Source organism: Hydractinia symbiolongicarpus, chromosome 12 (assembly GCF_029227915.1).
Source record: "Hydractinia symbiolongicarpus strain clone_291-10 chromosome 12, HSymV2.1, whole genome shotgun sequence".
In the NCBI taxonomy this organism is placed as follows: Eukaryota; Metazoa; Cnidaria; class Hydrozoa; order Anthoathecata; family Hydractiniidae; genus Hydractinia; species Hydractinia symbiolongicarpus.
The window spans coordinates 5,664,287-5,721,626 of record NC_079886.1 but is presented as its reverse complement, the minus strand read 5'-3'; the positions used below and the strand labels follow the sequence as shown (position 1 = coordinate 5,721,626).

General features: G+C 33.0%; 2 protein-coding genes and 1 long non-coding RNA gene across 5 annotated transcripts; 1 reads left to right on the top strand and 2 right to left on the bottom strand.

The window, feature by feature from the left end:
* Window positions 1-1,575: 1,575 nt before the first annotated feature.
* LOC130622076 (protein Wnt-3a-like) lies at window positions 1,576-6,601 on the bottom strand. Its single transcript, XM_057437469.1, has 3 exons — window positions 5,873-6,601; window positions 2,733-3,001; window positions 1,576-2,363 (listed from the first exon to the last, which is right to left on the bottom strand). The coding sequence occupies exons 1-3, from the start codon at window positions 6,276-6,278 to the stop codon at window positions 1,845-1,847; spliced, it is 1,194 nt and encodes a 397-aa protein (XP_057293452.1). The 5' UTR covers window positions 6,279-6,601; the 3' UTR covers window positions 1,576-1,844.
* A 12,771-nt stretch (window positions 6,602-19,372) lies between these two features.
* Window positions 19,373-56,174, top strand: LOC130621823 (uncharacterized). 2 transcript variants are annotated; one of them, XR_008980935.1, is made up of 6 exons: window positions 19,373-19,559; window positions 23,969-24,132; window positions 30,617-30,707; window positions 32,480-32,548; window positions 33,070-33,288; window positions 55,100-56,174. It is a non-coding gene; the product is annotated as an uncharacterized LOC130621823 (long non-coding RNA). The 2 variants fall into 2 exon arrangements; XR_008980934.1 differs by lacking the exon at window positions 55,100-56,174 and adding an exon at window positions 33,903-34,138.
* On the bottom strand, window positions 32,588-35,974 carry LOC130621822 (uncharacterized). 2 transcript variants are annotated; one of them, XM_057437175.1, is made up of 3 exons: window positions 35,755-35,974; window positions 34,487-35,087; window positions 32,588-34,317 (listed from the first exon to the last, which is right to left on the bottom strand). In XM_057437175.1, exons 2-3 carry the CDS (start codon window positions 35,085-35,087, stop codon window positions 32,981-32,983), a joined length of 1,938 nt encoding a protein of 645 aa, XP_057293158.1. In that variant the 5' UTR covers window positions 35,755-35,974; the 3' UTR covers window positions 32,588-32,980. The 2 variants fall into 2 exon arrangements, with proteins under 2 accessions (XP_057293158.1, XP_057293159.1); XM_057437176.1 differs by lacking the exon at window positions 35,755-35,974 and having other exon boundaries at window positions 34,487-35,358.
* Window positions 56,175-57,340: the final 1,166 nt, after the last annotated feature.

Below are 57,340 nucleotides of genomic sequence, written 5' to 3'. Positions count from 1 at the left end.
TTTAGAACTGCTAAAAACAAACTTCTTTTTCCAAAGACATTGTTGTGTAATACCAGACATAAGCAAGTCAAAGAAATCGCGAGCTACCCCCTGCCCCTGTTCGTTCATTGCGTGTAAACCTAATAGTATTCTTGTTGATATTATTACAAAATTCTGGCAAAACAGATTTAGCAGAATGAGGTAGACAAAAGTGTGACACGGTCATTAGTAAGGGATATGGATAATTGTGATGCAACACTGTAACTAGTTGAAGGTCCTCTTTCTAAGGTATGCGGAGCAATCTTCGTGACAAAAGGAGTTTAGCTCCAACGGTTGAGCTGCTTTTGTGCGACTGTAGCCTGAATATTTCAGAAAATATATTTGTCAAGTACTGAAAATGATTATGATAATAAGTCACAATCCAAACTCGATTCTATGACCTGTTGTCCCTTTTTATACACCTGACGGCTAAATGAACATGTTCATAGTAGAGACTTTTAAAAAATATGCAAGTTTCACAGATTCTTAATTAATGAATACTAGTTTCGTTTATATGGAAGTACTAAGAACTCGGCCACGAGTAAGCTAGTTTTATAATTCAAAAAAAATGAAAATTTCAGAACAGTTTTAAATCTAAAAGACTTTAACGTTTGGAAGCGAGTATCTTTATATTGAATTGGTATGTTTATGAAGTTTGCTTATAGCCTAAACAAATCGTCTGTTTCGAGGCTTTATTGAAGAGGAAGGATGCGGTGGACTGGATTTCATTAAATTTTTCTATCACTTTTTATTTGCAACTATGCTGATTGATTTGTTTCCAAATAAAAATTAGAGGAGTATTTGTCCTGTTAAAATACTGCAATTGGCTTGATGGATTCTATTTTTATTACAATCAAATCAAAAAACAATTCATCTAAAACCAATCATCAATTAGGCTGTCTGTTAATTCTTTTGCATATTAGAATGAAAAATTATGTAGGGAATAATAGTGTCAGCATTTTTGTTATGGTACGGTACATAACATATTAAATGACTTGCTTTTTTTAATTAAAACAAGAAATTTTAGATTATTTGCGAACCTCTGAAAGAGGCAACTTTTAACCAAAGGTAGATAGAAAATATATCACATATGACCGATTTAGCGCACTGTCTGTTATTAAATTTTTGAAACATCGAAAGTATCCATATTCTATCCAGTATTCTAATAAATAATGTCGTATTTTCATGTGATCTCGAATATAGGTTTTTACAGTTTAAGAATTATATTGGAAAATTGACAGGTATGACCATAATGGCATTACTATTTACTAGTAGAGTCATTAAAAAAATGAAATTTTAACTGGAATGGAATTTTCGTTCTTGACTGTTCAGGAATTTATGATGGTGCCACAGAATAGGCATTACTGTCAACAACATTTGATCTAACTGCTCTATTTCAGCATTAAGTCTAGTTTAAGATTCCATTTTACATAGATAGATGTTATGCAGTTCAAAATTACAGAGCCTAATAACCCAGTAGGTTGTAACTGGATTAAGGTTTGTATGAGGATTTCTGATGCAGAAATTTTTAGTTAAATTATTTTGAGCTAAAGAGGAGAATAAAAGTGTGACACGTTAGCTACTTAAATTTCAACTCGATACATGGCTTCGTGTTAGATTTTCAGGCCATAGGGAAATATTATATTTTTCCTGAAGGTAATTGTATTAACTGGTTTTTAACAACGTTCAAGAAAGGTCAAAGAAATAGTATAACATATTATTTTTCACCTAAAATGTGATTGATATAACTACAAATAATTTATGAAATAAATAACTTTAAAATCTACATATCGATATAAACTCATTAATAAACAATCGCCTCTCAGTTAGGCATTCTTTCCATGTTTTGATTGATCTTTATAAATCTCGCCAGGTAAAGGTCTCCTGGATATCTCGTTGTGATACTTGCAGTATGTGCGAGATACCATCTTTGTGGTGCATTTTCCACGGAATGGTGGCTTACTATCCACTGTGCAGTATCTTTCCTTTTCTTCCAATTGCACATGCCCAAAACCACAGCAAAGATTAGTACATTTATCAAGTGCGTGAAGAAAATCTGACCATTCATTACAAGGACGACGACCAATTCCTGGCCATTTCCACATCTTATTTTCACCACAATAACTAAATCGACCACGAAAATGTAACAGTTTATTGAAATATTTTAATCTCAATTTAGTAGTTAACTTTTTATTTGTAAGTTTTCTTTTCTTCAACTTGAAGGTGTTTTGTTTATACGACGTGAGTAAAATTGAGTTTATGTGACTCAATGGTTTAAGTTGTTGTCGTTGAATACATTTCTGTGAAGAGCAAATTCTTTTTGTTGTTACAATCGTTTTAATGGACTAAAAAAGAAAATGAAAACATATAAAAGACCTATTTAAAAAGCAATTAATTTTTGTTAAGTTAACAGAACGCGCATGTTGATTGTGCAATTTGCTTTACCAACGTTATTAGTGTTAAGAAGCATCTGTAGAACACATAACCAAGGTTTTGTGGTGATCGATTATTTGTTGTTTGTTTAAATCGATTAACAACGGTTTTTATGAGCAAATGTGGTAAAAAGTTTGGTAAGCTCTGGCGGAAAGGGGCGTTTTATATGATGAAATAAAAAACTGTAGACGCTTAGAAAGGAAGGAGATGTCGTATTTTTGGCAGTTAACTGTTAACACAATTATATTTCTTGATAATTTAAGTATAGCTTCTATACGTACCCTAAATCCAATATCACGATTGTGTTCTTCAACTTGTGTTTTTAATGATTGTACACGATCCACAAAAAAATCCTCTGTTAACTTTTCAAGAATACTCCAGTTAATGTCGCTGCAGTCTTCCGAACTTGAATCGGATGTCTTCAAGTGACACGTATATAACAGAGATGGCGGACAAGATGATATGAGGTTATTTTGGCATCGTCTAACGAGGTTGTAGAACATTCCAGCAGCAGTGAAACTATCCATGACTGCGGCTTCTTTGCTACCAGCTAAGAGGGAAAGAAATAAGAATAAGGATAATGCTAAAATAACAAGGCGCTTTTAATAACTTTGCAGAAGTTGCTACGGTACCCCCACCCACCCCCTCCCTGAAAACAAAAAACAAAACAAAAAATCTGCAGCATACATATAAAAGTGGGATATGAAGATATGATGAGCAAAAAACAAAATTTCCTAAAAGGTTGATTTAATAAATTAAATGTTGTTTATGTTTTGCGGACCACGCTCGCTTCTTCTAACATTGTAATTACTGATTGACTACAAACTAATTGAAAGTTAATGATAAAATTGATTTGTTATGAAGAGACCTCCCACAAAAATTTACTTGTATATGAACACGCTGAAAAGGAATGAACTGTTCACGTAAACATCTAATCTTTGAACTTTGTCAACAACCAAATAAACAAAAAAAAATTGTTTACCGTAAAAAATCAGACGAGTGCGAAACTTTTATTGATATTTAACTTTTATAAACTTTATAGATGCATGTTATAAACTTTATACTAATAATAAACATAATAATCATAAAACTCATCGACTTTAACTAAGAACAAGGGAATTTATCAAAAAAGGCAAAGGAATGTTGTTCATAAAGTTTGACTTTAAGACACTAGCATCGGGGGCGCACTAGTCTATAGGGTTTTGATAAAAACCTTTTAAGTCAATTCCCGATAAGAGAATTGTTTTAGAAATAGTATACGAATATAATAGCCACAAATAGACAAAAAGAATATCAAAAGTTCAACAAACAATGAGTACGTTTTGAAAAAGTATGGACGTCTTTTTTTACCACCTAGGAGAAAAGCAAAGTCTCTTTTTCTATCTTTTTAGGTGCGACATACTGTTTGATTTTGCATTGAAATCAATGGACATGCATTTTTTGTAGGTACAAAATATAAGCGAAAGACCATATTAGTCAAAGCAATGTGTTAAAAAATATAAATATTTGCTTAAAATTAGTAATTTATTTTTTAAATAATAGGATATAGTTAAAGAAAATTACTGTTAATGCCTTTGTTTCTGTGCTACAAAAAATCATATGCATTTCATTAATAGCCTTTTCACCCCATACGGTCCTGATTTTTCTGACACAATAATGCGCGAGCAGGTACAAGCATCCGCAAACTTCCTGCAAACTTTTAAACCTTCGCAAGTCATAATGTTAAAGTAAATTCTTGCTCGTTTTGCTTTAAGTATGGTTAGCTGGTTAGTATTTATATTAAAAAACAAATAAAATATTCACAGGATATTTGCTAACCCATATAATTACGGGAAATGGTGACGCACATGCAAAGTTTGTTTATTGTGGAAATGTGTGTAGAATATTGTGGTAATTATTTTACTTAACAGTGTTTCTTGTTTGTACAACCACATTATTATGTAAACATTTAAGTCATGTGGAAGCAATTGGTGCAATATAGAATTATATTTCAAATTGGTCTCTACAACTGCAACAATGGTACTAAATTTAAAATATTGTCAATTACGCAAAAATGTACAATTTTGATTGGTTAACTAGCTAGATAGTTGCTCTCACATTTTCATCAAATCTCAACCTTGTATTCTTCTTATCAAAACATGTCATCAAGTCGCTCCCATTAAAAGCGTAGAGGAATTTGATGACGTTATTTTGCTTGAATTTTTATAATTTTCTTTAATATTGTTTTAATTTTAATACACAATTAGAATTGCAATCACCTGATGCCCGTAAATAAGTTGATAAAAGTATACAATTAAAATCTACGAGTAAAAATAAAAATAGCTTAATGTTTTATTGCTAAATTGATGTTTCATTTCTAGTAACTCCCCTTTTGAAATTTACACAAACAAACGTTATCTTATTTGTCCAAATTTATAACATTTTTAAAGAAAGGTATTTTTCAGGACTGACCAGCCAATCAAATTGAGAAGCGTTGTTACGGTTACGCAGAATAAAATATGTTATCTTAGTTTTGCTATCGGAAATAGAGGAATTTAGAGTGACACAAATATTTGAGCCCTTTGAGTTGCAATTAAGAGGTTAATAGTAAAATGTAGTTGATTTCCGTTGTAGCAACTTGCTTATTTACATCGATTAAAAAAAATGCCATTGAAATTGGACCTTTGACAAAGAAAAGTTGTATTATTTACAGGTTTTTTTTTAGTGTAATGTCTATATTTTAGAGACAGCAAATAGTAAATTCGATTAAATTCGACTAAAACATAACTATGTTATCTTACACGATTTTTTTCTCCTGTGAAAGTTGAATTTCATCATATAATTATTGCAAAAAAGGCTTTAACGGAAGGCAAGGAGATAAGAGAAATGGCAGACAATTAGGGGAAAATGTAATCATCAAAAATTTAATAACTACTACAGACAGATATAAATAGACGTGTCAGATTAACAATCATAAAATCAGCAATTTTTTTTTTGAAGATAAACTTGAGAGTAAGCTAAGAATAGTATATGTGTAGATTGTAAGTGAGAGAAAAAGTGAATTTTGTTTTGAATTCAACGTTCTTTCAACAACTGTCGTTTATCAAAATAAACACGAATGCCATAAACTTTAATTACTTAAGTAATGAAACCGCATTCATGATTTGTGGCTATTGTATTCTTTTGTTAAAAAGGGTTGGAGTAATCACAGTGATTAAGGTCGATCAGTTTCACAAAGAAACACAAGATGAATAAATAAACATTTCAAAAAGGAATAACAACATTTAAACATGAATTTTAATTCGGTGGAGTGTTATTAAAAAATGTTTATCCATATTGTTTTCGCAAGTTTTAGGAATAAAAACGCAATCCAAATAAGCTGCTTCCTTTTATAGCTAATGCAAATTGTACAGAAAAACAATAATAATTTTAATACACTTACGTCTAGCCAAAAAAACTCCAAAAAACACATTCTTTTTTTCTTCATCTAACATATTTGTGCAGTTCCATCGTGTCCCAGTTTTACCACTGTCTTTAAACGCTGCTTCACAAGCTTTATGGCCAAGTCTATAACCTTCTTCCAGCGTTTTTACAATATCTATATTATTGTAACAGAACGTCCTCTGATGCGCTTGCAAATTCGGTAAGCTGTCACAGTATACTTGCGTACTTTCCAACGTCTCTGTTTTCACACTTGAAAGTGATAAAGTCAATAGAATGAGAATGTGCATCTTTGAAATCATGCAGAATCTTTTATAAGTATTGTAACCACGGCAGTCTAAAGTAGATCTTCTCTTTTTAAATAAGTTATTTACCGGACAACAACAATATTTCGGTTGGGCAAACATTTTTCACGTAAGTTTGTTATAAGCGAACTACTGTTAAAACCTGCATCTGAACCTTTGGTTAATCTTACTACATTGACAACAAATTATATAATAAACTTTCTTTTCTCTATCAACATCCAACTCAGTTGATGTCAACTTCTTCCTTGCGGATAGAAATTAACATTCCTTGCCATTTGATCCATAATTAGCTGCAGATTGTATTCTTGAGAAATTATTAAGTGTTAATTAATTAGACGTGCTTTGTCTTCTTTCTCTCCTTAATTGATTTTAAGTTTCCTAATAATAAAATTGCTCCACCTTTTTAATTATATCGTTTTGTTTTTTATTTTATATACTTTAGAAAAAATTCGAAAGTTATCTGAAAAATAAGATACGCATAGAATGACGTATGACAAACGACCTTCCTCGAATCCCGGACGATCAGTGACATAATGATATATTCGTCAGCCAATTGATGTCATCATTTAGCGCGACAAGGCATATTTAATTATTGCTCTCAACAATTTCCACATATCCTTCTCATTTTTGAAACGATGTCAACTTTCGACGACATGCTTCTGTAACAGAATTCCTGTTTACCCCGTTTTTTAATTCAACTTGAAATTCAAAGGTGACCTATGCATCAACATTGTTTTCATAGCTTCGGTAAAAATAGTTATGTTTTTAGAAGTTATATATGAGGAGCTAAAAGCCATAAATTATAATTAAAGTACAACCTTACTAATACAAACTAAAGTTCCTTAAAACTGAAGATCATTATTTCTCGAACTTAGCCATAAAAGGTTTTCGAAGAACATGTAACAGGCATTTTTCTGCAGTAGAAAGTTTTCGTGCATGTCTTCACGTTTGTTGTTGGATTATCCATGCACCTTCATTCGTACGTTAATATAAAAGCACTAGGTTGTGTTATCTCAAATAAAATCAACCAGTATCGCTAACAGTAGTTTGTGTAATTTAAATTTTATTTTCATAACATAAGAATTCTAATTTTGTATCTATAAGAGGAATAACAGAAATGTGTACTAAAATTAAAGAATATTATAAACCAGACGGTTATTTTTCTCCATTAAATTATCCATATTTCCTGACTACATAGTAATTGGTGTAGCATGATAGACGATAGGAGAAGGTTCCTTCTACTACATGACACGAGTTTGTATACAATGCGTTGCTCGACAACAGACATGTTCAAAATGTACTTATTGAAAACTAAAAAACTTACAGTTAGTATTGGTGCATAACTCCCTCCACTCAAAGACAAAAACAATATATTGGAGCTTTAAATGCACTAGGACCCCCTTCACAGGACCCTCTTTGATGGCAGTACCCTCTTTAATACCAATAGGAACTGAAGAGTCTATTCTGGATAAATAATTCCAAATAATAATAATAATAATAATTATGATAATAATAATAATTATGATAATAATAGCCGTTCTTTCGAAAAAAAATTTTATATTTTAATAACACAACGAGGAAGATTTTGCAAGTGTTTTTTTAACTATTTGGGCGCCTAACCCCCCCCCTCAGATTTCAAAAAGAAAAAAAAAAACACAGACAAATTGATAAACTCAATCGAAAGTCACAGCCAAAAAACTTGGAATATTAAGACATATTTTCCAAGTAATATTAGCGTTACCTTTAAAAAATCTTAAACATGTTGTTATTGTAACATAAAAAAATTGAATCAAAAATTGTTCTCTATTTATAAATTTCGATAATATATTTGAAATTGTTCTTTATTATTGCTCTTATAACAGCTGATTGTGATTTGAAGGGGTAATAATTCATAAATAAAAGAATAAATGGGAAGAAAGATTTTCCATAAAACTTGAATCCATCCCCACCATCAATCTCCGGACGAGAAATAAGATGCAGAAAACGTCGCAAAATACAGAAAGGAAGATCCATGAAGGTTGTACGAAGTCAAGGAGCTAAGTTTTCAAAATCTACTAGCTACTCTTGCCTGCTTTGTGTTTCAAGGTCGCGCTTTGCTTTTATCGGATATAAAACAAATAAATAATATCAATCAGTGGAAGATTACTTTTCAAACATGACTTTAATTTTTCATAGCTATATTGCTTTATTAAACAAGAGCTAAATAATGATGTAAAACATTGCCGGTCGTGATATGTATATCAGCATTGTTTTCCAACATAACTTTCAGCAATGAAACATTGGTGTCACTGCTGCCTTAGTGCACTTAACAATGCAGACACATGTTGTCATGATTGTGACTTTTATACAAGTTTTCGAGGTAAACATGGTTACGAGACTTTATTTGTATGAATAGTTTACCCGATAAATTGGTTTTAAAAAGACTTTTTTTCCTCCTATCTGTTATTAAGTATACAGGCTCTTAAGACTTAATTTGATTTTCTTTGTATAGGTCGGCGGGACTGTTGCTTAAAAGGTCATGAAGCCTGATTTCATTTTCAAAATTAGACCCTGCTTAGACAGAGATTTGACTGGTCTGTGAACGTTCTTCATGATTATTTAATTTTCCGAGTAATAGATAACATGGCAAGCAAATGAATCTTGCTAAGTAAAAAAGAAAGATGTTAAAAATAATTAACAAGAAAAACTAATGAAGATTTTACATCAGTCAGGAAATGTATTAAAAGTTGAATGTTATGGCAAACGTATTTTAGGTTTAATAGCTATGATTGAAACTTCTAAATTCCAATTTACGAGCTATAAGAGAAATATAACAGCATTTCATTAATAATCTGTAACGTCTGAAGTTAGGAGTGCGTTGTTAAAAAGCGAACGGAAATCAAGATAAAGATATTATTATTTACAGTGACATATATTTAGGAAACTCCAGAAAGCAATTGACAAAAATTACAAAACGCTTTAAAACTACATACAAAATTTTTTCGTTTACCTTTAGTTGATGATGAGTTTAAGTGCACCAGTATGTTCATCTGAAATTTGCTTAATTTAACGCCAGCACAAACCTTTGAGCTCTTGTAAGAATGGCATGGAAAAAAACATTTAGTCATGAAATTTATAGCCAATAAATTTGCAGGTGCTAAAGATCGAAATGTCTTTTTCTATTGTTACATCAGAAAGTGTACATAACGTAAGTGAAAGCCGTAAATGGCACAGTGATTTTTCAACAGAACGCTAATCGCTTGAACGAACTCGTTAGCGTCATTTGGTATTTTATAGACACCCCATTCCCCTGCTAGAAGCCCATAGGTATCTGATTTTTTGTTGATTAGGAACTTTTACTCTGAAAAACGGTCCCGTGTAAAGGCCTATGAGCCTATATTTTTTTATACTTAAAACAGCAGTAAGGTTTGGAAAATAGAGAAGACAAATAATCTTTCATACAGGAACTGGCAGGAAATTCAGACTAGAGTTTACTCTACAGAAAAGGAGTTATTGCTTCTGTATGTTAAACGTAGGGGTGAAAACGAGAGCTAATGTTTGGGAATATAGTAGCATATTTCTAAGTTAGACTCGGTCGAGCCTTCAAACTTGACTAGTGCCAACAAAGGGGGCTATGTTCTTGAGGCACTGTGTAGTTTTCATAAAGAACAAGAATTTGTTGCAATAAAATGGTGTTTTTCTGTATCTATAATCTACCTTAACTACAATCTAACATTGGAGTTTACGGCCCGGATATTTTTGTTTAGGTTTAGGTCCGTACAAGACTATTGATAACCAGCCGGAATCTTCCGTTATGAATTGTTACAGCTAAAAACGCAATCTTCATGGGGGCACTTAGGATTGAAAGAAAAATTATTGATGCGATAAATTATGACTTCGTCGACTTTCAACCGATCGTTGAGAAACACGTCTTGGTTAATATTAAATCGTTAATACTTTTTGCCCGTTGCAAAACAGATATAGGAAAATTAATCGTCCCAAAACAGCTGTCGGGATGGCAATATTTACTATCCTATAGCTACCAGAAATTATATGCTTGATTTCAAGTGACAAAAATGGTACAAATATTATTAAATGTTTCTTGAATATAAAGCTGAAAGGTAAAATCCTTTATGAAAGAAGCTGATGGTAAGAAAAGAAATATTTTCGCTATTAATTGTGACTTTAAACTTAACCGATCGTGTAAAGAAATATTTTACGTAAAATTAACTAGTTATGCCGTCCCGAGATAAATATCGGAAAGTATAAAATAAAGTCTGGGAGCACACTCTTTCCACAAAGAGGGCAATGTTGCAAAGTTCATCAGAAAGTATACATAACGTGAGTGAAAGCTGTTAATAACACAGTGATTTTTCAACAGAACGCTAATCGCTTGACCGAACTCGTTAGCGTCATTCGGTATTTTTTAAATTGTATGTCTATAATGATAGCCGTCGTCTGTCTCTGCGCAAAATGGCACCGCAAGTAGCGCACATATACTAAATGCCGTATAAAAAGAACAGGCGAACCCGTGGATATATCTACGGGCCACCAACTAGTAATTTCTAGATTAAAATTAAAGAAGATACAGAATAGGCTATACCGCGAGCTGCTAGTTCGAGCCTTTAGGCTTGCATGATGCGAGCACCGAGTGGTACGCTATGGAGGCACTGCGTAGTTTTTTTTATAAAGAACAAGGATTTGTTGCACCAAATTTGGTGTTTTCCTGTATCTACCAACTTTTTTTACTTAACACTTTTTTTACCGACTTTCATTTTATTGCCAACTGCTTTTCTTGATGCACTTTAAAGAAATCTTACAACGCGTTAAGGGCACTAGTAAAGTGCTTGTAGGAGCAACTAATTCATAAATATACTAAATCTTGTTTATGGGCTGTCTTTTATGCAATAGACAAAAAGTTTACAGTGTGGCTACCCATTCAGTTTTATAGCAGTTTAATTTCTTTTCAGCTTTTTCATTGTCTAGTGGTCGTAAAAACGTCTCTTATCAAAGCTTAAGAAACTAATATTGTACTTCAGTGTTACACTTTTCGGGACCACGTTAAAAAAGACGCCCATGCATTACATACTACTACAAATTGTTTTCTGTTATGTTCAACAGCGGTTCTTTTTTGTATAGTTTGTAGAAAATGCTTATGACGTCAAACATCATAAATGATGTCAGTGTGTTTGCGTTTGGCAACAGTTGAAACAAGATCTAACGCGACTCCCGCTCATGGCAAATCTTCTTATGTACGCAGTTAAATTAAAAAATTTGATTAGAATAAAAAAGATTCGTGGTAGCATTTTTGAAAAGTATCCAAGATTTGTCACTTGTTTTCCCAGACAATTATATTTCAGTAACACAGGTCATTATTATCATTGGACACTAGCTAATGTCTGGCAAACCGAACAATATACGATTGAAAAGGTCGATACGATATTAATTTTTTTTGTTAGCATTTTTATGTATTATTGTTATACAAAGTAGTTTCTCGTAGGGACAAATACAGTATAACTAAAATCCTAATAGATATCTACCCCTTGCTTTTAAACAGGTATATACCTTCAGAAACATGTTTTATGATTAATCTTATTAAAAAAACTACATAATATAAAAATTTTTGCTTTACGAATCGTTGACAAGTTTTTGCCAACAATGCATTTTGTGGGAATGCCTTAACAAAGAAGACGCAGAAATAATTTAACCGACACTACCAATCTAGATAATAATATATCAGGAGGTTAATAATATCAAAGACTAGCTTAATATAATTAGCTTCCTCGAGTTTGTTATAATTATTTCTTAAATTTGTTTATGGTACAATTTTAAAAAATCTATATTATAACACCCGTATACGTCTGACCGTCTGTCTGTCTTTCACGCAAAATGGTAGCTTAGCTGCGCAGGTAGTGAGACGCACGCAGTGCGGTATAAAAGGGACGGGCAAACCCGTGGATTTTCCACGGGCTAACAACTAGTTTAAATAATTTTTAGTGTAAGCGAAACTAAACAATAGAAGTGACAACGCTCCTTGACACAGCACAAATTTGGTAAATTTTAAAAAAAACTGTAAGAATAAATATTCAATCAACTGTAGCTAGTTACAAACTACCATTGAAAATGTTTTAAAGCGTTTGATATGGATAATTTGCCCAATTTTTTGTAATAACTTGTACAGCATATTTTTAAAAGTTAAGTTTTTGTAGTTTTTACTTAGCCTAGATTGCTGCCATTGTTAATCATTGTAGAATTGGTTTTTGGGAAAAATTTTTATTACCATTTTTAAAGTTATATAATAAAACCTTTCAACGAGTTTTTTAAGCATTTCTCCCCCATCCCCCAACTTCTTGTAAGTCATGACACCAAAATGTTGCCAAAAGATTTTAAATCGAGCGCAGCAATAATGCTATCATATACAATTGAGTTATTTTGCGCTTTGATTTGTAATAGCGATGTTTATAAAAAATTTGCGAACGTTGCGATTAATTTATTTCGTATCAAAATGCTTTTATATAAATATTGCAAACGTCATTGTTGTTTACAATGCGCCTACTACCACGAAACAAGTAATAATGGATAATTAGACTTTAGGTCATTGTCGATATGATGCTGCAAAAACTCAATGTGGAAAAATCATTTTTCGGTGCTAAAAAAAGATTGTTTAAATCGAACATTGTGGAATTGAAGTAAATAAACATTTAATTTATGTACAGCGTACATAAACTAAGACCTGTTTAACTAGTAGCTCCATAGTATAGCGTGATCTTATACTATAGAAATTTCGAAATGCGGATCAAAGGCAATACGCATTAATTGATGTAATAAATGTCAATTGTATCACCACCTTGTATATCTAATACTTTCTCCTCATTTCAACATCTGACATTTACAACAAGTAATTACCTTGACAACAATTTCTAAAATTGCCGCAACAAGGTGAGAACTTGTACATTTTTCAGCATGCACGTGTAATTTTGAAAAAGGAAGAGACCTAATTCTACCAGTAATTTATTGATTTCGTATATTACTGTAGTATTACTGATTTGGAAAAATTCTCAAGAGTTACAAACAATGCATGTAAAAATACAATAACTTTCAGGAATACCGAAATTATGTTCACATAACTACAATATGAGGAGTGAAAAAGTGTTGACCTTCGTATAGGGATTTCAATTCATTTTCCAAATTGCTGACATTCCAGTAATTATTTTTACTAACTTACGTTGCAAACAGGAAAAACATTCAATTCTGTATTTCCATCTAAATGCTTCTTGCTTGTCGGTTGTCACCAAAGTCCAAAATTAGACAAATATCAACACGTACACTATTTACGTAAAGTTGAGTAAAATCTTATTAAGCAATAGGCAATAGGTGAACGTCCATCTCTGGTTCCTCTGCTGTGTAATTCCGCGAACTCACTCATTAACAGATAACATGGTAAAAAGCAGATAAAACTGGCTTTTAAATGATTCTGTTGTCAGATGTGATTTTGATAAGATAGTATTTGTAGTAACCTAATACATCAATTTTAGATTGCTATAGAAAAGGGACATTTTTGGACCTGTAGATCTACAGGTAATGGCTCGTTTTGTATAATGCAGTAGACTAGTTTTACCAAATTTTAAACTATTGCTGACAAGCTCAAGATTTATATGAAGCTGTGATACAAATTTTTTGGAATACTTGTTGCATGTTTAGATTTCACTAAAGAAAGTTAAGGTCCAAAATCAGATTCTTAAAATATTGATAAGTTTTTTAAAGAAAGAAACATGCAAGTGTCACGTTTAAGCATTGTTCCAATAAATTTTTATAGAAGTTCCAATAATAATTTTGCGGTTAACCGATTAAAATAATTAGATATTTGGAAGAAGAAAAGAAACAACACTTTAAAGACCTCTCCACTTAGAAAACAAAGAGGTCTTGGTTCAAACACTATTTTGAACATTTTTTTTTTATTTTCTCTCTTTCGTTTATTCCTGTCTGCTTGACTATTTGTTGATATTTTTTTCTCCATTTTATAAAAACAAAAAAGGTAGGTTTGGATATAGCTAAATAAAGTAAAGTTCTGTGACAAATAAACTTTTGTGTCATCTTACTAGCATAAAAATATCCTATATAATTTCTTGTGGCATCAAACGTTTGCCATCATGTCTTAGGTAAGCCACTATGCGAAAATGCATAGTTAAAAGAATACTTGCGATTAAACTTTGTATAGGTTTTTACTGCCAACGAATTTTAAAAACAGTAAATCAATTTATGAAAAGTAATAATAGTATTATCAAAAGAAGAAGAAAAGTTACATACATCCCATTGCTTTATCCAATCCAAACTTCTTTTTGGAATTTTAAATTAGTTAAGATCTTTTTACGTTTTTTTGCCAACAATGATGAATCATCATATTATTTTCTTTTACGATGTTGACGCAAATTTAGATCGACTGAAGGAAGGATAGGGAAAACACGTCGACTAGTTTCGCACTTAGTACATAATTTAGACCTATTTTCTTTGCAATTACATTCTTTCTTAGTAGTTCTGTTGCGTTCCTGAGAGCTTTGAAGTATATCTGATCTGGCGAAATAGTGCTGTGTTATCTAACAATAGTACCGCTGTGTCAGTTTAGCAATAAACTGCTCAAAAAGTAAAGTTTTTTGGATGAAAGTTTCTTTCAACTGCAACTTCCTTTAGGGAAGTAATAAAAAATGTATAGTGCACGTAGATTGAACTAAACGAATTCTGAGAATGCAAAGTTTCACTACAGGGGACATTAAATTAAGATAAAACATGAAATTTATCCAACTTGTTCAGGTTTTTAGTTGGACGAGACTTTCATGCTTAAGACTAGTGAGTCAGTAAAAGTTAAGTAGAGGTAAATTTTTTGCAATATAAAATTATGTTTAACTTAGACCTACGAAAGAAATTCGTATCTCGTTCTCCACATTATTGGTTATACCAACCGTTGGTAACCAGACTGTATTCAAGAAATATCTAGCCAGATAATGTGGATGATATCGTTTAAAGAGTAATAGTGCTACATGCTACGAACGAAACTTTTGTTCTTAACGCCGTCTAGTCCAAAATTAGTGTCAAAATTGCAAAATAATATCCGACTATCTTGTATGTCTAGTCTGTAAACACAAAAATGTTAATTCTGCACCTTATCGTTAGCAATACGAAAATTTGGATTGCATCTTTAGACAGATATATTTATTGCGGACACCTCTCCGCTACGGAAGTTACACTCTGGAATGAATGAAATTGAAGCTATATTTTACGTATTAAATTATCTTCGCCAAAACGAAACAAAATCTCGAAGTTTTAAAGAAGTCTAAGATTTACGCTCTTTCTTTTGAAACCAGCCTTTTAACTTACGTTGCGGTTGATTTACTTTCCCGGAGCAGAATTTTAAAGCGATATAAGCTTATTTGGAAAAAGTTTTTGTGTAGCGGATACCTCTCCATAGTGGACATTTTCAGACCCTGATGATGTCCTGTATAGAGACGTTTCACTATATACGTAATAAATAGCTCAACATCAGGATATATTTTGTTCTACGCCACTGGCAATTCAACTTTTTTTTTACAAAGTTATTTAAAAGCGTATGTAATTTAAAGATTGTGTTTTTGTGCTTTCAATGTGGTTTTATTTGGAACATTTATGAGAAAAGACTTATGCGGACACCGCTTTCATTATTACACATGATTTGTACTTAAAATATACAAACACCCACGCTTTCAGACAAGAATGATCTTTCTCATGTAGGCATCATAAATAGTTTAGCTGCAGGATGTCTTTTGTTGTACTTCACTGACAATGCAACGATCATGTTTATATAACTTTCTGAGTACGCCTAGTCTGTTAAACACCATGTTTCTATACTGTCAATGCGGAAATGTGAAAATATTGTCTGTAGAAGGCACAGCAACTTCGGCACTTGAAGTTAACCCTAATCTTTGCACAAATACTTACCAAACCCTTTTATTCGTATCTGCTTAAACAGCAATTATCTGTTCTTTGTTGCATTAATCAAGAATATGTAAAATAAAAAGTGTTTCCTACATAATTATATTTCAAATATTGAACACTGATAATACAAATTAATAATCTGTAGCTATAGATTTTATTTTCAAACCCAAAGAAACTACGTAATAATGTCTATCAACTTACAGGTACAGTTTTCTCAGTATTGTCTCTACGATGTATTATTAGGAGTCATAACAAGGAGGACACGCAGACGTTTCGTGGCTAATTTGCTTTTAGATCTTAAATAACTTATTCTCTCCTTTCGATCACTCATAGTTATACTTATAAAAGAATTTATCAACTTGTTTTCACGACTGATTTGGTTTTGTTGATCATGATATCACGAAAAGACAAGAAAACATTAGGATAACAAATTGAGTGGGTAAGATATTTAATATCATTAATTTATATTTGGTACAGAAATTATTAAAATATCACGTTAGCTAGTGGTATTGCGGCATCACGAAAGCTTTGGCTAGTATAACACAAAATTTTTAACGAATATCTTTTGTTAATGCAGTCATACTGCTTTTCCCCTTACATCAAATTGAGTATTATTGTGAGAGAATTTTTACATATGTAGATCGTTTCTTTGAAGCCGTCTGTTATATTTCTATACCGAAACACATAAAAGATTTTGATAATCAATTAGAAAGGTTTTCAACAGACACTGGTTCATGGCTAGGAATCTAGCTAGGTAGAAATATAAGTACTACTATACTGCTTTTAAAAAAATATTCAATGACCAGTGAGGATGATAGAAACACATCTTCAGTAGAACCTCTTTTAAAAAGCAAAAATAATAAAATACACACAAAAAAATGTACATACAATCCTTTGCTTGCGCCAGACATAAATCGTTCCCTTTGCACAATTTGGAACTCTTATTTAAATACTTTTTTTTGCGTGGGTGCGCAAAAAGAAACTAAGTATCGTTAATATCTAATTATTTCTCCCCCCCAACCCCTCACAACAATGTTGACGCAAAATTAATCTGTATAATATGCTGTCTGCAAAAGGAAGGATAAAAGAATCGTTTTTGACTAACTCTGCAGTAAATGCAAATTTCAATTTTATTCTCCCGCAATTTTATTTCTAAAGGCTTTTGGTAAGCATTCTTTAATCAGGATGTCTTATCTCTTAAGTGTTTGACGATCACCTTAGTAACGCTTAGTTATTGTTGGTAATGTACATTTAAAAAATACTTTTTAGTGAAGGTTCTGAAAGAAAGCAATTGAAAAATCTTTGGGTCTATCTTTTTTTCCAAGGAACTGAAAAGAACGGCAATCGAGTTCGCAATTCCATAAAATAAAGGCAGTCTAATGGGTTGCCACGTAAATCATAGTGTTCCATGCAAACATAAAGGTTACAACGAGTCTCTTTTTTCTGGAGTTTTAACAGGGTAAGAGATTTCACTAATCCAATGTTGCAAACGCAGTTAGCAAAGTTAAATTCATGTGCAAAGGGAAATAGCCTTTGTGACAGTTCTATTTAATTCTTTCCTACTTAAGACGTATTATAGTGACGCTCTATTCTTAGTGAAGATAAAATCATTTTTTTAAAAAAAGCATTTAAGGCTCATCGAATTCGAACGAGAAGAGTTTTTTTAAACTAACAAAATGCTACGTATCGAAGTTAAGATACGTGGTAGCTTAATTGACAATTTTCCCAGTTATGCTGGTTTGCAAGGAAAAAAAACAACATGGTTTGGAATATTCACTTGTTAAAAATGCGTTTTTTAACAAAAAATGGCTAAATATGTATTAGTAATGACATATTTGGTATCGTAAAATTTTGGATAAATTTACTGAGTTCGAATTTAAGAATTTTAGAAATCTCCCGAGTGACACAAGAAAGATTTCAAAATTTTAGAAAATCGAACGTTGGGTTTTATTGGTCATGGTACGAATAAATTGAATAAATATATGTGCATATTTTAAATGGCGAGCCTCAAAATATCGAGAAATATACCTTGTCTATTATTTTAAGGATGGGTCATGGCTTAGATGTATTATATAATGCTCATTTTTGATGCAAATGTGTTTCCAAGAATATCGTACTATATGCGTCATATAAATTCTATATAATACACAAATATGTCATCCCATTGAGTCAAATACAACAAATAAATGTTGGGCAGCAAAAAAGAAAAAAAATATTTAGGTGGATTGGTTTTGAATATTTTAGGTCAATTGATTTACAAACCTGCTAGTAGGGAAATAAATACTATGAAATGTAAGTAGTTTTCGGTTTTTCCGTTCGTTACTTTTTTATTTCTTTGTCCTTTTTTATTTTACATTTTTTAAAGGTGTTTACCAGTTTTAGAGTCGGGTATTTCCTCACCTAATATATTCTAAGGATTCTCCTACATATTTTTCATCGCTTCAGCCTGTTCTTTCGTGTCGATACTGTATCAATAAGAATCCTGTAGCTAGAGTTCTCAATGATAACGAACACAGGTTTAAAGTTTTGACTACCCGGATTTACGAACTCTACAAACTATAAACATTAGCAAAAAGCAACAACATCATATGTAAGAAAAATATTTATACTTCAAATCAAAGACGGTTTCACTTAAATACATCCAATAATAATATAATCCTTGCGTGTGTGACGTAGAGGAAGTATTTATTTTCCTTTCAAGTAGCCGAAAACAAATGTCTAAAATTTTAGCATTTTTAACATCCGCACGTTTTTAATGCATTGGACTGACGTCATTACAGTACCAGCCCACCCGTTCCTGAATAATCAACGTATAGGTGACATCATCAAATAATATCTGATGCTTAAACAATTTTTCAAATACGAACGGACCACAGTTTCAAGAAAGGTTATATTTAATTATCTTTTTCATTGTTTTCTGATTTCTTTGACTATTTTCACGGAAATTCAACGTCAATAGATGCTTATTTAGCACCTTGATTTTTAGCTTTCCTCAATGTGTCAATAATTAACATCATCAGCAAGCAACGTTGTTTCTATCAATTTCAATATGATGCTGGTGACACTTGCATTTAGTTAAACGAGTTGTCCAGTTTGAGAAACATCACCTCATCACAGTAGTGATATAGTGTAAGCAGATAATAAATTATTCACAATAGTAAAAAATATAATATTATATCCGCTCAATAATATTTCAAAACGAGCGAATCCGTTCAATAATACTTCATAACAAGCAAATCCGCTCAATAATCACTCAAAACAAGCGAATCCCGAACAATGTTATAAGTATCCCGAACAGTGTTTAGAAAACGAGGGTGTATGAATAAAAAGAAAACAACAACATTGATTTTAAAGATAGCGTCTTGTAGCGGCGTTATAGAATTCTTGATAAAAAGAGGCTGCAGTGATGAAGTAATTAAAAAGTTTCGGCAGGAAAAGGTAAACTATGATTATTTTTTAAAAAATTATTGAGCGGATTTGCTAATTTTTAGTTATTATTGAGCGGATTCGCTCGTTTTGAAGCATTATTGAGCGGATTCGCACGGTTTTAGTCATCATCAAGAGAATTCGCTTGTTTTTAGTCATCATCAAGAGGATTCACTGTCTTTTTTGTTCATTATTGAGCGGATTCGCTTGATTACAAAAATTAAAGGAGTAAGAATTTTTTGGCAAATGCATGCCACCGTATCTTTCCTATTTAAGAGGTCTTGTTGAAGATAAAATATTTTTTTTAAAAAAACATTTAAGACTCATTACAAGCTCGTGAGCTTGTATTAAAACGCAAATGTGTCCTACAAGAATGGAAATTTTTGCCTCTCTGAGCACCGACACGGGAGTCGTCGTGTGTTCGAATCTCATCTTGGTAACTATTTTTACTTTTTTTTTCTTTTTTCTTTCTTAAAAAGATAAGACAAGTGTTCAAAACACTTTGTTTAACTAACTAGTAAATAAAGGTGTTTCCACCAAACTTTTTAAAAGTGAATGTAGGCAGAATTAACTGAATTAATGAATTTCGCAAATTTGGGGGTTTGTGGGTTTGTGGTCTTTCTTCTTCCTGTCAGTTGGTTCACCCAAGACGGACCCATCGAAAATTAAAAGTTCGAGGAATTTTCCGTTCAGGAAGGTCTCACAAATCAATTTTGAAAAATAAGAGTGTAACAAATATTATTGCGTATCTGAATAGTAAAATATGTCGTGTCTAACTTCGTAACAAAAATCCCAATTTGATAGACAGCTTTTTGTAAACTTTATTCGCGAGGTTGTTTGCGTATATCATACGTCTTGTTGTATTTGGATAAGAAGATTTATTTTAAACTAACAAAATGCTACGTGTCGAAGTTTCGATAAGCGGTAGCTTTTTTGAAAATTATCCAGTTATGGTGGTTTGTAAGCAGAAAAATACAAAACATTATTTGGAATATTAAAGCACTTGTTGAAAATTGTTTTTTAAAAAAACATAGCTAAATATGTTATAGTATTGACATGGTTGAGAGGGAAATTTGGGATAAATTTACCGAATTAACGAGGAAGTATTAAAAATTTTAAAAATCAAAGAAAAAACAGTTTTTGAAAAACCGCGTGAGAAAAAAAACTGGGTTCTAATTCAGCTATGACGTTCACAGTTCAAAACATTGCATTGTGTAAAACTTTCACAACACAGGCTACACAGTTTGCTAGAAGAATCTACTTTTTTTTACCTATATTTCTTTTCAAATCTTTAACAAATTACTTCTTTGAATATCCAGTGTTAATTTTGTAAGCAATGGAACCAATTCGAAGCGATTCAAGTTCTAACGGACATAAAATGATGACATATCTGTTTATCCACTCTCAGAACCAGAACTTTTTTTGGAAGAATTGAACAAACTAGAAACGTGTAGTTCCAAGAGTGATGAGGAAGAAGAAGAAGTTCCTAAGATTGGCAACAATGACTGGTGCCAATGCGATGGTCACTGGACAGAGATGGAGTTGTACAGTGAAAGCTTGTGTTGCAGGGATACAAATCAAATTCCTGACAATCATTTCGAAGGTAAAATAAACATAAAGTTAGGCAAACATAATTTTCTTTTCCTGTTTAAAACCATAACAAAACTCTGCATATTCCCTTTATATATTAGTCTTCGCGTTAATAAACAAAGAAAATGCTTACGAGTACGACAACTGACGCAAAACTTCTTTTAAATATTTTGCCTAACATGAGTTTTATCTCAAAATCATTCAACTCAACTCTCGCACATATTTTAATCGGCATCATTTGCTACCGCCAAAACAATATTACCAAAAAAAACAACGGTGGTTTTTTTTAATTTATTCAGCTTTACGAATCGAATGAGAACGTGTGCTCAGAAATCAAAGAAGGGGGTTTTCATGGTTTTTCTTTTTAGGAAAACAATATATAACTAAACACGAAAAAAATTTTTCGAAGCTCTTTATTTTTTTCGGACTGGGAATGTAATAAAATACTACCCAAATTTTGCTTTCATTATTATCTTCGTCTTTTGTCGTCAGCTTTTGTTTCACCACCTTATTTTTCTCGCTTTCCTTATCTTTTTCTGTCTTTTTATTATCACTACTTCGATTTGTGCCGATGGCAGCATAGTTTGGCATATTGAAATAATAAAAATATATTGACAAAATACTTCTTCATGTGATTACACCTAATCCCTACACCGAACTTCGCTTTTTGAACTGTAAAACGTCAACATTCAAACTTGATCCAGCCTTTGTAAAAATGTAAAGCGGTCAATTGCGAAAGGGGTTTTTACGCATTGTTAACACAGATTATTGCAGAAAAAAAGGGTTTTACTTAAAAAGAATTATCGTATGCGTTGTATTTTTTGACTATTAATTATGAAACTATAATTTTTGATCAAACTTCCTCTTTAATAAATTTTGCTTCACTGTGATAACACTAAAATTTGTTATTTAATTTCTTATCTAAAAAAAATAAAATAAAATGAGCGTAAACAAAAAGCCTAGGGGCTGTGGCAACATACATAGGCTTTCAAATAACTTGGAATGTACTAAAGTTTGAGATAGACCTTAAAAACCAAGGAATTTGGAGGGATCATTGATTATCCTGAAATTTCAAATTAAATCTCAATGTTATGGTATGTAAGACTTATAAATTATATATTCACATGTAGTATTTTATAAAAATAAAATCTGTAGTTGTCTTTAAACCCGATGTAGAACATTCTATACAGAAATCGATGTGATTCAAGTAGTGGGATATTCTAATATTTACACTTAATATTTGCCACTGTGTTGTTTCATGGTCGTTTCTACTCGATTCCTCTTTTAAGAAATTTATTGCTAATAGTTGTTTTTGACAGTAGCTAGTCGAAAAAAGAAAGAGCCAGATCTTTATTCATTTCTTTTTTTATTAAAATCAAAGCGCATAAATTATTTCATTTGATTTAAAAGAGCTATGTATTCTTCATTATATTCATCAAGCTGATGATCATTTTATTACTTTGAGCAAAAGAAAACTGGCTAAACAGTACCAAATAGACAAAATAGTTACATTCATGATAAGTAAATGAAGCATAAAATCATCTATGCTATGTATATCACTAATTTAGCTAGGCCTGGGATGTTGCATTCTATTGATCACGGTATAAATAAAATAGATAGATAGATGTGCACATTTTACATGGCTAGCCTCACAACTATCGAGGGATATACCCTGTCTATTATTTCTTGGATGGGATCATCGTTTAGATTGAGTATCTAATGTTCGTTTATAGCTGCGCAAATATATTCTTTAATGGATACCAAGCCATGCACTATATAAATCCTAAATCATACACAAATAATAGATGATTGTCGAATAAAAATAAACAAATGTTGAACATCAAAAAAGAGAAAAAACATATTTGGGAGGATTTATAGTAAATATTTTAAAGTTAAAATGGTTTACAAAGCTAGTAGTAAGGAAATATATACCATGAAAGTAGTTTCTGCTTTTTTTCCTTAGTCTCTTTTTATTCTATGTTTTCTCCTTTTTTTTACACTTTTGGAAGGTTTTTATAATTCATACCGCTTTCTAACACTATGTACAAGTGTTAGTGATATGTAGAACAGTTTACAGACTATTTTTCTGTACTTACAGTGAGCATTTAACATTTAACAAAAAGCAGGCTGGATATTTGGGCAGTAAACAGCAGAAAATTTACAGATACTATTCAGTGGTACGTGGATAAATCCACTGGTTCGCCGGCAATTTATTTACCACATTTTGTGTCTTGCTACTGCAGTAACCACTATGCGTGACAGAGAGACGTATACGGTAATATAATATAGAGTGTTGAGGAAATCAATAATTTAACAATACAAATTGGGAGATTTACAAAGTCCAATATAGGCCAATTTGGCCCAATTAGCTATTTGCGCTAATTTATAAATTTCTAGAAATAAAAAAAAATCCATTGGAATTCTTTTTTTTTTTTCACAACCACTATCTTCTGTTTAGGAGCAGACTTTACCAATTTTCAGGCATATCTTCACCCATTATTTTCTAGGAATCCTGCAAGATTAATTGGTCGCTACAGTCTGTTGTTTTCTATTTATAGTGTTACTAAAAATTTAAAAATAATCCTGCAGATAGAGTTCCTAATAATAACGAACACAAGTTTTCACTACTAGGGTTTTTGCCAATCTTACAAATTAAAAGCATATGCAACAAACAACAACGACTGAAACATTTTCAAGAAAAATATTTAAACTTCGAATCAAAGACGGTTTCACTTAAATAACGCCGATAACAATTCTTGCGTGTGTGTGTGACGTAAAAGAAGTATTTACTTTCCTTTCAAGTAGCCGAAAATGAATGTCTTATTTTTTAGCATTCTTAACATCCGACACATTATTAATGCATTGGACTGACGTCATTACAGCATCAACCTACCCGTTCCTGAATAATCAACGTATAGATGACATCTTCAAAAAATATCTAATGCCTAAACAATTTTCTAAAAAGAAACTGACCAGAGCTGACAGTTTCAGAAAGGTTACATTTAATTATCTTTTTTATTGTTTTCTGCCTTCTTTGACTATTTTCACTGAAATTCAACGTCAATAGATGCTTAATTAGCACCTTGATTTTTAGCTTTCCTCGTTGTGTCAGCAGAAGCAAGAAACTTTGTTTCTGTCAATTCCAACAAGATCCTGATGACACTTACATTTAATAAGGCGAGTAAAAGTGATTTATTCACAGTAGTGATTTAGTGCAAGCTGAAATAAAATATTCACAAATATTAAACAAAATAAAATAACTTTGTCGGGTTACTATTTACTGTCTCCATGAGTTGCTGTTTTCTTGCGTATAGACAGAAAAACAATAATTACAGAGACTACAATCGCGGACAAAAATATTGGGACTAAGGAAGTTTTTTACTCATTATTCAAATGTGGAAAAAACAGTCCAACAGTCAATGCTCTGCAGTCGGCAGGCTGCAAAGTCGCTACTTGTGCAAGCAGGTAGGCCAGGCAGAGAGCGTTAAAAAGTTGCTAGTCACATTCTTTAGCACGCCTGCACACCAAAATAATTCACGTCGGAGACCACGAAGACCTCGAAATTCGTGATTAATGGCCTTGCTGACCTCAGCAACAATTAGCACATTTTAAGAATTTCTTATTTACCAAATAAAAACTCCACTCTGAACTTTGAGTGTGAATCTTATATAGAATGAGCCTACGCAATTACTTGTGGTGGCGAACTTCGAAATTCGTTGTCTTGTCCCAACATATTGTGACCACGGTTGTAGTCGTTAGCCGCTAAAAAATGCACAGATCTTTACGTTCTAAAAAATTTACAGGAATACGCGTACATAGGAATATATTGCATTTTTTCTTTTTTTTGTTTCGTCAGCAAAGTCTTATTCTCTTGCGCACAGACAGACAGAATACGGGTATTATTATTATAGACTAGTTGTTAAGAATCCATTGAAATTCACCATCGTCATTTTATATATCATTGTTTAGCTTGTTAGCATGATGTAATAGAATTATACTACTAGAGATTTAGAATGAAGCTGTGAACCATTTTTAATGGACAGGATGCGGCTATTAGTGTAGAGATTATTAGGGAATTTCAATACATCTTCCAGCGGAAATAACGTTAATCTGATCATACGGAGACATTTAATCTGACTGAATTAACTTCCTCCGCATTCCTTTCATTTCTCATACTATATTGCCTTCTCCACAAAAGTAATTTCAATTCACACTTTCCTTATCACGCTACACATATGTAAGTTGTAATTACAACGCTTCATAAGAAAAACATCCCCAAGTTGTAATACCCTCCCACACAATGTACATTCTGTTTACGTTGTCTGAAACCTTTTAGTTGTAGGTAGAGTGGGAAACCCTATTGTTACCTTTTATGATTTTATAAGTCTAAGGTCAGCAATGTTTGCAAAATGCAAATGGTCAAAAGCATTCTTATTTGCTTTTTTGTTCTGTTTAAAGGTTTAAATGACAAAACTTTTTCTTTACCATTTCTACACACAAATATCAAAATTAGGTTCGCATGATTATGAAAGTGCAGCAAAAGTAGTATCAGCTAAGGGAAGGCGCTTTGTAAAAGTGTTCACAATGATTTGTTTTCGTGATTAACCTCTGTTTACATTAAACACACGTGAAATGTGTGGCGCACAAGTTAATTCTTCATATTTTAGTATGAATCATGAGAACCAGATTCTTGCATACATATAAAACATTTGTGACATGCCTTTCTAAAGTTGTAAAAAAGTATAAGACATATACATGTTTTTAGGCAAGCATATTAGCAAGCATATCAAATTTAGTTTGACTCGGCAAAGGGGTTTGGGAACACTCTGTTTAAGTAACCTATAAAATATTTTAAGTAGATTATTTGTGATTTAGTTTTGTACATAGAATGCACCAAACAAACTAAAAAACATATAAATTTAACAAATAATAATGATAACAGCATGAAAAGAAGAACTAAAGTCATATGTAAACATTGGTTCAACCAGCTAAAACTTCGTCTCTGAACACAAAATTCCTTACACAATTTTTCGCTTTTTAGTAGCTTGGAGGAAAGTAATAATTTAGCTTTATCAAGTTATAATTATTCTCTTTTGCGCCACTCCACTACGTTATTGATCTTAATCCAATCTAAAATCAATCCTGATCCTCAGGGTTTTATTTTAGTTTGGATTGATTTAACAAAATGAGTGATAAAAAATCAGCTGGATTAATCTGCGAATAGCTCATGATGTAGACCTATCTCGTAATGTCATTTTTGGCCTCTAATCGTTTTTTGGATACTTATTTTTATTATCTGTCACAGTAAGGTTTATGCTTGTCTAAAATGAACAACTTAAAATATACACGTGTCTGAACGACTCTTTAAGTTCTAACCTCCGTTAAAGGTTATGTGCAATTGTAGAAGAACTATTCAAAAGTGACTCAGCTTTTTCAGAAACAACAATCACATAAAAATTCCCTTAATAAAACAAATTAAGCTGTCCGCTGGACACTTCAAACAATTAAAAATTTATTTTTATATAGTTTCCTATTCTCCGCGCCTAACTTAAATACTCAAATCCTGTTCCGATCTGCATTTGATCGTTAGCTATTAAATGTACACGAAATGCAAACAACAACGCTTTCAGACAAGAACGTTCTTTTTCATGTATACGTAATAAATAGTTTCTGTAGTATGTCTTTTGTTCTACGTCACCAACAATGAAACGACGGTTTTATACAAAGTTATTTAAAAGCGTATGTAATTTACAGATTGTGTTTCCGTACTGTAAATGTGGTTTTATTTGGAACATTTAAAAAGGACAGACGGGGACATCGCTTCTAACATTATGCACATGGCAAAAGAACTACTACTGAGAAATGTTACAATAAAAACTTAGTCTGCTTTTGCAGTTTGTTAAGAAAGAATTGTACACATTTTCTTACGATCTAGTCAAGTCTTTTTTTAATGTATTACAGTGAAAATATAGCGGCGACAAGGAGCACAGTTTTAATAACAAAACTAGAAACTGGAAGAATACTAAAGTCTTTCGATGAATATTTTGATATGTGCGCAAAAGCCTTCTTTTAATTAAAAGAATGATAATAAGACATTACACGCCACATTGTTAAATATGAAGAATAATCACTGTCCACTGGAGGTAAAGAAATATTTCACGAGGCGTACACAACTGAAATATCGTCTAAAGTAGATAAATTTGATGAGCAACAAGAATATACAAGCAATATTTGTTCTATCATATACCCTATTTATCCTTCTTGTATTTTAAATTAAATCTTTACGTTTTTTAGAAACGACAAATGCATTTGTAGATGTTTACAAAGTCTCAGCCTCGATAATTTAACCAATTAGGTGTAGTAGTAACAACTGTAAAGAAAAGATAATAACGCTTAAAAGATTTGAATGATGGAAATTAAAATAACATTAATCAAAGAGAAGCTAAACAAAATGTAAACAAGAAAACATCAAGCCTATTTGCAATTGTTAAATTCGCAACTAAATACCGTTTCTGTGTTACAATTAAGTTAGGCTAAAAATTTGACGAAATAAATTATAAATTAAGATTTCTATTGCGGAATCTTTCCTATCCGAAGATTTAGAGAAGGGTCTTCAACTTATTTTACAAGGCCACTATCAAGACTAAATATAATGAATCGTTCGTCAGGAAAAGCAAGGACAATCAGATTCAAGTATAGCTTGGCGTACTTAAAATATATCACATTTTTGAATCACCCTAATTCTAATATCGTGTTTTGTTTTCTCAGCTTTCTCGTATTATTTGATAAAAAATCACTCTAAAACCTCAACCGCAATTTTAACCACACAGAAGGGATTTATCTAGTGTTTTCGGTACAAGTTACTTTCAAGCTCTATCCCAGACCTCTTCCACGTCTATGATATTTTGACGATACGGTTCATTAATAGCCTTGGTCCAGGCTGATGATATACAAATTTTGATTGGATGTGTATTTTGAATAGAAACGGCAATTTGGTCAGAAAATTTTGATTTGAAGAAAGGTGATGGAGCAAAAAAACCCGCAGAAATGCTGAAAAAAGGATTCTGTCAAAAGATATTTCCTGTTATAATCAATGGACGTATCTGACCGAGGCTAGAGAACTCTTAGAATTTCAGGAAATGTTATTTTTATAGTTTTTATTCGAAAACTTTGTGGTAAGTGAGGTCGCATTGTTTGTCAACCAGCCAGGTTGTACTGTTAAAAAGGTATAAAATTAACACGTTGACGTGAACATACGGTTGATCAATATCGTAGAGATTTTTTAATACATAAAACTTCATGATTTTAAACAGATTTTTAAATATATTATGTAAGCTAGCTAGCCTACTGGTAGCTATTATTACTCCATTTGTACTGCACCATTCCACAAATATTTTAAACTACATTTTACGGCCATTGAAAGAAATTGATTTTAAGTGATGTTATATATTGTGGTATAGGGCTTATCTTAAAAAGGATCTTAATTGGTCATTTACATATGGTGTCATTTGAGGATTGGTAGCGTGGTCAGTAGAGAAGATAGGTTGTGGTCTTGATCCCCACATCACGCCCTGGTCTAGTTGAGTAAAAATTGCAAAAGTTTCTGAAGTTTAAAAAGGAGGTTTAAGCACTCAAGAACCGTCTTTATGTTTCTTTCTTGAAACAACTGACGAGGTATGTCCCTCAAAATTAGTAAGGCTAATCACATAATTCATAAATAACTTACTTACGAAAATTTGTTGCTGTAGACCGGGTATAGTAAGTGTTCTTAATCTGTCCTTAAAGCTTTAGATTATGTGACTAGCTACATCTTCCATGATTCATGCTCAGAAGTCTAACACTCAAATAAAATTAATAAGGACAAACACCAGCTAAGAAACCTAATACTATAGCTATAAATAATTGTACTAGGCGTTAGCTATAACATACAACTGGAAAACTACTACTTAGCCAGCATTAAGAGAAAGTGGCTATAGTCTATTCGCAAAAACCTCGTATCCATCTAACTAAGCCGTACTTATTAAGCATGAAAACTATATGCAAACTTGTTATGACACAAGCTTAACTTCTTAAAATATTATCATAATGCTTTATTTCAAAGTGATGAATTTAAAAATGCTCAATCGTTTACTCGGTTTTCCAACTACCTCGCAAACAAACAACCATTTTTAGTTTTTGCTCGCCACTTCACCATTGATTGTCACTAAAAATAAGGGCAATTTTCATCAACCTAGACAAACACTACCACGGATCGTCCAGTAAAAATACCATAGACGTAGAAGAGTCCTGGTTTTCTGTAATGTAGTACACTTTTTTATGAAAACAATGAGACCGGGCATTGCTGGAATAAGAGCAACGGCAGAAAATGGAACTTAACTGATTTTTATAAAACACATCTTCAAAGGTAGACAATTTTTGGATGCAAAAATTTCTGATGAATTAAACAAGATTAGTGGTAAATCATGACATCTTAAAATGGCAAAGTGCTTTGTAAATGTAAAAATGTTATTGATTAAAAGGATTCATTGATGTAGTACCTTCTACTTACTACACAACTTAGGACTTAGCTAGGTGGTGTATATGTTATCCTATGTTACCCTTGCAAATATTTAGATGATGTATGTATGCTTAGAATACAATCAATCTTGATCTATTCTTTTTTCTTGTTGGCTACATTACTTACCAACATAAAATGTAGCTAAGTAAGTAAGTCATTTATTCATCATCAGACAAAATTATACAATACAAAAAAATAGCTAAATATCTAATAAAAGCAAGGACATTTTTAAGTGATTTAAAACAAGTTGCTTTTTAAAATATCGAACGCTAGACGGGAACAGCCTTAATATTTTCAAATTCATCCATCGAAATTAAAAGTTTCTATATAAATTCACTGTCATGCCATTTAACTAAATGTCAACTTAAACAATATTCGTAATATTTTTACAAGAACTAAACTAAAATATAATTGCAAAATCGAACACGCTAAATGGAACACAAAAAATTGTTCATGTTTCAGCAAAAAGCTTATATTTCAAATAGTATAACCCTTACAAATTCTGTTAACCCTCGTGATTAATTTATTTCGTGTCGAAATGTTTTTATAAAATATTGCAAACGTCATTGTTGTTTACAACTCGCCCACACTACACCGAAACATGTGACAAGGAATAATTGGATCAAAGATTAAAAGCTAGATATTATAAGCGACTTATGCAGTCACCAACCATAAATATTTCGAGTAGAAATTATTAATTATGTAACATCTATTTCTTCCTAATAGTCATAATCATCAGCCACCATTGGGTCGGTCACGAAAAGAATCGATAAATGGCATCTTCTCTTAGCCGAGTTTAATAGCATCAAAAATTTAGGAACCTTTCCAGCCACCATCGATAATGATTTTTGCCTTTCGTAGTAGTCATGTAATTGTATAACTCGGCTAATCAACCGGCATGAATGGCTTTGAATCTTTTTAGCTGCGATAGGTACTGGAGGAAATAAAGACATTAAAGAAATGTTTAGTATGGTAAAAAGGAAGACAGAGGCAAAAGTTATTGTAACAGATTGGTAAGAAGGAAAGATTGTATACGTATTAATAATATTCATTCATGTGTCATTCGTTTTGTTTATAACAACGGATTTCAGGGAGGGAAATAAAATTTGCTTGAAGTATTTTTTCCGTGAAAAACTTTTGTGTTTCTCTGTTTTAAATTTTCAAAGGAAAAAAAGTTTCTGCTCGCAAAAATTTCTGCCCTTAAAGCAGTATGAATTTCGCACCGACACAAACTTCCCTTTGTTCCATTTGGAACGTTACAAAATCAAATATCGTCAATTTGAGGTATTTTTACTTTTCAGGGGCTGTCTTGTCTTGTCCCGTCCCGGTATCCTGCATGAATTAAGCGAAATCCTTGATCAGGCAGGACGTGTTTTTGTTTTTAAATAAACTATTCATACTTTCTACATATCTTATTTGAAAAAAAATCCCCAACAAATGTGAAACAAAATCATTCCACCAAACGTCTCGTCTCGGCAATTGACCCTTTCGGCAAACGTTCTTTACGGCAATTGTCCCGTTGCGTTGTTCATGCAAAACAACCTCTTAGACAAACAGACTAATTATTTAATTTCCATTTACCTTGTTTAGCTATTTCATTAAACTTGATACAGTAAAAATATTAGGTGTCGAGATCCAGGCCGTCCACAATTTTCTAACGCAGTATACCCCGTTGGTCTGCCAAATCATTGCGAGATTTTATGAGCTCTAGATGAGCAGCCGTGCCACAGCTGTTCGCCACACTGCGTACTTATTCTTTATTTTGACAACGTGTCCACAAGATTAAAAAATTAATTTTTTTGGCGAAGTTTATCACTTGCCATCCCGGTTAAGTGTTTATGTTTATAATTGTGTATCGATAAATCCAAAAAGCGTGTCTTCTATGAAAAGTGGTTACAAAAATTACTGTCCAGTTTGATCTTTGAAATGTATCCCCGGCCATAAGCAACCGGTTTGTTTAGGATTTCTACTTTACCTAAAAAATTGGAATGTCCTGCCATTTCCTTATTCCAGCTTCATCACATCGCTCATATATTCCTAAAACAGATATGGTTCTAATACACTCGGAAAATAAGAGGCCTTAGGTTTTGAATTTATCGCTAATGATAACGATTTGCAAGAAGTTTAGGCATTTATTAGAATCAATAAAGCCATTACATTGCATTTTTGAGGCTAAATATTTGTTAAGTAGTTGTTTCATTCCCATGTGGGCCATTGGAGGCGGTGTAGTACACGCAACTTGCTTAGCTAAAGTAAGTGGTTAATTTCTTCCCCATGCATTCCCATTTTTTGTTATTTTAAATCAACTCTCCTAAAAACAACTCTTAAACGTCGTAACAGATACCCCTCTGTCGACATCTGCGCATGTAAATATTTCGAAAGCAAATGACATGAAGAAAAACAACAAACTTAGTTCCTTGACGAGATTTGACTTTCTCGATGTCAAAACTGGTGCTAGTTACATCGCATAAAGTTTTTTAAACGACAGAACGTCTAGTTTGTTGTCATTAAATTCTTGCAGTGACCCCTTTAAACTTGGTCCGGAAAAACATAAATTGTTTGAGCAATAACAGTACAAAAGCCGCGCAAACTTAACCATTACGAGTTTAATAGAAACATATGGTGTACAAGTCCACAAGAGATGTGGCCCAAAAATATTGTAGATATAATTTTTTTTTTGTCTCAGGTAATGAAATGTGCGATAAAATTACTGTCTGTCTTAAAAATAAAGTTTTAGCGCTAACGAATTTTCTCCGTTTATTTTATTGTTTACTAAATCATTTAGTTGATTATGTGGAAATAATGTCGGCTGATGTCAATACTGTAAGAAGGCTGTGAGGACCACTTTAGTCAGGTAAAATTTAGGCTGATAAGAATTATTAGAATCATATTTTTTGTCTTAGGGAAGAGAGTGAAAGGGTGTTAATTATTTATCTATTATTACTATTTCTATATCATTAGAAATTATAGAACAAAAAAATTGTAAATACAAGTTGTAAAAGTTCATAGCAAATTACGAATTTTGAAAATATAGATTTCTCTGGTTATTTAGGCCAGGAAAACAAACAACCAGTCATTTAGTTCAAATAGAATCATTAGTGGAGTAACTATATCGTATACCAGGCGTCGTGTTTAAGTCGGTTACACGAATAAGAAACACCACGTATTTCATATCATTTGTTGAAAAAAGTTTCCTCGAGATTTCAGAATGCTCACCCACTTCATTTAACCGCCATTTAAAGGAGGGAAATCATTCACGATTTCTAATTTTTTGTTCAATGGCTAGTTAGCAATTTTTTAGAAACAGTTTAAGTGATCCATCAGCAGCTGGTAATAAAAACATTTCATTACTGCTAAATAACAAATTCTTTTTAGATTCTTCACTTATTTGCGTATATAAAAGTATCACGGTTAATGGAGTAAAAGGAAAATCAATGTTAAATGCCGAAAAATTCTCCCTGCAATCTTTAAGAAAGTGTCGTATCCACACGAAGTGATTATTGTAACTAGTGATTGCGTTACCACATGTCTCTTTAAAATAAACCACAACTGGCAAAAAATCCGAATGGAACCTATTTACTTCATATGCACAAAGTAAGTAGTTAATTATTTTCCTCCGTTGTCTAATGACAAAATCATTGTAACTCTCGTTTTCCTGGCTCGTCTCTAATAGGGATACTTCACAAGGTTCAGGTGAAAAACCATCCAAAAAATTTGCTGACCAACACATGTTCTTGTTTACATCGCTTGTAATAGGTATAATTTTTACCGCTTCCTTTAATTTGTCTAAAGCGTGAAAAAAATTGACAAAATTTATAATCAGATCATCGTCAAAAAACAACACGTTGCCAACTGAGGTATCCTTTAAGAATTCACTCAACAGTGCCAAGATATGTTTGATAACCTTTTGCTTTTCTGCGACTGGAGTCTGCATGAATTTGCCACCTTCCCTGACACAACGACAGAAAAACAACAGGATATTATACAGCTCATAAGTAACCAAACAATGACAATAATCATCATTTAGCTGCTCATTATTAAACATTGATATTTCAAAATCTTTATTAGCGATATTCTCTGTAATATTATGAGAGTATAACCACCAGGAGCTTTGCAAATTAGCCCTTATTGGCATGCCAATAAGGTTTAGCAAATCTTCATTTAAAAGTTCAAAAGGTTTGAAATATTTTATAATAATTTTGTTTAAGTTGTTGATGAATTCATTAATCTTTAAAGCCGTTGTCTCCATGACTTTATCTTCCACGTCACATAATATATTCGAGTCAGGTAAGAAATAATTTGGTAAAAACTTTCTCTCGTAAAATTCTAAGAGCTTTTTAAACACGCCTTTCATGAGATAGTATAACTTATATTCGCTTGCGTTTAACCCCTCCTCACTTTCTTCATCTAGTCGCCATAGTAAGGTTGTTTTCAAAGCATAACTTTGAATTTCTTCAGCAAAATACTTATTGCATAGCGATTTGCAGAGCAAGTAAACCTTGCGATGTACGTCATTTAAATGAAGCATAAGAACTTGTTCTGGTGCGGAAAACGAAATTCTCCATTCCACGCTGGGATGTTTACTTTTGGGATGAGCTTTGGGGACCAAGTAAAGTTTACATTCTAACAAAAAGAAAGGGGGTGTATTGAGTATTGCTGTAAAAAAAGATTGTGAACATTGCCTAACATAGTCTTACGACACTTCCACGATGGATAGTTGGATCCACTTTGATTTCAATAATAGTTAAAATGAAGTAATTAAGGTGAAAAACAAGTACTGATTTATACCTACTTTTTATTTCTGCGAAGATGTCTTCACACCAAAGATGGTTTCTACCAGCAAACTGTTTCCAAATTTCATGTGGCCATCCGCCAATAACCATTGCAATAACGGTATCTTCCTTCTTTTGACCTTGTGGCAATGCTGCTTTCGTCTTTTCCTCCATTGCAATCTGTTTAAATGTACTATCGAATTCTGGCGCGGTTGATCCAAGCATTGGAGCTAGTTTTACCTGCATTACCTTTGGATACAACACACATCCATGTTTGTCTATAATCTGATAAAAACCTGCATGATCTGTTCTTTTATAAGTAAACTTCTTTCTTCGCAAGGAATCAATAACGCTATATACTTTCAGTGGCCCAATTTCGTAAATGTAATCCACATCTGAATGGGACAGGTAAACGCGTTCTGCTCTGCTTCCGGTTTTTACAGCTTTAGTTATGATAGGAAACAAGGTATGACTTATAGGAAGATCGTCATCTAAATATGTGAAGCAATCACGCTTCCTGTCCACTTCAAACTGAGCTTTGAATAGCTGAGTTCGTAGCATCAAATTAGCTGTATATTCTATTCTGACCAGAGAGTCTTCTGTTTTTAGGCGCGTGCACATCTAAATAAATTAAGCCCAATTTATTACTTTGACATATTTTGCTTTTAATTGGTACTTTCTGAAGACCTGTTACCTGGCCCTAACAATGCGAAGTCTGCTAACAGTTAAAGCCAAAGTGGATCAGGATACTAATAATGGGTTACTAGATGATAAGGCCCGTGAAAAAATGCACTTAGGCAGAAGTACAATAAAGAAAGTCCATCATTTGAATTTTGATGACGTAACAATGACCCGTCGGTACAAAGTTTTTTTTTCAGAAATTTGTTTAGGCGTTGCCTCTGTGTAGGGCTGACCAAGAGAATGTATAGGTATTTTGATGACTTCATTTCCACATCCGTTCGGAAACGAGTGGTAGGATCCAGCTTTTGGGAACTTCCCCAAGTTGGTCCCCAGTTTTCCCTAGTTACTCACGCAGGAGATGGCATCAGTAATTTCAGTAATCACTGTTTATGGCTCACTGTTTATGGCTCACTTTCAAACGCGGTTTAGATGTGTAATGATTTTGTCCCTGATTTTAAAATTATTAACAAATGTTATAAAAAAAATATAGGCGCCCCCTCAAAAAGTAATTCTACGTATTTATTTTATTTGCCAGATACTACCATTGTGCCAAGATTTATATCAGAAGCCATATTTCCGTTAAGGAAACAAAAAGAAAATAAGTTACCAAAAACAAAACTAGGGGAAAGCTTAACAACTCTTCATTATAACACCACCATAGAACAACCAAGCAAATAAACAATAAACAAACAGGAAAACAACGACGAAATCAAAATCAAAACAACTTCTAATTGTATAAAACCCACTAACATATAAACTCCTGCAAAAAAAATTCCGTTGCTTAACTTTCATCAAAACCAAAACAAATAATTAAGTCATGCACGTTTAAAAATACTTTGTTTGTTGTTTAATTTTATGTCGACAGAGAGAAAGAGAAACTCTTCAAAAAGATTAACTTGTTGTCTAGGTAACATGTAGGGTATGTTTACACTTTATCCGTTTTTTTAGCAAACCCAAAACAACAGTCCATACAGCTGGGAAAAATTACACAATATTTTGATATGCTTTTCTTACAGCTTTTGTGGGAATTATTTAATCATATTTTCGGCAGTGGTTGAGAAATGGTTTAAGTGGTGATAAAGTGGGTTTCAAATTTCAGCTATAAAAAACAACAACATTAAACCTTGGATTTTTCAATTCATTTTTTCTAACTACAGAGATGACGTCGATTACTTTCATGAGTTTGCAAATTATCAAGTCTTAAGTTATAAGTGTAATGTAATGGTTTCGCTAATTTTAAAAATGCTATTAAAGTCAGTCTAAGTACATTGACGTAACGTCAATAAATGCTACAAAATAGAATTTTTTGGGGACTTCAAAGGGAAACGAACACATCCATTTTGCCTTCACAAATTGTGCACGCAAAAAAGAAAAAGAAAAATACATGATTTTAGGAATTTGGATGAAATTAGAATGTAATTTTGTGCATCTATACACCGATCCAGCCAGGACATGCGCCGTAATGGATATTGCGCGAAGGGAACTAGGTTCTAGTTTACAATAGGCGGCGATAAGTAATCAGTTTATTTATAAACAGAAAGCGAAACTGTCAAGTCATAACATAATAAATTTAACTGTTATTTTTATATTATACACACTGTTTTTTAAAAAAACACTGTACTATATGAGTCCTAATAATTGTGCCGTCTACGAATGCAAGAATACTTCAAGAGAGTCTACAGTGGAAACCAATAACAAAAAAAAAGGTTTGTAGTGATGATCCTACTGTAAAATTGGATACACATCTGCTCTAAATGATGTTACATTAAGAATACAGTTGTTTGAAAGCCCAGTGCCGACAAAGAAACGAAATATTAGAATAGCACCTTCCACGCCATTTCAGTGCCCTCCCCTAGCACCAATACCGGAAACAATCTTAGAAGATTGAGATAATGCTAGCAATATTCTTTCTTCTCCACCACCCTATGTTGAGCATAGCTACTACTTTTCGAATAATCATAAAGGCAGGTATTGTGTAGATGTAAGAAAGATTTATCTGTAGTGGTAAGCACCATGCTGTCTTAACTGACCACAGAGAATAATAAACTTTCATTGAAGAATAAAGCACTTAAATCTGATAATATTAAATTAAAATCAGAAAACAAGTAATTGAGAAGAGAGAAACACTGCGTATTTACACCTTGTCAGAAATTTTCGAAGTATTCTTTGTGCAGAATGTTATAGAACGCAAAAAAAAATTTATTTTATTTTTATATGTGACGAAATCATTAAAATTACTAGACAAAATACATATAAAAAATAATGGATGCACTCGCCAGATTTGGACCTGGATACTATCCTCCCCATTTAACCAACTTTTTTTAACTTTATAGGCATCAGGTACAGCTATCTCATCAATGATGAGTTCAGATAATTATTCATCTTAAGTTCTTCAACTTTCTCTGCTGTACAGGATTTCACACCATTTTCAGCAGCAGAAAACACTCTAGCAACTGATTCTGCTTTCTTTTCAGATACCTTAAGGCCTCTCTTAAATACTTCTTCAATTCGTCGACTTTCATTTATTCATCAGATCAACATCCATAGTTATACTCGGTTGCTTTCTCTTTTTATCTATTTTACTGTAAATGTCTATTCATATTATGATCCCGTCCAGATTAACCCCATTAGGTCCAAGGGGAGGGGCGGGTTCCGCCCCCTGATTGCTTTGTTATATGGCTATGATACTTACTGAGTTTCAATCTCTTTAATAATAGCCGTATTCCGTCTGTCTGTCTCTGCGCAGACCCCCCGCTGAGTTAGAAAATGATGTTACGGAAACACGAATATCAAATGCGATATATTTTTATCCACTTTGTTGCGACGGGTAAATTTAAAGGACGGGCGAACCCGTGGATTTTTCCACGGGCAACCACTAGTCTCTATAATAATAAGCTAAGTGTGTCCGTCTGTTTGTGACAGGCAAAGTAGATATCGTCGTTTTCCTTTGATGTTGCCGAAAAAAAAATCTTTGATGTTGCCGAAAAAAATATGTCTTCTTTGTCGTGAAAAGCCGCGAGTTTTGTGTGGTTTGTTAAATGAAGTTCTAGCACAAAGTAACGGAAATTGTGTTTGCAAAAAAGATGGCTGTCCTTTTTAAGCATTTGTCTTCTCTTGCCTTCAAAATAAATCTTTACAAAAGCATTTAAAAAGGGGCATGGTATATAAATGAAGTATAGAAAGGTTTGTTTATGTTTTTTAAAGTTTTGATGATATTATTGATGCGAGACATGTTTGTTAGCTAGCATCAACCACAACAACAACAACTAGCTAGCTAGGTAGCTAGGAATTTATAAATATGTAGCCATGTTCTTTATACCTAGCTAAGTCTCCAGTTTATATTTGAGTGACCAGCTATTAGCTGCTGTAGCTACCTTATGCTAGCTTCAGTTTTATGTTGCTTTTTACATGTAAGCTAATCTTAGTGGTCTTTGCTAAGAATGTGACTGTAACTTATTTTAATTGACATTTTAAGCTTAAATTAACAAGTCACAACAACTTTTAAAAAAGTATTACATAATATTTAAGAAGAGTTTAAGGACTGTTTTTAAGCAAATAATGTATTTTTCACAATTTGTGTATGCAAATAATGTATTTTTCACATTTTGTGTTACTAAACTTATATACATCGGTTACATGCAATATGACGAAACGATTTTTATTTAACATGTAGTAATTCTGGTACCTTAAGTGTAGTGATTTTTGTTGTTCTAGATGTTCTGACTAAAATGTTTTTGTTTATGGCATTTTGTCTCAATTAAGAAAAGTTTCAACTTTTTTGAGGGAGTACAACACCGAAAAAACTTGTGTTTTTTTTTATATTTTGTATAAATTCTTACCGGGCAGGACTCTGTACAACATACCGAAATGACTGATCCCTCTCTATTTATAAATTTAATGCGTTCCAAATCACAGTTTTTTGAAATTTTGGGTAATATTTAATGAGTACAAGATGCAAATACTGATTTTTGTTGAATCAGAAGTATTTCCTACAACCATTCTTTTTTTACACTTTTGTGGAGAAAAAGTGTATGCAATATCATCAGAATAACTGATTTTGTTGCAAACTGTTTTTCTTTTTCACATTTTGGATTGAAATATTGTTATAAAGGGCATATATCAATAGACATATATATACCAAAATAATTAAATTCTGCAAACTTTGATTTTGTCGTTCACCTCTCATCTTTTATATTTTGATTAAACTTTTGAGGAAAACCATTGGAATTATTTAGAATTTGTATTTTGTGTTGCAAATTTAGTGCAAAAATTTAACTGTTGTGAGGGAGGACCATATGCAATTATATATACTAAAAATAATAATTTGATATTCTACAAGTTGTATTTTTGTATGCACTTAAATGACTGCTTTTTCTGAGTTGAATTTGATGGGTTTCATATCAATTTTGTGGAAGATTTTATGGCTGAAGACAATATAGAACATGCCAATTGAACTGATTTTTGTTCATATTTTGATTTGCTCCTCATAAACCTTTGTGTTCTACATTTATTGTAAACTTTTGTGAGGAAGGACCATATATATATACAATGTTTTCAAAATAATGATTTTTGTTGATTTGAAATTTACTCCTTGCTCATTGCTTTTTCGACATTTCAGGTTAAAATGTTTGGTAAAGTCAGTACGGATCATTAGACAAAAAATTGTTTTGTTAACCGGTTAATTTTTACATTTTGTGCATATTTTTGCGGGAGAGGATGGTATGCAACCGAATAAATGATTTTTTAAAGTTTAACTCTTTGTTTTTAGGTGTTTTGTGTTTGTTTAGGTTTGGCTTTTTGATATTGTTCAGGTTGTATTGTTGTATAAGCATTTAGGGAAAAGACAATGTTTAAAATGCGTAAAGAACTTATTTCATAGATCTGTGCTTACTGTTGCAAGCCTTTCTTTTCGACACTTCAGATTAAAATATTGAAGGTTTTCAACATAATCACATAATAAGATGTATACATATTTGAGATATGTGTTATTTCTGACATTATTATTATTGTTGTCGTAACTGTCTGGGTTGTGACTGTCAATGTTGTAACTTTCTACTAACTAGATTTTACACCTTGCACGCCGTTGTTTTTCATATTTTGTCTGAAGTTTTATTGGGAGGATTTCATGCGATTTGACATTTGATATTTTGTGTTAGATTTTAAGAAATTTTTTGGTAAATTATGACTTATATACTTTTTTTTTATGCATTTTCAGATTTTTTTTTTAGTTAAAGGCATATTCAATATACTGAAATATTTGCTGATGTCATCAAAATTCAAATGACAGAACTTTTCAATTGTTTTTCTGCCTAAGTGGATTTTTCCACGGGCCTAATCGACTAGTTTATATAATAATACGCTAAGTGTGTCTGTGTGTCTGTGACAGGCAAAGTGGATGTCTTCATTTTCCTTTGATGTTGCCGAAACATGCAACTCTAATATGTCAAATTTTCTGACGTTACGGCGCGACGAAAATAACACTACTTTAACGTCAATATCCTATATTAAATGAAGCCATCACAGTGCAGCTAAAGCTTTGAGGCAAAATAACTAGGAAACGAGGTGGTGACGTCAATGATTTTTCACCGCGTGGGTAACTAGTTACCACCTAGGACCAATTTGGGTTATTTTCCCAAACCTGGGTCCCCGAATCCGTTTCGGAATGGACGGGTTGATGACGTCATCAAAAAATCTTCAAACCTTAATATTTCTGAAACTGTTTGTCAAAAGTACATAATCCTATACATTTTCTTGATCAGATTTTCAAGATCTATACAATGAAGACATTAGATATATAAAATTCTGGAAAAAAATTTGATGTGTGATTGCGGGTCTTTGCTGACATCAGCCAAATGTTCAAACCCTTATATTTCCTTATACGTTCGTCGAAAACCCATGATCCTATACATTTTTCTCATGAGGGTTTTAGCCTCTACACATTACAAGCAAACAATAAACCAAACTTCGCTAATTCTTTTTTGTATCTGCACTGCTGACGTCAGCAAAAAGTCTAAAATAATCAATTTTTACATTGTCCTCCTGCCTAAGTGGATTTTTCCACGGGCTTTATCGACTAGTCTATATAATAATACGCCAGTTCCGTGTGTCTGTGACAGGCAAAGTGGATGTGTTCATTTTTCTTTGATGTTGCCGAAAAATACATGTCTATTACGTCAAATTTTCTGACGTTACAGTGCGACGTCAATAATACTACTTTAACGTCAATATCCTATATTAAAATAATGAAGCCATTACAGTGCATCTAAAACTTTGAGGGCAAATAACTTGGAAACGAGGTGGTGACGTCAATGATTTTTCACCGCGTGGGTAACTAGGGACCACCTAGGACCAATTTGGGTAATTTTCCCAAACCTGGGTTTCCGAATCCGTTTCGGAATGGACGGGTTAATTACGTCATCAAAAATCTTCAAACCCTAATATCTCTGCAACCGTTTACCAAAAGTACATGATCCTAGACATTTTCTTAATCAGTGCTTCAAGACCTATACGATGAAGGCAACAGGTATACGAATTTCTTAAAAAAAATTTTGGGTTTTGACGGTTCACTGCTGACGTCAGCAAAATTTTTAAAACCTTATATCTCCTTAGGCGTTTGTCGAAAACATATGATCCTATACATTATTTTGATCAGCGTTTTAACCTCTGCACATTACAGGCAACGAATAAACTAAACTTCGCCAATTTTTTTTGTACCTGCACTGCTGACGTCAGCAAAAAATCTAAAAAAAACCTATTTTCCATTGTCCCTCTACCTAAGTGGATTACTCCACGGGCCTTATCGACTAGTCTCTTATATTAATACGGAGTGTATGTGACGGTCATAGTGGATACTGTCATTTTCCTTTGATGTCGCCGAAATTTTCTCTAAAGTCGCCGAAAAAATGTCTCAAATGTTAAACTTTATGACGTTACGGTGCGACGTCAATAACACTACTACTAACGTCAATATCCTATATTAAATTAATGAAGACATTACAGTGCACTTAACTATTTAAGGCCAAATAACTTGGAAACGAGGTGGTGATGTCAATGATTTTTCACCGCGTGGGTAACTACGGACCACCTGGGACCAGTTTGGATAATTTTCCCAAACCTGGGTCCCTGAATCCGTTTCGGAATGGACGGGTTGATGACGTCATCAAAAGTCATTTAAACCCCCATATTTCCGTAATCGTTTGTCAAAAGTACATGATCCTATACATTTTCTTGATCAGCGTTTAAAGACCTATACGTTGAAGGCAGCAGGTATACAAATTTCTAAAAAATAATTTTGTGTGTTTTCTTATATATCATTAACCGTTCATCAAAATCACATGATCACATACATTCTCTTCAAGAGCGTGTCGAGCTCTACACAATAGAGACAACGGATAAACTGAATTTCGTCAATTTGTTTTTTCATATGCACTGCTGACATCAGCAAAAGGTCTATAATAACCAATTTTTACATTGTCCCTCCTGCCTAAGTGGATTTCTCCACGGGCCTTATCGACTAGTAAATTAATAAATCTGCCATTAACATTCCATTTTTTTGTAACTCCGCCGTAGGGGCTCGCGAAGTTTATTGATCAATTTCTCCTGGACCGGAAACAAACATAAAGGGGGAACATCATTACATAAGCACTGTTTTGTTTATGAATTTAATTTCTTAACATTTGTACACACTTTATGCCGTTATAAAAAAGATAAATATTATTCCATCATTTGGCTGTCTTACTGTATTACATTGGGCATTGCAACATAGGAAGTGCAATAGGAAGAAGGGCAGTCTAAAATTACTGAACGTAAATATAAAATGGCGAAATATAATTAAAAGGGAAAGGTAGATCTACATATAATACGATAATACGATAACTCTTATTTTTTTTATTATCAGCTTGATGAGAAAATGAGCATGAAGAAGAATTTTTCTATGCTCCATATGATACTTGGCTACTTCTGATATTTGGCTACTTCTGTTTGTCACAAACTTGGAGGAAAGTAACGAACAACCACAAATTTGCTTCGCAAAAGTTTATTGGCTGGTTTAAAACTAGTGAAGGCCACCCCCAGCCACGTTCCAATTTTACTATTTTCGGATTGAGAGCCACGGTGGAATCGAGTTTGTTAAAGGAGGTTGTTAAGCTCGACCTAAAGACATTTATCCAGATTAGCTTTAAACGTCGTAACAATATTAGTTAATAATGGCGCGGCCAGTGATTGAGAACAAATAACAACGCAAACGAGTTTAAAATCTTATGATAAACATTACATTATTTTTTTTCTCTATTCTAAAGGTTGCTATTTAAACAAGTCTTACAAACCACTTGGAAATCACTACTTCTTAATCTAGCTTCCTGATTATAACTTCAAGATCAACCTTATTCTCGGGACTTTTTATCCGTCGTCGTCGCCCTATTTTAGGAGTTACTGGGAGCGAAGTTTCCTTTCCTTTTGATAACGTATCGAAATATGTTAAGTAAGTGAAATGAATGTGTTTATATAATTTATATATAAGGCATTGTAGCGCCAAATATTTATGTAAAGAGACTTGTTACATGCCTTTTTTATAAGCAGCACAAAATTTGGGTCAAGGTTCAATTTTGGTTTAGTTTCTGTGTGCATTACAGGCTGCTTAGCTGTTACTTACTGACTTTCTACCTGAAAGGTCAGTTAGGCAAGCTAGTATTTATCTATTAGACACCTGCATACTAATTTTTTAGGTCCCATAGCTTTCAGAGACTTGATATTGGCCATACTTGAAACTACCCCTAAAACTCTCTATGAAATCCTTATAATGGGGAAAATATAATAACTCCTGTTAGAATTATCCTTAGAACTTGAAACTGGAAACACTTCATTATTTTATCAAGAAGAATCGTTTTGCATAAGTTGGACACGTGGCTAATCTGATTTCCCGATTTTGTCGGGTTTTACCCGAAAATCGGAAAAACCAAGAATTTCAGGCATTTTTTGGCAATTTTTTATGCAATCCATGTAAAAACCATGTAAGATATGGTAAATAAATTTCATTTACCTTTCAGAAACTTCAAACAGAATGTGAAATTTCGCTCGAGAACAAAAGTAATTAAAGTTTAAGCAGATAGTGGCATTTTTAACAAATTTTAAGCTTCTGATGACGTCACAAGAAATGTGCTGACGCAAGCAAAAATTCATTGGGGCTATTTTGTTTCTTTTATGACGTACTATAAGTGTGCCAATTTTGATTCAATTTGAACAACCCTGTGAAAAGCTATTGATGGGGGGCCGGAATCCGCCCCCCCCCCCGTTCATAATATGTTCTGTACAGGGAATCCCGAATAGGGTTAAGGAAATTGTTCCCATTTTAGTGGTCCCTAGGTATGCGCATAGAAGATGACGTCAGTTATTTGGGCTTCAATGTGCAATTCTTCCTGAGAAAATTCCAAATATACTAACACTTTTTTAACATGTACTAGACATACGATTTATCCAAGAATAAAATAAAAATGAGTATTTTTGACTAAAGTTGAATGAAACCCCACATTTTGTCTCTTTCCCTAAGAATTGGACGAAAACTTTGCGGCTCCATCAAAGGAAAATGAACACATCCACTTTGCCGGACACATCTTTTGTAATAAGATAAGAATAAGGACTTCACAAACACGAAAATAATTTAGCCAACTAGCAGAAGTAGACGAACAATATTTGAGTTTAGATTGAGGTGTACTTGTTCTTAAAGGGACAGATGGAGATGAAATTCCACAATAACAGCACCTCATTATTGGTTAAAATAAATTCAATAAATTAATTTATTTCTCTGATTAATTTAATGATTTAAATTTTTTATATTTAGTCAAAAGAAACATATTAAGTGATGAAATTAAATGTATTACTACATTAACACACTAGTTTAAATACAAACCCTTTGTTCTTAATCGCTCTCAATCGCCGATTCCGCTCGCGAGCCGTAAAAGACGGGTACTTACAGGCTATTTCCTGTGTTTTTATGTAAAACGAAGTTGCGATCAATTTTTTTGGAAAAGGGTGTTACGCCTCTACGCATGTGCGACAAGATTTAACAGTACTGAGCTTTAGTCTAGTGTTAACAACGGACAGTTTTCTGTGCTTTTATGTAAATCGAAGCAAAATAACGATTCTTTTGGAAAAGCGGATTACTCTCTTATACGGACGTGTGACAAGGTGTATATTATACAGTGTCACGATTAAGCAAAATAAAATAATATTGACTGTGTTTTCGCTACGATAGGGTTACAACGGATGGTTAACTGTGTTTTTATTTCCGCTGAAGTTGCAGTAAAGTTATTTTTTGAAAAATATATTACACCAGAAACACGGACATACTGTATACACGTACTAAAGTGCTCCACCTGATCGTGTGGTAAAGTGTACAGTTCTTATTAATAGCTCCACCAAGTGTAGAACGTCTGGTAATACAGTTACTCGTGGCTTTACCCGGCGATTCGATGCTAAGTCTCCCGGCTACTTTTAATTTCGTAATCACACAAAATTGACGTCAATATGTTTATCTGGTACAGTTTGCAGTTCTTATTAATCGCTCCACCAAGTGTAGAACGCCTGGTAACACAGTAGCTCGGGGCTTTACCTGACGAATCGACGCTGGGTCTCCCGGCTACTTTTGCTTTACGTAATCACACAAAATTGACGTCAATAAGTTCATTTGGTGAACAAAAATACGTTAATTTATGATTAAAGACTCCTTACAATAACTACAGAATATTCAACGGGAATTTCAAATCTTTAAAAAAGAATTTGCAAAGATATGGTATCTGCATTTTACTTTAATTTTTTTTCTGAACTTATTCTAAAGTTTGGACTTCAACAATTCTCACTAGATTTGTTTCGGATCTAACTACGAAATTTCAAACACAGCTGCTTTTACAGTGACAGTTTTGATCAAGAATGTTTTAGCTTGACTAGTTTAGAACCGTACTGGTTATTTAAAAATAGCTATACAGCAGGAAGTGCAAAGTTCAAAATAATGCTGCATTTCTATTGGTTTAAAATAAAAAGAAAGCAAATTTAAAGACCCCGGGTAAATAAACAACAAACCTACTTGTTCTGATTTGGACTTTGTTTTATATCAGGCGATTTTAAAGATTCCGCCTCGCAAAAGCCAATTAACTTGTTTTGTTGCGGGAGATCAGCTTTAAATGATCATCAGTAACATTATTTTATATATTTTATTCAAACATTTTCAAAAAAATGCGGCGGCATTTTAAAGGAAATAAATTCAGGAAGTGTCTATTCATTTATGTAAAAAATGCCGTTTCCGTCATCACTATAAGATTAACAATAACGTTTTTAATCTGGTATTGTAACAATGCTACTAATTGAAATTGCGTAAAAGTTTAGCAACCTTAGACTAGTTCATTCTTTCGTAAACATGATTGAAAATATTGCAAACCTCGTGATTAATTTTTTTCGTGTCGAAATCCTAAACTCATTTCTTATTATCAATGTGGGTCCTGCAAAGAAGGCTCTTAATAATAACCACGCGGATTTTAAATTTTAACTACACAAGTTTTTTGAGTCCATAAAACTATACCATGGTAACAAAAGCAATGACTGACTCATTTGCAAGCATAAATTCTAAACTTTGAATCAAAGACGATTCCACTTAAGTAACGTGGGAAATATCAAACAGGCAAGTGGCCAAAAACGAATGTGTAATTTTTTAGCTTCCTCGGTGTCTCCCACGACATGAATGTATTAGACATTAGGCTGGCGTTGCAGTACCAACCAACCCGTTTCTGAATGATCCACATGCAAATGGCGTTTTCAAAAAGTATAGGCTAAACAATCTTCTTAAAACAAACAGACCCTGACTGACGGTTTTACAAATTTCTTATGCTTAATTATCCACTTCACTGATTCTCTGCCTTCTTTGACTTTCTGTACAAAAGTTCAATGTCAATAGATGTACTTTGTTTTTCCGGAATCACCCCAATATTTTTGGAATCTATATCATAATACGCTAAGTGTGTCCGTCTGTCTGTGACAGGCAAAGTTTTGATATCGTTATTTTCCTTTGATGTAGCTGAAATTTCCTTTGAAGTCTCCGAAAAAGTTATATCAATTTTGCTAACAGGTTTACTTTGTTTACATCACGTGATCAAAATAGAGCAACTTGATATGCTGAAATAAATTTAACAACTTTCTTTACAAAATGGTGTCCCTCGACACCGAAAAAAACAACAAAAAAAGAACGGTCCCTTCGTCTTGAAAAAAGTGAAAAGAGCATAGTTAAAAAGAATGTTTTAAAAGAAGAAAGTTCAAGTGAAGAAGTAGAAATGTTAAGTAGGAAGTGAGAAGTGGAGCTAGAAGTAAAGAAAGTTAGAAGTAGAAAATAAAGGCTAGAGTTTGAAGTCGATTTGAAATCACAGGTAGTAAGAACTTTTATATTTTTAGACGTTTGGTTTTTATGTCGCTGGAGCAAGCAGGCTCCCTTTTTTCAGCAAAAGGCACCCACCCAAAAGCCTAAAATTCTTAAAGTAGCCATATTTGTTGACATTTCGTTGCATATTTGTCCTAAAATTTAAAATGCTACATAAAGCTGTTAGCAGACTAACAAACGGAAAACTTTGGTTTGTTGAACTCACTGTAATGTTACTAACTTTACATTACTATTGTTTCTCTTTATATGTGTTTTACTAAGCATAAATAGCTAGCTTTAGTTGTAGCTAAGTGTTCCCAGTTTAGATATACTTAACTGGGGGTCTTAGCTACTGTTAGCTAGCTAATTTAGCCTCTCCAAGTCCTGCTCTCCCCCCATCCCATGGCTAACTCTAATCTATGAATTCTGTTGTTATTCCTCTTTTTATTATCTATAGCTAGCTATCTTAGTTTACCTACGTTAAACTTCTCTTCTTTTATGATCACGAGTTATGATGTAACAAACTAGCTAGCTAGCTTTACAAAATCTTTCAAAGACTTGAACTTTGGCCAGGATAGTAAAATGTATTTTTTAAGAGTATAATTATTTTCACATTTCCTGTAAACTGTACAAGGGGACCCAAGCAGTATGACAAGTGGAATAATTTTTTTCAGAATTTAAAGCGTGTGTGTTAAGTTAATTTTTATTGTTTTGTTTCTGACGTATCCTATTAAACTTTTGTCAGCCTACATGTAAAATGCTAGGTTATTTTTACAGGGGGTTGTAGACATTATTGGCAATTTAAGTACTGAAAAAATTACTAATTGTTCTGACTAAAACTTTTGTTGTTTTTTATATTGTATGATGAAATGCCTTATTTTTCTATAATTTGATGTGTTTCATAACATTTATCTGGAAGAATTATGGACACAGGCAATATAGGACATGCTAAATGAACTGATTTTCGTTGATTTGGATATGCTCCTCAAAAACCAATCTGTTTTACATTTTATGTAAACTTTTGTGAGGACGGACCGTATATATTCTAAAAATATTATTTTTGTTCATTCAAAATTTACTCCTTATTCTTTTTTGACATTTACGCTTAAAATGGTTGCTATAGGTCACTAAGATTTTGTGTTCTTAACCTGTTATATAATTTTTACATTTGTGTATATTTTTGAGGAACAGGATAGTATGTAACCGAATAAATAATTTTCCAGATATAAATTTGATGTTTTTGACACTTTTGATTAACGTGTTCAAAATACAAGTTACGATTCTCTTTCCCAATGTACTCCTGCCTAAGTGAATTTTGTGCAAATTTCTAAAGAAACTTTTTATTTGTACTTTGAAGGAGTTTACTGACGTCAGCAAAATTTTAAAATTTTAAAACACTTATATATATCTCCTGATGCGTTTGCGAACACTTATTTTTATTAGCGTTTTAATCTGCACGCATTACAGGCAACAGATAAACCACATTTCGCCAATTTTTTTCGTATGCACTGCTGACGTTAGCAAAACAACCTAATCTTCTGCCTGAGTGGATTCTTCCACGGGCCTTATCGACTAGTCTATATAATAATACGCCAGTTCTGTCTGTCTGTGACTTTTGCAAAGTGGATTATATTCTTCACAATTTTCTTTAACAAATTCTATAAAACATCGCCTATAAAATTGTTCTGTAATTTACCAAACTTTAACGCTAAAATAGTATTGACGTCAAAGGAAAGTTAATTAAGATTAGTGAAGCCATTACAGTGCACCTAAAATTTTGAGGCCAAATAACTTGGAAACGAGTTAGTGACGTCAATGTTTTTTAACAGCGTGGGTAACTAGGGACCACCTGGGACCAATTTGGGTAATTTTCCAAACCTGGGTCCCCAAATCCGTTTCGGAATGAACGGGTTTATGACGTCATCAAAAAACCTTTAAACCACAATATTTCGGTAACCGTTGGTCAAAAGTACATGATCCTATACATTTTATTGATCAGCGTTTCAAGATCTATACGAGGGAGGCAACAGGTACATGAACTTCTAAAAAAATTTTTTTTGTGTTTTCACGGGCCTTTGCTGACGTCAGCACAATTTTTAAACACTTATATCTCTTTTTGCGTTCCTCGAAAACATATCATCCTACACATTATTTTGATCAGCGTGATTCAACCTCTACACATTACAATAAAATAATAAAATAAATTTCTCTAACTTTTTTGGGATCTTCACTGCTGACGTCAGCAAAACATCTAAAACAACCTATTTTTCTATTGCCCATCTGCCTAAGTGGATTTCTCCACGGGCCTTATCGACTAGTCTATATAATAATACGCCAGTTCTGTCTGTCTGTGACTTTTGCAAAGTGGATTGTATTCTTCACTATTTTCCTTGACAAAGTCTGTAAAACATCGCCCATGAAATTGTTCTGTAATTTACCAAACTTTAACGTTAAAATAATATTAACGTCAAAGGAAAGTATATTAAATTAATGAAGCCATTACAATGCACTTAAAACTTTGAGGATAAATAACTTGGAAACGAGATGGTGACGTCAATGATTTTTCACCGCGTTGGTAACTAGAAACCACCTAGGACCAATTTAGGTAATTTTTCCAAACCTGGGTCCCCAAATCCGTTTCGGAATGGTCGGGTTGATGACGTCATCAAAAAACATTCAAACCTTAATCTCCGCAACCGTTTGTCAAAAGTACATAATCCTATACATTTTCTTGATCATCGTTTCAAGGTCTATACGATGAAGGCAGCATGTATACAAATTTCAAAAAAAAAATTTGGAGGTTTTGACGGGCCATTGCTGACGTCAGCAAACACTTTAAACCTTATATCTGATTCATCGCTTATCAAAACCACATGTTCATATACATTTTCTTGATCAGCAGTTTAAGCTCTACACAATAGAGGCAATGTGAAAACATATTTCCATAAAAAATTTTTTTTGTCTCTTGACAGATCCTTGGTGACGTCATCAAAATTTAAATAACGGTTCTTTTTTACTGTTATCCTGTCTAAGAGTGGATTTTTGCACGGGCCTTATTGACTAGTGAGTAATAATTCGATATTCATTTGGGATTTTATCATTCTAATATGTAAAAGCAACAACAAGCTGGTGGTATTTAAATATTAGTAGGACGAATCTTCAGTTTGAAATTATTTTTTTAACAAAGAGAAACAACTCATCGTCACAGTAGTGATTTGGTGAGTTTGGCAGCAGATAATAAATATTCACAAACATTAAACAAAACTCATAGAAATAATTAATCTACTATCCTGTTACATTATCTTACCACTGAAACAGAAATAACAGTTACCTTTTTATTTATTTCGATGAACGCCATTTACATACAGCCTGTTGTCAGCAAAAATCAAAATTACACAAGTATCAAGGTTTTCTCTACTACAAACTCCTTTTATATATAAAGCTAGACTCAAAATCTTTCTAACAATAAAATGATTTAGTTGTCATATTCATGCTTTGCTTTACGGTGTGTGGGGTGTACATGTTGTTGAGATAAATGTTGCATTCTTTTGAAAATATTGATAACAATGCAACCCACTTTGTGGTTTATGGGTTAATCTTTAAAATGGAAATTTCCCATTTTATCAGCCACCTGTTGACATTTCTTTAACACAAGTTGTTGGTTCGTATAAGCTTGTCGCTACTGTTTCCGCTCACAGACACAAAGGCTGACATGTGAAACATTATAACATAACCCAGTCGTTAACCCATAGGAAGTTAACGGAAGTTCGCCCGTCGAAGCTTAAAATGTCGAATATGATATTTCTTACATGAGTTAACGCTATGTCTAGCTTGAAATTCTCTATTGCTATCTCTTTTTTATTGACCGGCGTGTAATTGATATTTTCTACTTTAAAATGTTTTTAATGTATAAAAAAATCAGCAAAAACAAACTCTTAGTGCTTATGTTTTTCTAACATACACAATAGGGTTGCGAATGAAAAGCAATGTTTTCTTTATTTGATTACTTTTGAAAACGCACCATTTCTACTGATTGAAAGTGCTGCAAAAGTATCATCCAGGTGCTTTAGTGTCTATTGCTCAGTAATACCAGAAACAACTTTGGACTGCCAGTCTGGTGTTCTTATATTTTTCAAACGTAAAACGAAAAATATATATATAGTTTTTGTTGCGAGTCGAGTCACTACCATACTGGAACACACTAAATCAGACCAATGGTGTTATGTGCCCTTAAGTGATCCTGCAGACATAGTGTCACGTGAGTTAGGTATTAAAGTTCCTCTTTATTTGATTTGATATTATTTGGCCCCTTTATTATTTACAAAGGTCGAAAAAGTTTGAAGGAGTGTGGCGCATTATCCACTTGTCTTGTTTTCACAGCAGTTCATATATAAAGTAGTAACGGGTTAGAGACAGATTTGTTTTTTCTTGCTTTGAGACGTTCTTTTTCGAAACCGAATATATAGTCAGCATCAGAGTTGTCTATAATTCAATAGCCTTTCGTTGATGTAAGAGAGAGTGGTGATTTTTTTTCCAAGTGAATCTGGATTTACTTTTGCGTATAAATAAGCGTGGGACACAATCTTATTTTACAATTTTTATTAGAAATTTTCGGTATTCTATTTTTATTCCCACCTCCCACCTGAAGAGAATATTTAACTTCCGTCATCAATATGTTCATATTGAATAGTTGAAATAAAAGACAAGGTAATGTTTACTTTTCATTCCCTTCACCGAATTTATTGGACTATTGTTTACGACGAGATTTAAAAAAGACGGGCGTTAAAGCTTGGTTCTTCCGAGCGATACTTATTTTCAGTCGCGACATACAGAATAAATGCTAACTTCATTTTTAGGATCTTCAGAGTAGTTCAGATTTCAAGTTTATCTAGGAAGAAGGGTTAACCAGTTTTAACAGTAAAAGACGTTTCGAATAACATCTGGTGTTACAAATTCAAAGTAAACGTTAGGGTTTGAAATTCTTTCATTTCATTCGATTTTCTTCGTAAAGGAAGTAACTATAACTGCATGTCTTCATGACAAAAACTTTCTTAAAGGTGGGCTAAACATTCGCAAACAGAGAATAAACATACGCTGTGTACCAATAAACGTTTTAAGCGTGACATCTCCTCGATTAAAAGGTTCCTTTACTGAGTTTTTAATAAAATAAGGCCTACTTTATTTTACCACAACTTAGAGTAGAAGTACCGTACCACAGCGGTTCCTCACACAGGTTTTAGTGTCAGAATGGTAATTTGTTTTTTACATCCTAACAACACGATTCTAAACTTGATTTTACTAATTAATAAGTTCACCGGTTTTATAAGTTCAAGTTCAAGTTTAACTAAATGTTCATTACATATTAAAACCCAAGAAAACAATTTTCATTTTGTCTCAAAAGGTGCTTCTTGGTAGATATTATAACATCAAACCAAAAGAGACAAACACAAGCTTCGACAACCATCAGTGCAGACCATTCTGGAAAGGCAAGAAATTGCGATATTATCAACGTACTGTCATTACGAGATCTTAAAAAGCTAAAAAGAAGTAATTAAATGAATGACTACTTTGAAACTCCCTGTATTTTTGAAATCGCTAATTTTCAGAAAAACCAGTTACATGTGTACTTCATGAAAAAATGTCACCAAAAAATATTTATTTATTATTTCTCTCCTTATACAACGATATCAGTCAGTTTATCAGTCAGTTCTCAGAGACACTTAATATGAAGGGTCGAGAGAGAGAAAGATTATAATTTGTCCCAAGAAACTACAAATTATTTCCAGATAGCGGAAAGTTCGAGATAGCAAGAGAGATTTTAGGTAGCTAGACCGTGAATGCTGATGGGACCAATGTTCATCCAATGAAACTTCCTTATCTAATGAAAATTCCACCTTTAATAAAAAATTCCTCCTTGAAACGCTGGAAAATAAAACTGTGTAAAGTTGTTGTATTAAACAAACGTACATTATAGTCCATCTAGTTGGTAAAAGAGAACGATCCTTTTCTTCGACATCTTTTTCAACATGTCGCACTCAACAGAGAGGAAAAATTTTGAAATTTCTTAGGCAATTTTAAATCAAAGTTAACAATTTTATGCAGGAGAGAAAAGAAACCAAAAAAGCGATGGAAGATCCGCAATGAAAAGCATGCCTTTGGTAAAAATCCTTATTAGGCTGGTAAAGATCTGCTGGATTCTGAATGGTCTATAAGGCTCAATGTGCCTAAAAGGATCCCAAGATGATTGTGTTGACCCAGCTTTAAAAATTGGTCCCGTTTTGGCTTCAGGTCGTCTCTAATTACCCACATAAGAGGATATGTCAGTTATTCACTATTCTTATTTAATGAATGTGATGTCAGTCTAGCCGTAACGTCTAGGCAATTAACAAGTAAGGCATTTAAAGCCAAAACGACAGTCAGCGTGAGCGGTTTCCGTATTATTATAATGGACTAGTCGATAAGCCCGGGAAAAAAATCCACTTAGACAGAAGAACAATGGAAAAATATATCTTGCATTAGGAGTTTTAGTGATGTCAGCAGCGCAAATACAAATACTTTCTGCCTGAAATGTTTAGATTTTTAAACGCTAAGAAGATGTATAGGAACGTGTGTTTTTGACGAACGTTTAATGAGATATTCTGACGTCAGCAAATATTCGCCAATGTACCAAACCTATTTTTTTAAATGTGTTTGAAAGTACTTTTTATTGCATAAAACCCTGCTCAAGAAAATGTATAGTATCTTGTACTTTTGACGAGCAAGAAACCTCTTAAGCAGGAGTAGAAGAGAAAGTTGTTACTAGAAAATTGATCACCTCAGTAAGGACCCAGTTATAGGATCGTGTAGTTTTTACAATCACATCAGGGATTAAATGTTTTTTGATGACGCCATCAACCCCTTTTTCCGAAATGAATTCAGTGACTCATGTATGATGGGAGACTTACCCAATATGGTCCAAGGTTGTCCCTAGTTACTCACGCAGTAAAAATTGAATGACGAAACCACATCGTCTCCAAGGTATTTAACTTTAAAATTATAAGTGTATTTTAATGGCTTTACCTCTTTAATAATAGCCGTAATTTGTTTAAAATGGTTGCGTGAAGCTTTTTACACAAAATTCCGGTAAAACCCGTTCTTTGCGGATTTTGTTTTTCTTACACGCAGTTAAATTATTGTAATCAAGGCAGAACCCAAAAGAAAAACTTACAAAGGCCATTTTCCTTTAGAAATGATGGTATCAGCATTGCAGGTCTCATTTTGATCTTTATCTCTTTTAAAAATTTTGACCCTCTGGGAATTTTTTGTATGTTTTCGCATAGTAGGATGAAAATATTGTCACGTTTTTTAGCCACGGATAGATCTTAAAGAAACCCATTTTAAAATTTTGGCCACAAACGTTTAGCTGGCTACAACAAAATTATCAACAATAATTCTTATGCTAAATTGAGTTAGGTAGCTCAACCTTTTATTACTGTCATGAAAACTTATTTCCCAGAATAAAATTTTTTTTTAGCTCGACAGGGTAATAAAGTGCTGTTTCTTTTGTTTTATTTAGACCGAAGTTGCGATAATGTTTGTTTTTTTGGAAAAAGGTGTTACGTCTACACATATGCGCAACACCGTTTACCTGTATTAAGCGCTCAGCCTGGTGTTAACAACATACTGTTTTCTGTGTTTGATTTAAACCGAAGCTGTAATATAGTGCTTTTGAAAAGAGTATTATTGCTGTACGGATGGGTTAACAGTTCATTTATCTGGTATGCTGTTCCTGTGTTTTTATTGAAACCAAAACTGCGATAAAGATTTTTTGGGAAAGGGTGTAACACTTTACAGATTCACGACACGGTTTACCTGTACTAAGCGATTAGCCCATTATTAACAACGAATTGTTTTCAGTTTTTTTTAAACCGAAGCTGTGATAAATTTTTTTGAAAGGGGTATGAGGCTTATATGTAACACGGTTAACCTGCACATTTGAAAGCGCTTAGCCCAGTGTTAACAATAGAGTGCATCCTGTGTTTTAATGTAAAATGTTATATAAAAGGGGTATTGCCTCTGCAGATGGGAGACACAGTTTATATGTATATACTTAGCATACTTAGTTGTACAGTTTAAAGCTTTATAAATCGCTCAACGTGGTGATTAACACAGGTTCACACAGTTACTCGTGGCTTAACTCAGTGTTTCGACGCGGGATACCACAACTTATCTATCCTATATTATAATACTCTTGTTTGAGTGACTATGTCAGTCCATGACACGCAAAGCCCGGGACACTTTCTTACGACGTGGTGTAACGTTAGAATTTACTAAGTAAAAAAGTACCCAAATCAAGGGGTTACTACTTAAACAATTTTTTTGTTCTAAAAGCCCGACTGGTCGTTATAAATATAATAATTTAATTCTACCCTCCGCTTACAATGTACGCGCCATATCTCTTATTTATCAACTTAAAAAGCAAGCCGAAGATGGTTGTCTCATTTTCAAAGTAATCCTGAAGAAAGTTATTTCAATGCCAATTGCTTACCCGTCATAAGGTTAGCCTAAACATCATGTTTGTCTTATGGGTTGCTTCCGTTTAAAGAAAATCTGTCGAATTCGAAGAGTGGCTGTGTGTTTGTATGTCTGTAACAGGCAAAGTGGATGTCTTCATTTTCCTTTGATGTTGACGAAAAATGCATGTCTAATATGTTAAATTTTCTGATGTTAAGCCGGGACGAAAATAACACTACTTTAACGTCATTATCCTACATTAAATTGATGAAGCCATTACAGTGTCCTAAAACGTTAAGGCCAATTAACTTGGAAACGATGTGGTCGATGATTTTCACCGCGTAGGTAAGTAGGTACCACCTGGGACCAATTTGGGTAAGTTTACCAAACCTTGATCCCCGAGACCGTTTCGGAATAGACGGGTTGATGACGTCATTATAAAGCCTCTAAACCCTAATTTTTCTGCAACCGTTTGTCGAACGTACACAATCCTATACATTTTCTTGTTCAGTATTTCAAGATTATACAATGAAGGCAAGAGGTATATAAAGTTGTAAAATACTTTTTTAAATTTTGACGTGCCATTGCTGACGTCAGTAAACTTTAAAACCCTTTATATCTCATCAACAGTTTATCAAAACCACATGATCACATACATTTTCTTAATCAGCATTTTAAGCTCTGCACAATAGGGGCAATGTGAAAATAAGGTTTTAATTTTTTGTGAATAGGTTGCTGACGTCATCAAAAGTAAAATTACGCATCTTTTTCATTTTTATCTTGCCTCAGTGGATCCACGCGCTTTATCGACTAGTCTATACATTAGTACGAAAGTTGTATTCATCTGTGACCGCCAAAGTGGATATTGTTTTTTTTCCTTGATGTCGCCAAAAAACTTATGTCCGATTTGTTAATGTATCTGACCTCGCGGCGCGACGTCTATAACACTACTTAACGTCAATATCCTATATTAAATAAATGAAGCCATCACAATGCATTTAAAACTTTTAGGCTAAATAACTTGAAAATGAAGTGGATACGTCAATGTTTTTTCCCGTGTGGTTAACTAGGAACCACCTAAGTCAAATTTGGGTAAGTTTACCAAACCTGGGTCCCCGAATGCGTTTCGAAATGGATGGGTTGATGACTTCATCAAAAACCTTTAAACCGCAATATCGGTTTGTCAAAGATGCATGATCCTATACATTTTCTTTATCATCGTTTCAAGATCTATACGATAAAGGCAACAGGTATATAATTTTTTGGGGTTTTTGACAAGTCATTGCTAACGTCAGCAACATTT

Coding starts and splice junctions, on each gene's coding strand:
- LOC130622076 (XM_057437469.1), bottom strand. CDS start 6,278: ATGTTTGCCCAACCGAAATATTGTTGTTGTCCGGTAAATAACTTATTT. Junction 3,002..5,872: donor TGGAGTTTTTTTGGCTAGAC/GTAAGTGTATTA, acceptor TTTCCCTCTTAG/CTGGTAGCAAAGAAGCCGCA. Junction 2,364..2,732: donor ATCGTGATATTGGATTTAGG/GTACGTATAGAA, acceptor TTTCTTTTTTAG/TCCATTAAAACGATTGTAAC.
- LOC130621822 (XM_057437175.1), bottom strand. CDS start 35,087: ATGTGCACGCGCCTAAAAACAGAAGACTCTCTGGTCAGAATAGAATAT. Junction 34,318..34,486: donor CATCTTCGCAGAAATAAAAA/GTAGGTATAAAT, acceptor TCTTTTTGTTAG/AATGTAAACTTTACTTGGTC.